This window comes from Choloepus didactylus, chromosome 8 (assembly GCF_015220235.1).
Source record: "Choloepus didactylus isolate mChoDid1 chromosome 8, mChoDid1.pri, whole genome shotgun sequence".
Lineage (NCBI taxonomy): Eukaryota > Metazoa > Chordata > Mammalia > Pilosa > Megalonychidae > Choloepus > Choloepus didactylus.
The window spans coordinates 99,986,282-100,058,370 of record NC_051314.1 but is presented as its reverse complement, the minus strand read 5'-3'; the positions used below and the strand labels follow the sequence as shown (position 1 = coordinate 100,058,370).

The 72,089-nt window shown below is 39.0% G+C and overlaps 1 protein-coding gene across 1 annotated transcript; it reads right to left on the bottom strand.

Annotated features, from left to right (window-relative positions):
• Positions 1-14,051: 14,051 nt before the first annotated feature.
• Positions 14,052-48,217, bottom strand: LOC119542856 (glycerol-3-phosphate dehydrogenase 1-like protein). The gene is made up of 2 exons (XM_037847479.1): positions 48,207-48,217; positions 14,052-15,214 (listed from the first exon to the last, which is right to left on the bottom strand). Exons 1-2 carry the CDS (start codon positions 48,215-48,217, stop codon positions 14,206-14,208), a joined length of 1,020 nt encoding a protein of 339 aa, XP_037703407.1. The 3' UTR covers positions 14,052-14,205.
• Between the last annotated feature and the right edge of the window lie 23,872 nt (positions 48,218-72,089).

The window sequence follows — 72,089 nt, the reverse complement described above, 5'->3', positions numbered from 1 at the left end:
CTCTTTCCATCTTACTTTCACTCTGCTTATGAAGTATTCCAGTAATCTGGATTAAAGCCCAACCTGATTTATTTGGGCCATACCCTAACTGAAGTAACATCTTGAAGAGAACTCATTTACAATGGGTCCACACCCACCAGAATGCAGAACAAGACAGAGAACACGTCCAAACTGAACAATTCAATCCAGCACACTTATACACTTATCGAAAGAAATCAAACAAGACCCAAACAAATGGAAAGACATTCCATGTTCATAAATTGGAAAACACAACATTGTTAAGATGTAAACAAAACAAAGAGCTGTACAGTATACAGATTCAATGTAATCTCCATAAACGTCCTGACAGCCTTTTTTTTTTTTTCCAGAAATGGTAAAGCTGATATTCAAATTCAAATGAAATTGCAAGGGACCCTGAATAGCCAAAACCATTTTGAAAAACAACAAAGTTGGAGGACTCACACCTCCTGATTTCAAAACTTACTATAAACCTATGTTAATCAAAACAGCATGGTACTGGCACGAGGACAGACAGATAGACCAACGAAATATAACTTGAGATTCCAGAAATAAATTCATACATCTATGGCCAATTGATTTTTGAAAAGGTACCAAGTCTAGTCAATGGGGAAAGAAGTCTCTTCAACAAATGGTGCAGGAAAAACTGGACATACACTTGCAAAATATTGAAGTTGGACCCCTACCTCTCACCACATAAAAAAATTAACTCAAAATGGATCAGTGACCCAAATATAAGAGTCTAAACCACAAAAGTCCCAGAAGGAAACAGAGGGGTAATTCTTCATGACCTTGTATCTGGCAATGGATTCCTAGATATGACACCAAAAACGAACAACAAAAGAAAAAATAGATAAGACTCCATCAAAATTAAAAGCCTTTGTACATCAAAGGACATTATCAAGAAAGTGCAAAGATAACCTACAGAATCAAAGAAAATGTATATCCAATAAGGGTTCAATATCCAAAATACATAAAGAGCTCCTACAACTCAACAACAAAAATACAACCCAATTAAAAAATGGGCAAAGGACTTGGAATAGACATTTCTCCATAGAAGATATACAAATGCCCAAAAAGCAAATGACAAGATGCTCGACCTCATTAGATATTAGGGAAATGCAAATCAAAGCCACAACGAGATACTTCTTCACACCCACTAGGAAGGCTATTATTCAACACACACACACACACACACACACACACACACACAGAAAATAACAAATGTTGGTGAAGATGTGGAGAAATTGGAACCCTTATGCGTTGCTGGTGGGAATATAAAATGATGCAGCCACTGTGGAAAACAGCCCAGCAGTTACTCAAAAATTTAAACGTAGAGTTACCATATGATCCTGCAATTCCAGCCCCAGGCATACACCCACAATAAATGAAAGCAGGGTCATGGTCAGACACTTGCACACTAATATTCACCACAGCGTCATTCACAATAGACAAAACATGGAAACAATCAAAGTGTCCATCAACAGATGACTGGACAAACAAAATGTGGCATACCGATACAGTGGAACACCAGTCAGCCATAAAAAGGAATGAAGTTCTGATACATGCTACAACATGGGTGGATCCTGAAAACATCAAGCTAAATGAAATAATCAACACAAAAGGACCAATACCATAGGATTCTACTTATATAAGGTATCTAAAATAGGCAAATTCATAAAGACAGAAAATAGATTAGAGGTTACCAGGGGCCAGAGGTTGGGGGTGGTGGGGAGAATTATTATTATTGAACGGGTATAGTTTCCATCTGGGTGATGAAAATGCTCTGGAAATACAGTGATGAGGTTATAGAACATTGTGAATGTATTCCATGCCACTGACTAGTACACTTAAAAATGGTTAAAATGGTAAGTTTTATGCTATATATGTTTACTACAATAAAATATATCTGTTTAAAAAATAAAGTTAAAGTCTTCTGTAAACTCTACAGCTAACAGTAACAATAATGTCAAAAAGACATTAGATATTGCAAAATCAATCATCATACTTCTTGGTCAATAAGGAAAAGCTGTCCCGATGTATTTAGACTAGGTCCACCTGAGCTTATCATCAACAACAATAAAAAATTAATCTTCTAAAGTGTCTATCCTGGAGTCTTTGGCCCTAACCAGGAACCATCTGAAGTACCATAAGGGAACCCTCTCTGAGCCAAGAAGGGGAATAACCCACCTCTTTCCGGCATTCCTCACTGATGATCCTGCTGTAATCCAGAATACTGTCAAGAAGAAGGAAATCGCTTTCCCTTATATGCAAACCTGCTCAAGGTCGTATAAAAAATCAGAAATCACCTGTAAGCGGTCTTCCCCTACCCTGCGGAGGGCGCCCACGATTTCCTATCCCGCCGGCGCTGCCGTGTCAGGACCGTGGCCTTCACCCGGGTGCTCACGGGTCCCGAGACCCGAGAGAACCGCTGATCCCGGCGCCGGCACCGGCTGGACCCAAAGGGGCGCCCGAGGCTCGCTCGGGTCCCCAGCGAGGCCGGGCCACCCCGAGCGCGAGCGTGGCGGAGCGGGGCCTCCTGTCCAGGCCGGGGCTCCTGTCCCCGGTGGCGCGGAGGCGCGGAGGCGCCCGCTGCGGGACTCGGAGAGCGCGGAGGGTCCCGGCCGCCCCTCCCCGGCCGCGTCTTCATCCTCAGCAGCTCCGGCTATCGCGGTCGTGGCCTAGTCCGTGGCACAGCTTCCCTCAGTTTCAGGTGTGGGAAAACTGAGGCCCAAGAACTTAAGGGATTTGCCCAAGAGGTAGGAGCAGTATCTAATGTCTGTGTTTTGGAGCTTGTAGTTTTGTGTTCTTCTATCTTTATTATTGATTCCCGTAAAGAATCTTTTTCTGAGCTAATCTGCTTTCCTAGTCAGTTCAACCACGGAATGTGAAAGCCTAGTGTGCCAGTTTTGGAAGGCAAGCCTGGCCACTGAGGGATGAAGGAGAGCATTATTCATGAGATGGTTTTGGATACACCAAGGGTTATCTACATATTTCAGAGGAAATCCCAGAATTTCCTTCAAGTGTTTCCCTTTACCCAAATGAAGGCACTCCTGTTCATCTCATCACTGGAATAAGGTTTCAGGTGTTGGAATAGATGAGCAGAAGAGAAGATGGATTGCAGACTAGGCACCTTGCAAGGGTGTTTCCTGTTCTTGTCTCTTAGAAATCTGAGGGTAAAGCTAAATTGCCCAGAGTTAAGAAGTCATGTGAGGGGAGGAGAGGAGAGGAGGCAGTGTCATTGACTTTTCATAAAATAAGCTTGGCAGAGACTGACATGAGGTTGCTTAGGAGAGGAAGATAATGATGTAAGGGAAAAAAAATTTGGAAGTTGGTAAAAGTTTGGTTTTTACTGGACATTTCTGATTCTAAATTAATTCTCTCTTTGGCTGTCCTTCTAACTCATCTTTTTGTTGTTTTCTTCCTTCAGAGTCCTGCTGAAAATTCACTTTCTTAATGAAATCTTTCCTAATAACCATCATATCACACACTACTGTATACCCCACGGATTTTTACAGTATATAAGTTGTAATTATCATATAAATGATATATATCTTTGTATGTGTTATATGCTTTTTTTTTTTTTTTTTTTTGGGGGGGGGGATGGCTTAAATTTTATTAAACCAAGCTTTTAAATTATGTATCTACCATCCATCAATCCATAAACAAATATAGTACACATGTAAATAAAAGGCTAGTAAATTAGAACTAGTGGAAAAACCAAAGTTCCTTTTATACACTGGCATCCCACCACCACATGATCCTTGGGTCAATGCCATGGGGCCATGTTATGGTTAAGAGTTAAATGAAAAACCAGAAGAAGCTTATCATGACTTTACCTCCTAGGATGGATTTCAAGATAGATATTTATTCCACATTATAGTCAGTTGGATTATATCAAGGCAACAGTGTATTTTTACATTCACAGATTAGTTGAAATAGTACAAATTAAGCTTATGATCTAGATGTCATCCTTCTTACTACCATAATTAATAAGAAATGTGAAGTAAAATAAATGATGGACCACAGGTGGTTACAAAAATAGATAACTTATAGAGTAATAAATATCTACAGTAGCAGAGCACAAACTTATAAAATTAGTCTTTTTCATAATGGGCAGAATATTATAAGTATGTTCAAGAGATACAGTCAACAGATTTCAAAGTGGCAAGATAGCATTTGTAGAGAAAAAACTCTCAAAGTACAGAACCCAGAACTGGAAGCCGAATGAAGACGAGAATATACAAAACACACAAAATCCTAATTCCTCACATGTAATTATCCTACTTAGTAGTCACCACAATTAGCTTACAGCCCTTTATGTATCTTAAAAAGTAACACTTTGTTACCTACGTAAAACTTTTAAAAAGATTTACCACTAGACAAGCAAAAGTTAACTGACTTAACAATGGCACTAAAACCTCGGAAAACTGTAGCATTTTATGTGCTTTCATATACTTCCGGGGTTTAAAATGTACCACAAATATTTTGGATAGAGTTTAAATTTCAACAAAAATTTATTCAACAATCATTCAGAAGGGAAAAAAATCCCACACTGGGGGGTAGGGTCAAAATCTCAAAAAGAGACTGAAAATCCATGATTACATAATCAACATTCTTATGTTCCTTTAACACTTAACAAGTGTTATGCAAGGTGTCTGCGTAAGGCTAACCTGAAACCGGTCTCACTTAAGAAGGGAGTCATTTCTATTCTAATTGTAGAATTAAAAGCACTTATTCCATATAATGTGCGTTTCAGTGCGGCTGACATCCACTTGGTTGTATGTGACAGTGTCCCCTTAAAGCTTCATCAAAGATTCATGGCAGGTCTGAACTGCAGGAGTTCAGAACTAACAATATCACAGATAGTTTTTCATCCTGAATTCTCACAGGGAGTGAAAGACATACTTGAGCTGTCCTAAGGTCACCCTGGGCCAAGAAGAGTGTTACCGAGTCGTGGTCCCCGGAACACTAGTTTCCTTGCAAAAAAAACACAACCTTCCACAGTCTAATGTGTTTGGGACTTTGTGGGTTAAATACAGTTAAACAGATCCCATGATTGACTAACATGCATTCTACGCCTTCAAGAAGTGTATAAATGCAGCTTTTCCCAAATTCAGTTGACCTTTCCAGACAACACCTGGAACAACCACTGGAGCCCAGGATATTTTTCTATGAAACATGGTTTGAACAATACCAATCTAAAGTAAATTTTCTAAAGCAGTGGTTCTCAAAATTTAGTGTGCATCAGAAACATAGGGGAAGGCATGTAAAGCACAGATTACAATTGAAGAGGTTGAAGAGGTCTGGGGCAGGACCTGGGAACCTGCATTTCTAAGAAACCCCAAGCAAAGCTGATCCTGCTGGACTGTGGACTACACTTTGAGTGGCACGATTCTAGACAACCACCCAAGTCGCAGGAAAGGCTGCATTTGCCACAGCTATTTAGCTAGAGTTCCAATCAGCCTGTGAGGTCTTAGAAGGTGTGGGTCCTTGGTGGGGTAGAGGAGCTCTGGATTTGACTCCTGGCTGTGCCCTTACTCGCCAGGTGACCAGACACAGCAAGTCCATCTTAAAAAAGGAATAATAGCAGTCTTCTCCAAAGGGATTCGTGAGGCTTCACAGAGACATTTGCAAAAAAGCACTAACAAAAAAGCATCATACAAGTGTCTTTTGTCATCCAGAAGAATGTTGTCAGTCACAGCAGGAAAATCCCAGATGAGTTTTCTGTCCTCTGCTACTGCCAAGCCTTTATGAAGCACACACTGGCAGCTAACAAAGAGAAAAGGGGCTAAAAATGCAGAAAGCTGCAGAGAGAGGAAAATACATAAGTGGCTTACCTAATTAAAAATATCTAATTGGTAAAAAAAGATCAACCCACAATCAAAGTAGTTAATTATGCTGGCTTTGAAATAGTGTTTAAAAGATACAATATGTTGATCATTGAACACACTCTCTCCTCTATTCTACTATGTTCATGCTGATTAAATTTTAATATCAAAAGAATGCAAAAAAAAATGCTTCCACTCAAAAACATATGAGTTAGATCTCAAAAATTTGGCCGAGATAGTTTCAATCTTATAAGCTACCACAGTGGCAAATTTCAAAGTAATTTTTAAAAAGGACCTTTAATTTGGTTCATATAAAAGACCACAGAATGAGAAATGAACATGCGCTCACAGGTATACATATGTGCGTTGAGTTGTTGCAAAGTACATCTTAGCCAACGAACTGCCTCTTTTTTTTTTTTTTTTAATCATCATTTTATTGAGATATATTCACATACCATGCAGTCATACAAAACAAATTGTACTTTCAATTGTTTACAGTACCATTACATAGTTGTACATTCATCACCTAAATCAATCCCTGACACCTTCATTAGCACACAAACAAAAATAACAAGAATAATAATTAGAGTGAAAAAGAGCAATTGAAGTAAAAAAGAACACTGGGTACCTTTCTCTGTTTGTTTCCTTCCCCTACTTTTCTACACATCCATCCATAAACTAGACAAAGTGGAGTTTGGTCCTTATGGCATTCCCAATCCCACTGTCACCCCTCATAAGCTACATTTTTATACAACTGTCTTCGAGATTCATGGGTTCTGGGTTGTAGTTTAATAGTTTCAGGTATCCACCACCAGCTACCCCAATTCTTTAGAACCTAAAAAAGGTTGTCTAAAGTGTGTGTAAGAGTGCCCACCAGAGTGATCTCTCGGCTCGTTTTGGAATCTCTCTGCCACTGAAGCTTATTTCATTTCCTTTCACATCCCCCTTTTGGTCAAGAAGATGTTCTCCATCCCATGATGCCGGGTCTACATTCCTCCCCGGGAGTCATATTCCACGTTGCCAGGGAGATTCACTTCCCTGGGTGTCTGATCCCACGTAGGGGGGAGGGCAGTGATTTCACCTTTCAAGTTGGCTTAGCCAGAGAGAGAGGGCCACATCTGAGCAACAAAGAGGCATTCAGGAGGAGACTCTTAGGCACAAATACAGGGAGGCCTAGCCTCTCCTTTGCAGCAACCGTCTTCCCAAGGGTAAAACTTATGGTAGAGGGCTCAACCCATCAAACCACCAGTCCCCTATGTCTGTGGTCATGTTAGCAACCATGGAGGTGGGGTAGGCGAATACCCCTGCATTCTCCACAGGCTCCTCAAGGGGGCACTACATCTTATTTTTTTTTTTCCTTGTTTGTCTTTTTTCTTTTTTTTTTTTTTTTAGCTTTCCCTTCTTTTTTAAATCAACTGTATGAAAAAAAAAGTTAAAAAGAAAACAAACGTACAATAAAAGAACATTTCAAAGAGACCATAACAAGGGAGTAAGAAAAAGACAACTAACCTAAGATAACTGCTTAACTTCCAACATGTTCCTACTTTATCCCAAGAAAGTTACATAATATAGCAACATTTCAGTGAACTTGTTCCTACTACATGCATCGGAAATTAACAGACCATAGTCATTTCTGGGCATCCCCAGAACGTTAAATAGCTTATCTGTTCTTCTTGGATTATTGTTCCCCCTTCCTTAATTGCTCTCTACTGCTAGTTCCCCTACATTCTACATTATAAACCATGTGTTTTACATTTTGCAAAGTTCACATTAGTGGTAGCATATAATATTTCTCTTTTTGTGCCTGGCTTATTTCGCTCAGCATTATGTCTTCAAGGTTCATCCATGTTGTCATATGTTTCACCAGATCGTTCCTTCTTACTGCCGCGTAGTATTCCATCGTGTGTATATACCACATTTTATTTATCCACTCATCTGTTGAAGGACATTTGGGTTGTTTCCATCTCTTGGCAATTGTGAATAATGCTGCTATGAACATTGGCATGCAGATATCTGTTCGTGTCACTGCTTTCCGATCTTCCGGGTATATACCGAGAAGTGCAATCGCTGGATCGAATGGTAGCTCTATATCTAGTTTTCTAAGGAACTGCCAGACTGACTTCCAGAGTGGCTGAACCATTATACAGTCCCACCAACAATGAATAAGAGTTCCAATTTCTCCACATCCCCTCCAGCATTTGTAGTTCCTGTTTGTTTAATGGCAGCCATTCTAACCGGTGTTAGATGGTATCTCATTGTGGTCTTAATTTGCATCTCTCTAATAGCTAGTGAAGCTGAACATTTTTTCATGTGTTTCTTGGGCATTTGTATTTCCTCTTCAGAGAACTGTCTTTTCATATCTTTTGCCCATTTTATAATTGGGCTGTCTGTACTATTGTCATTGAGTTGTAGGATTTCTTTGTATATGCAAGATATCAGTCTTTTGTCAGATACATGGTTTCCAAAAATTTTTTCCCATTGAGTTGGCTGCCTCTTTACCTTTTTGACAAATTCCTTTGAGGTGCAGAAACTTCTAAGCTTGAGGAGTTCCCATTTATCTATTTTCTCTTTTGTTGCTTGTGCTTTGGGTGTAAAGTCTAGGAAGTGGCCTCCTAATACAAGGTCTTGAAGATGTTTTCCTACATTATCTTCTAGGAGTTTAATGGTACTTTCTTTTATATTGAGATCTTTGGTCCATTTTGAGTTAATTTTTGTGTAGGGGGTGAGGTAGGGGTCCTCTTTCATTCTTTTGGATATGGATATCCAACTCTCCCAGCCCCATTTGTTGAAAAGACCATTATGGCTCAGTTCGGTGACTTTGGGGGCCTTATCAAAGATCAGTCGGCCATAGATCTGAGGGTCTATCTCCGAATTCTCAATTCGATTCCATTGATCTATATGTCTATCTTTGTGCCAGTACCATGCTGTTTTGGCAACTGTGGCTTTATAATAAGCTTCAAAGTCAGGGAGTGTAAGTCCTCCCACTTCGTTTTTCTTTTTTAGAGTGTCTTTAGCAATTCGAGGCATCTTCCCTTTCCAAATAAATTTGATAACTAGCTTTTCCAAGTCTGCAAAGTAGGTTGTTGGAATTTTGATTGGGATTGCATTGAATCTGTAGATGAGTTTGGGTAGAATTGACATCTTAATGACATTTAGCCTTCCTATCCATGAACATGGAATATTTTTCCATCTTTTAAGGTCCCCTTCTATTTCTTTTAGTAGAGTTATGTAGTTTTCTTTGTATAGGTCTTTACATCTTTGGTTAAGTTGATTCCTAGGTACTTGATTTTTTTAGTTGCTATTGAAAATGGTATCTTTTTCTTGAGTGTCTCTTCACTTTGTTCATTTCTAGCATATAGAAACATTACTGACTTATGTGCATTAATCTTGTATCCCGCTACTTTGCTAAATTTGTTTATTAGCTCTAGTAGGTGTATCGTTGATTTCTCAGGGTTTTCTAGATATAAGATCATATCATCTGCAAACAATGACAGTTTTACTTCTTCTTTTCCAATTTGGATGCCTTTTATTTCTTTGTCTTGCCGGATTGCCCTGGCTAGCACTTCCAGCACAATGTTGAATAACAGTGGTGACAGCGGGCATCCTTGTCTTGTTCCTGATCTTAGAGGGAAGGCTTTCAGTCTCTCACCATTGAGTACTATGCTGGCTGTGGGTTTTTCATATATGCTTTTTATCATGTTGAGGAAGTTTCCTTCAATTCCTACCTTTTGAAGTGTTTTTATCAAAAGGGATGTTGGATTTTGTCAAATGCTTTTTCAGCATCTATTGAGATGATCAATTGATTTTTCCCTTTCGAGTTTTTAATGTGTTGTAATACATTGATTGTTTTTCTTATGTTGAACCATCCTTGCATGCCTGGAATGAACCCCACTTGGTCATGGTGTATGATTTTTTTAATGTGTCTTTGGATTCGATTTGCAAGTATTTTGTTGAGGATTTTTGCATCTATATTCATTAGGGAGATTGGCCGGTAGTTTTCCTTTTTTGTAGCATCTTTGCCTGGTTTTGGTATTAGATTGATGTTAGCTTCATAAAATGAGTTAGGTAGTGTTCCATTTTCTTCAATGTTTTGAAAGAGTTTGAGTAAGATTGGTGTCAGTTCTTTCTGGAAAGTTTGGTAGAATTCCCCTGTGAAGCCATCTGGCCCTGGGCATTTATTTGTGGGAAGATTTTTGATGACTGATTGGATCTCTTTGCTTGTGATGGGTTGGTTGAGGTCTTCTATTTCTTCTCTGGTGAGTCTAGGTTGTTCATAAGTTTCCAGGAAATTGTCCATTTCTTCTACATTATCCAGTTTGTTGCCATACAGTTGTTCATAATATCCTCTTATAATTTTTTTAATTTCTTCAGGATCTGCAGTTATGTCACCTTTTTCATTCATTATTTTGTTTATATGGGTCTTCTCTCTTTTTGATTTTGTCAGTCTAGCTAGGGGCTTGTCAATCTTGTTGATCTTCTCAAAGAACCAACTTTTGGTGATATTTATCCTCTCTATTGTTTTTTTGTTCTCTGTGTCATTTATTTCTGCTTTAATCCTTGTTCTTTCTTTTCTTCTACTTGGTTTAGGATTGGTTTGCTGTTCATTTTCTAGCTTCTTCAGTTGATCCATTAGTTCTTTGATTTTGGCTCTTTCTTCCTTTTTAATATATGCGTTTAGTGCTATAAATTTCCCCCTTAGCACTGCTTTTGCTGCATCCCATAGGTTTTGGTATGTTGTGTTCTCATTTTCATTCGTCTCTATATATTTAGCAATTTCTCTTGCTATTTCTTCTTTAACCCACTGATTGTTTAGGAGTGTGTTGTTTAACCTCCAGGTATTTGTGCATTTTCTAAGTCTCTGATGGTTATTGACTTCTAATTGTATTCCATTGTGGTCAGAGAATGTGCTTTGAATAATTTCAATCTTTTTAAATTTATTGAGGCTTGTTTTATGTCCCAGCATATGATCTATTCTGGAGAAAGTTCCGTGAGCACTAGAAAAGTATGTGTATCCTGGTGATTTGGGATGTAATGTCCTGTAGATGTCTGTTAAATCTAATTCATTTATCAGATTGTTTAGGTTTTCAATTTCCTTATTGGTCTTCTGTCTGGTTGATCTATCTATAGGAGAGAGTGATGTGTTGAAGTCTCCCACAATTATTGTGGAAACATCAATTGCTTCCTTTAGTTTTGCCAGTGTTTCTCTCATGTATTTTGTGGCACCTTGATTGGGTGCATAGACATTTACGATTGTTATTTCTTCTTGCTGAATTGCCCCTTTTATTAGTATGTAGTGGCCTTCTTTGTCTCTCAAAACATCCCTGCATTTGAAGTCTATTTTATCTGAGATTAATATTGCTACACCTGCTTTCTTTTGGCTGTAGCTTGCATGAAATATTTTTTTCCATCCTTTCACTTTCAGTTTCTTTGTGTCCCTGTGTCTAAGATGAGTCTCTTGTATGCAACATATTGATGGTTCATTTTTTTTGATCCATTCTGTGAATCTATATCTTTTAATTGGGGAGTTTAATCCATTTACATTCAACGTTAAAACCGTGAAGGCATTTCTTGAATCGGCCATCTTATCCTTTGGATTATGTTTGCCATATTTTTCCCTCTCTCTATTAATATCCTTTATTGTACCCATACCGAATCTCTTTAGTACTGAACCTTTCTCCAAGTCTCTCTGTCCTGTCTTTGTTTCTCTGTCTGTAGGGCTCCCTTTAGTACCTCCAGTAGGGCAGGTCTCTTGTTAGCAAATTCTCTCAGCATTTGTTTGTCTGTGAAAAATTTAAGCTCTCCCTCAAATTTGAAGGAGAGCTTTGCTGGATAAAGTATTCTTGGCTGGAAATTCCTCTCACTCAGAATTTTAAATATATCGTGCCACTGCCTTCTTGCCTCCATGGTGGCTGCTGAGTAGTTACTACTTAGTCTTATGCTATTTCCTTTGTATGTGGTGAATTGCTTTTCTCTTGCTGCTTTCAGAACTTGCTCCTTCTCTTCTATGTTTGACAGTGTGATCAGTATATGTCTCGGAGTGGGTTTTTTTGGATTTATTCTATTTGGAGTTCGCTGAGCATTTATGATTTGTGTATTTATGTTGTTTAGAAGATTTGGGAAGTTTTCCCCAACAATTTCTTTGAATACTCTTCCTAGACCTTTACCCTTTTCTTCCCCTTCTGGGACACCAATGAGTCTTATATTCGGACATTTCATATTATCTATCATATCCCTGAGGTCCATTTCGATTTTTTCAATTTTTTTCCCCATTCTTTCTTTTATGCTTTCATTTTCCATTCTGTCATCTTCCAGGTCACTGATTCGTTGTTCAACTTCCTCTAGTCTTGTACTATGAGTGTCCAGAATTTTTTTAATTTGGTCAACAGTTTCTTTAATTTCCATAAGATCATCCATTTTTTTATTTAGTCTTGCAATGTCTTGTTTATGCTCTTCTAGGGTCTTCTTGATTTCCTTCATATCCCGTACTATGGTCTCATTGTTCATCTTTAGTTCTTTGAGTAGCTGCTCTAGGTGCTGTGTCTCTTCTGATCTTTTGATTTGGGTGCTTGGGCTTGGGTTATCCATATCGTCTAGTTTTTTCATATGCTTTATAATTTTCTGTTGTTTTTGGCCTCGTGGCATTTGCTGAACTTGATAGGGTTCTTTTAGGGTTTGTAGACCTATTGAAGTCCTTATCTCTAATTTTTCAGATCTACAGCTTCGTGGAGTACACTTTCTCTAACTAACCAGCAGGTGGCGTCCACGAGCCACCTGTTCTCCACAAGCCAGATCTCCCCTGCTTAGCCTTTTTGGTGAGTGGGGGAGTGAGTCTTGTGGGGCCCAATTGGTGTACCAAGCTTGCGTGTGTAGTTGGTGTTGCCTGCCCTGTATGTGGGGCGTGTTTCTGGGCAGTCGGGGAGGGGGGGTGGCCCTAACAATCAAATCTCCCTGATGATCCTAGAGTTTTAAAGCTGCTGCAATAGTCTAATCCTTCAGTTCAGTCCTGCCACAGTTTGTCTCTGCCACTGACCCACAAGTCCTTGGTATTGGCGTATGGCTCCTGAGACTTGCAAGTGGGCCCCTCTTCCAGGCTGTGCACCCCGGGTCCTCTGTTGAGGGATGACTGTGCTATGTCACAGGTGAGTGCCGTCCCCCCAGGGCAGTTCTGGGCTGCTGGGCTGTGTAGGGAGGCTCCCAGTCTGCTCAAATGATGGCTGAATGGGGCTCTGTTAATTCACACTGCTCCCCCTTCCCAGCTCTGGGACATTCAGCTGAGGTTGCAGGGAAGGCTAATGTCCACGCCCAGTTTTGTGGTGTGTGCCTGTTATTTGAAGCACTTCCGTCACACTGGGTTGTCTGGGGCAGCTCTGGGCTATGGGGCTGGCGATGGGCAGGAGTGTTTCCTGTCCACCAGGATGGTGGCTGTGAGCGGACACCCCCCTTTTCTTGGGAAGTTGTGTTGTTTAGTGAATTTTCTCAGCCACTGGATTATTGCCTTTTGTCTCAGAGCTCTCTTAGTTCTGCTCTTGACTTGACGTGCCCAAATTGCAATTCTTTGAAGCTTTCTTTATTGAGCTTCTTAGAGTAATTGTTTTAGAAAAAGCAAAAAGGATTTAAAAAAAAAAAAAAAAAGGGCCCTCCTCAGCGATCTAATGGGTTATTGAAATGCTAATAGACAAAGCAACCAGGGCCATTAAGGAAAGGTCCACAGGGCAGAGAGTTCAGCTTTGCTTCGGGATTTGCATATGCGCCTCAAGGCCTGAGCTCCGCCCTTCCCCTTTCTGTGTTCACCAGAACTCCAAAAATCCTCTGCTTTTATTTTGGAGTTTTTCGTGTTGTTTTTTTTCTATGCCTGTCTCCTCTCTGCTGGGCTGGCTGCTCTCAGAGTCTCTGGTGTCTGGTCTCAGTCTATCTATGGTTGGAGTTTGAATCAGTAGAATGAGTTTTCGATAAGAGCAGCCACTGCAGTTCTCCCTTCTCCTTCCCGGAGCTGACAACCCCTCCTCCCCCGGGACTGAGCCTGGCAGGGAGGGGCGCGGGTCCCCTGGCCGCAAAAACTTACAGATTTCGCTGATCTCAGCAGTTCCACGTTTTCATGAGTGTTGTATGAAGTATGCCCAAAGACAGATTGCTCTGTGGTGTCCAGTCCACGCAGTTCCTGGCTTTTTACCTACTTTCCTGGAGGAGTAACTCACGAACTGCCTCTTCTAATTCAAAATTGAACCTGTAAAAATTCATACACATCCATGATGGAATTATAGTCAAGCAACCATCTTCTTGCAAGTTCTGGTTTTCTTTTGAATCCAAAAGACTGACTATAAGGCAGAAATTTCCTCAACATGTTGCATGATTCACTTTATTTATGCTGTGGATGACTCTGGAGACAAGACAACATATCTTGAACAGATTTTCCTTTGTAGCAGATCTGATATACTGCAGTAAACAATGGAAACTTGTCGACCAGGCCCTTCTGTTTGAGGATGCGGTACACTTCAGCAGAAGTCTGAGGTCCTTGGAGTTTCTGCCCATTCAGCATCTCGTTCTCCAGTTCTTCAATGGTCTTTCCAGTCCTGGCGAACGCCTCGGCCACCCTGCGGTTCCGGCCTCCGTAGCAGGTGGTGATCAGGTCAGCCACCCCACAGCTCTCCAGGAAGGTGGCTGTGGACACGTGGCCCTTGCAGAAGATCTTGGCAAATGCAGTCATTTCCATGAGGCCCAGGCGGATGACAGCGGCTTTGGTGTTGTCTCCACAGTGGAGGCCATCACAGAACCCAGCTCCCACAGCCACAACGTTCTTAAGAGCACCACAAAGTTCAACAGTATCTGCATCATCAACCACAGTAATTCGAAAATTTGGAGTCTGCAGAAGTTCTTTGAAGAGAAGGCCGTTCTCCATTACTTTGCTGCCGATGGTGGTCTCACAGAACTTGTCTGCAGCCACCTCGTTGGCAATGTTGGCTCCCATCAGCACACTGATGTCAATGCCCATCTTCTCTCGGATGATGTCGGAAATGAGTTTCAGCCCCTCGGGGCCCTTGTCTATCCCCTTGATGAGGGTGATTCCCAGCGCTTCTTTGGGCACCCTTCCAGTAATCTCATCACAGATTCTGTGAATGAATTGGTGAGGAATGACAAACACCAGCAGGTCTGCATCCTGCACTGCCTCGCTGAGATTCGAGACAGCAACCACATTTTCTGGCAGCTTGTGTCCAGGGAGATATTTTATATTTTCGTGGTCACTATTTATGATGTCTGTTAGTTTTCTCCCATTAACTGTTTCTTCAAAGACCCACATCTTGACAGTGGAGGCAAACTTCTGAAGTTTCTTGACATTATTAACAATTATTTTTGCAACAGCTGAACCCCTGGGAGAGCCAGAGGGCCGCCTTGGACTGGGTCTGAAGGGGACTATCTGTTTCTTTTTTCATGTTATATGCTTTTAAGGCTTTTTTAAATTGTGGATATATAACTATAATAAAATTTGCATTTAACCGTTTTTAAGTGTACAATTCAGTAGCATTAATTACCATCACCACTATCCATTGCCAAAATTTTTTTCATCATCCAAAATAGAAACTCTGTACCTTTTAAGCAACAACTCCCCACTTCCCCAACTCCCTGCCCTGTTAACTTCCAGTATACTTTCTGTCTCTATGAATTTGTTTATTATAGATATTTCGTGTAAGTAGAATCATACAATCTTGGACCTTTTGTGTCTGGTTTATTTCATTTAGCCTAATGTTTTCAAGATTCATCCATGCTGTTGCTTATATTAGAACTTCATTCTTTTTATGGCTGAATAATATTCTTTTGTATGTAGACCACATTTTTTTTAAATTTAGCCTTTCGGAATCAGTGTGACTCATGTTTACTGTATTCAGGTCCTAATACTTGTTGCTACACATACACATACACAAACACACCCAGAGAAAGGGCACTAAAATATTGTCCTTGTTTTTTGCCATCTTTTTCAAGTCTCTTTAACCCTTTCATCAGTTTAAATTATTACTGAGCACCCATGTGATGAAATGATGGATGGAAAGTGAGTCAGATGCATGGGGCCGGGTCTCCCTCCAGGAACCTCAGATGACTGCAGAGAGGCTCCTGCTTGTCCAGCCAACAGCCATTGCCTCCCTGCCTTCTTGCTAAGTGAGCCTTGTTTTTGTTGAGTTATTGGTCAGGCAGCAACAGATTCAAGGAAGTTAGGCCTGCTTCTTAGTGAAGGAGGTGGATCATGACTGACTAAGGCAGGCACAATAATCTCATTTTTCTTTGCCAGTAAGGAAAGGGTAGGCTTGTTACCAGTTCTGGGTAATAGAATATAGAGGAAGTCTCCTGGGAGCATATGAGAAACATTTTCTTCCTTGATAAAAGAGAGAACCCTTTGGGGAGTGTGGTGCTTTTTCTGATCCCTCTCTCTTTCCTTTTTCTACAGACAACAGTGGGGCAAAATACTGCTTGGTAGTCATCTTGTGACCAGTAAAATCCAAGAGAATTTTAGAGACTCTAACCTGGAATGCTGACAACTTTGAGCCACCAAACTTCTTGGGATTATCTACCTGCAGACTTTTGTTAATCATAAATTACATCCTTGTGGTTCAAGCCTCCAACAATCAGGATTTGTTGTTACTTGTACCTGAAAGCATCTTAACAGAAGTCCCCATACAAGGTCTATCCATGAGGGAGTGTAGCTAAGTGGGTGCAAGGATATTTCTAAAGCTGAGTCAACTTGGGGAGTTTGTTTGCTAAGGAAAGTTTGAAATAGAGCAACAAGGGGAATGACCTATATTATTATTGAGGGCTGAGAGCAAAGGGACATGGGGAATGCTCCAAAGATCTGACATGTAGGATCACAATAAATATTTATTAAATGTTGAATAAAAGACAGTGCAGAGCATCAAATTTGGTATATGTGATAAGAGTAGGAAAGTCACTGGCTAGGAGGATAAAGAGCAGGATGAGATGCATTTTAAGGAATGGGTCAAGATAAGTAGCTCAGAATCAAATTTTTTGTGGGTCTGGTATGAAAGATTGGGAAAGCCATAGGACATGAAAGTAATCATACAGGGTTAAACACTCAAGGAATCTGTCATCAATTAGGGGAGATAAAGCATATATATAATATAATGCAATGAAGAGGATATCTAAGAGGTACAGATAGAGTAATGTAGAAATTCAGAGGTAGGTGAGATTTTTACCTGGATGAATCAAGAATTCAAGAAGTGGTGGCATTTGAAATGGATTTTGAAAGACAGTCAGGATTTGATATGCAGAGATGGGGGAGGGTGATAAGTGGGGAGAACAAGAGGAACAAAGACATGGAGGTAATATGTGTAAAATGCTCAGCACCGGAGTAAACAGTTCATAAATAAAATAGTTATTGTTGTTAATGTTATTATTATTTTTAACCTTTGGTACTGCCTTTTTGATACCTGGGTTCTTCTTAACTTCCTAATGCTCCTCGGCCATGGCTGATATATCATAGGAGGTAATAGCCATCCACAGATCAGCAAGCTAGGGGGCTGGGATCTGGTTTAAGTGCTAACTCCTGTGTTCTGAAAGTTTACTTCCTGTGGATGTCTTATTCAACATTATCTTCTTGAATATATTCCTACACAAATTTTTGCTACCATTGGTTAGGCTGGGCCAATAACAATGTAACCCGGACACACGCTAATAACGATAATAAAAATATATGTTAAATGGGGTATGTACTGCATAAAGGACTCAATATTTATGGATGTTATGCATGAATGCCCCAAAGTAGACAAAATGAGTAGATTTCAGTTCACTTCAATTTAAACAAACAAGTTGTTTAGATTTGCTAAAGTTGCCAAAATGCAACATAAGAAATAATTTAAGAAATATAAAAATTAAAAAAAAATTGACTTTTACAATGAGGGTTTATTAGGTTTCAAATTTACAGTTCTAAGGACATGACATGTCCAAATTAAAGCATCAAGAGGTAGATACCTTCTCTGAGGAAAGGCCGATGGCATCCAGGTTTCCTCTGTCACATGAGAAGGCACATGGCTGGCCCTGCTGAAACTTCTCTCCTGGGTTTAGCTTCTGGTTTCAGTGGTTTTCTCCAAAATGTCTCTGGGGTTTTGTCTTAGCTTCTCTCTCAGATCCCCCTAGTACCAAACTCTCAATTACATATCTTAGCTTCTCTCCAAAATGTCTCTCTCAGCTACTCCAGGGCAAACTCTCGACTTCATCTCTTAACTTAGCATCTCCAAAGGTCTTTCTGTCTGCATCTCCAAGAGTTTGGGTCTGTGTTAGCTCTGAGCTCTCTCTCTCCCTGAGCTCTCTTACGGACTCTGGTAAACTAGTTAATACCCACTTTGAATGGGCAGGGTCATCTCTCCATGGAAATACTCTAATCAGAAGGCCCCACCCACAGTTGGGTGGGTCACATCTCCATGGAAACAACCAAATCAAAAGATCCCACCTGCAATAGGTTTGCACCCACAAGAGTGGATTAAAAGAACATAGTCTTTTATGGGGTACATAACAGGTTCAAGCCAGCACACAAGTCAACAACAACAAAAAAATTTATTGAATATTTATTTTTTGCTCAGCATGTTAAAAAGAATTAGGAATATAAAGATGTAAAATTGAGGATTTACCCTAAAGGAAGTAGCATTCTATTCTAGTAAAAGAGAAACAGGTAAACATATGATTACAATAGAGGATGGCAGGCATAGGATAGAAAAAAGAATTACAAGGTGGAGGATACCATGGAGGAAAGGGGGATAGATTGGCCATCTGGACAGGCCAATGAGGACTTCCTAGGGATGAAGATATCTAATCTCAGAACCAAACTCTTGGACATCACACGAAAGGTATTCCAGAAAGTTTTGTATGCATATGGTGATAATAGTGAGGTGCTAGCTAAGAAATTGGAAAGGAGAGAAGTTGATTGTCCTCTGAAACTTAAATGGCAGATTATCACATAAGGGATTAGAGCATAGATTCCATTTAAAACACCTGGGATGGGTTATGAGATTCTGAATTTTGAAAAATCTCCCCAAGTGATGTGGATGCTCCCTGGGCTAAGATAACCTCATGTACCCACTACATGGAGCGATCTTACCCAGAATTTCCTAAACCAGAGTCCTGCAGAAGACTTCCTAGCATTACTAGAATTCTGTCTTAGTTTATCAGTATCAGATAAATACCATAAAATACATTATCAATGGAATTTAGATCCTGAAGCATCTATTCCTTAAGCTTGTATCCAGCTAGTGTTATGACAGAGCTTTCACTGAATGCCAACAAGAAAAAAGCAAGAAACAGGAAACAAAAGAAAAAAAAAACAAAAAGGAAAAAAAAAAAAGATTGACCTCTGTGAGTGCTCTCCTTTAGAGCTTATCAATACAATGAGTTTAGAGAATAGCTTAAGGCCAAAGTGTAGGAGTCTTCCTGGTCCTTTCTGCTGAGGCATCTAGTCTTGTTATGCACATGTAGCCCTAGGAATTCTCCTGTTTACACAGATGTGAATGTCCGTCCTTTGCTAGGAAACAGTTTCCTCACGGTCCCAGCCATTGCACTGTATGTCCTGCAGCCAGCAGTCCCCTTGCCCCAGGCAGCCATGACTTGACTAAACTCCCACAGCATTCTGGAAGAGAGCAGTGTGAGCTGTTCTGGGATGGCGGGCCTGTGACAAGTGTTCTGTTTCCGTTCCCCAGACTGACTGCCATCAGACAGATTGAGCCAGAACTATATCTCCCAGTGTGTGCATGAGGGTACTCTGCTCCCTCCGGAACCCAGACCAGGGATCTGCTCTGGGAACATGGGCTGGCTCCCTGCCAAGTCAGTGAAGGACCAGAGGAGGGGCCAGACAGGACCCCATGAGATCCTACTGCTTTTAGTTTGCTTTTTTCTTGATTCAGCACTTGCCCTGTTACTACAGTCCTTTAACTGTTTTCTGGAGCTTTGAAAAAGATGTTTTTGCCAGTTCTTCCTGCTTGTTCCAAGTTTCTGTGGAGGGTCAGATCCCTGAATTTTCTCATTCCACCATCACGTTTGGGGTAAGGCCCTCCCATTTTATTTTATTTTAGAAGTTTCTTTATTTTTAAAATTGTATTAAAATTTGTGAATAAGTAATGTAAATATGAGATTTAATACAGCATAAGTGTAAATTCCAAAGTTAATACAGCGTAAGTGTAGTGTCTCCATCATACCCCATTCTCCCTGCCATTCATTTCTTCCCCAGTGGTAATTAATGTTACTTGTCTCTTAAGTATGTGTAAATATGTAGTCATTTTATACCTATATAATCAAATATATAATATTCTTTTTCCCCCCTTTAACACACATGGTAGGATTCTTTACTCATTCTTCCTCAACCTTCTTTGTTCACTTAACAATATATTTTGATGATCACTCCATATCAAAGAGCTTTCTAAGTTGTTTTTATGACTGTGTAGTATTTCACGGTATGGATAGTCATGAATCAGACTGTGAATCAGAGTATGAATAGTCTCTGATTCATTTAACCAGTCCTCACTTAGGTTTTTTGCCAATATTTTGCTATAGTGAATATAATTTGTACATATATAATTTTATACTTGAGTATAACAAATGGATAACTTTGAAGAAGTGGAATTTAGGTATGTAGATATTTTTAGTGGTCAGGGAAGGTTTCAGGAAAGAGTCAAATGAGAGATAAGCACCCCCTCTCACCACCACCATAATAAAGATTTTAATATTCTTTGTGGCAATAATTTCTCATTATGAATTTAAAGTGGTAGTACCCTGGTCATGAGGACATGCGGCAAGGAGCTGAAGCCTCCTAACAACAACCAGTATAAAATTTCCAGCTATGTAATTGAGTTATCTTGCAAGCAGAGTGTTTCGGTTTGCTGAATACCAGAATGCTAAATACCGGAATGCTATATACCAGAAATGGATTGGCTACTATAAAGGGAATTTATTAGGTTACAGATTTACAGTTCTAAGGCCATAAAAGTGTCCAAACTAAGGCATCAACAAGAGGATACTCCTTTAATGAGGAAAGGTTGACAGCATCTGGAACACCTCTGTCAATTGGGAAGTCATGTGGCTGGCATCTACTGGTTCTTTGCTCCCAGATTGCCTTGCTTTCAGCTTCTGATTCCAGTGGCTTCTCTTTAAGCATCTGTGGGTTCTCACTTAGCTTCTCCAGGGCAAACTCTGGGCTTTCTCTCTTAGCTTAGCGTCTCCAAACATCTTTCTGTCTGCATCTCTGAGCATGTGGGTCTGTGTAGTCTCTGGGCTCTTTCTTCTTCTCTCTAAGCTCTCTTAAGGACTACAGTAAACTAATTAAGACCCATCTTGAATGGGTGGAGTCACATCTCCATGGAAATAATCTAATCAAAGGTACTACAATATGTCTGCCCCCACAAGAGTGGATTAAAAGAACATAGTCTTTTATGGGGTACATAATAGATTCAAACCAGCACACAGAGCATCCATTTCTAGTCGAGCTTTCAATGACTGCAGCCCCATCTAGCATCTGCATTGGAAGCTCATGAGACCCTGAACCACACTCTGGTGGCATGGAGCTATGTACCCCAGGAAAATATGTTCTTAAACGTAATCCACTCCTGTGGATGTGAACTCTTGCAAATAGGACCTTTTGATGAAGTTATTTCAGTTAATGTGTGGCCCAGCTGAATCAGGATGGGTCTTAATCCTATTACTGAAAGCCTTATAGGGAAGGTCACAAAAGGAGAGAAAGCCAGAGGGAGCAGCCAGAAGCAGAACGTCAACAGAAACTGGAAGAGAAGGGAGAAGCCAGGAGAGGCTGCCATGTGTGTTACCATGTGACAAGGAAAAGGATAGACAGCAGCCAGCTCCAGAACACCACCGTCTGGGATAAAGCATCGCCTTGCAGACACCTTGAATTTGAACTTCTTCTAGACTAAAAACCATGAGCCAATAAATTTCCATTGTTTAGGGTAACCCATTGCATGATATTTGCTTCAGCATGCCAGAAACAAAAACACATACCTAGCTAAGCCTCTTCCAATTTCCTGAACTATGGACACTATGTGAGATCATAAATGTTGATTGTTATTTTAAGCTGCTAGGTTTTGGAGCCATTTTATATATAGCAACATAAAACTAATAGAGATTTTGGTACCTAGAAGTAGAGTGTTGCCATAACAAAACTTAAAAATGTGGGGGTAGCCTCTCTCTTCAGCTGAGCCAACTTGGCAAGTGAACTCACTGCCCTTCCCGCTACATGGGATCTGACTCCCAGGGGTGTAAATCTCCTGGCAACGCAGGATATGACTCCTGGGGATGAATCTGGACCTGACATCATGGGATTGAGAGCATCTTCTTGACCAAAAGGGGGATGTGAAATAAAATGAAATAAAGCTTCAGTGGCTGAGAGATTCCAAATGGAGTCGAGAGGTCACTCTGGTGGGCATTCTTGTGCACTATATAGATAACGCTTTTTAAGTTTTAATGCATTGGAATAGCTAGAAGTAAATACCTGAAACTATCAAAGTGCAACCCAGGAGCCTTGACTCTGGAAGACAATTGTATAGCAATATAGCTTATAAGGGGTAGCAATGTGATTGTGAAAGCCTTATGGATCACACTCCCATTATCTAGTGTATGCATGGATGAGTAGAAAAATGGGGACAAAAAACTAAATGAAAAATAAGGTGGAGGGGGATGATTTGGCGTTCTTTTTTACTTTTAATTTTATTCTTATTTTCACAGATTGGGGTGATGAATGCACTATATGATGGTACTATGAAAAACTGATTGTACAACTTTGTATGATTGTATGGTATGTGAATATATCTCAATAAAATTGAATTTTAAAAAATGTGAGGGTAGCTTTGGAAACTGGCAGTGGGCAGAAGTTAGTGCCAACTAGTTAGTGAAAGCCTAGGCTTCCATTTGAAGACACTGGGCTTAGTAGAAGCCCAGTGGCCTTTGAGAAGGCTCTAGTGAAGTCTTAAAGGAAATTGAAGAAAATGTTTTCTGACTATGGGTGTCAGGGGATCTTTGTTATATAGTGGCAAAAGTTTGACAACACTGTCACTTGAAGTAACATGGAAAATAGAAAATATGCCTAATGTTTGGATGATATAGCTAAGGAGATGTGCCGGTTTGAATGTATTATGTCCCCCAAACGCCATTGTCTTTGATGCAATCTTGTGGGGCAGTTATTTTAGTGCTGATTAGATTGGAATTCTTTGAGTGTTTCCATGGAATGTGCCCAACCCAACTGTAGGTGATAACTGATTAGATATTTCCATGGAGGTGTGGCCCCACCCATTCAGGGTGGGCCTTGATCAGTGGAGCTATATAAATGAGCTGACAGGCAGAGGGAACTCAGTGCAGCTGTGAATGATATTTGGACGAGGAGCTACAGCCAAGAGGGACACTTTGAAGAAAGCACAGGAGCTGCAGATGAGAGACAGTTTGAAAACAGCTGTTGAAAGCAGACTCTTGCTCCAGAGAAGCTGAGAGAGGACAAATATCCCAAGTGCAACTAAGAGTGACATTTTTGAGGAACTGCAGCCTAGAGAGGAATGTCCTGGGAGAAAGCCATTTTGAAACAGAACTCTGGAGCAGATGCCAGCTGCATGCCTTCCCAGCTAACAGAGGTTTCCTGGATACCATTGGCCATCCTCCAGTGAAGGTACCCAATTGCTGATGTGTTACCTTGGACACTTTATGGCCTTAAGACGTAACTGTGTAACCAAATAAACCCCTTTTATAAAAGCCAATCCATCTCTGGTGTTTTGCATTCTGGCAGCATTAGCAAACTAGAACAGGAGACTTCCAGGCAGAGGATTGAAGGTATGTCCTGGCATCTTCTTGCTGATTACAGTAAAATGCGAGAGGAGAGAGAGAAATAGGACCTGTTATGGGCCATGGATCTGGGTGGAAGGCTGGGCAAAAAGGCCCATGACTGGCCCTCCTGAGATAGAAGGAGACATGACTGGGAAGTATTTACATTTAACAGGTTCTTTCCTGCCTGTCAGGTGTGGAAGAGTGTGTGACGGTACATTTGTCATAATTTGGTAAATAAAGCCTGAGATTTAGCTCTGCCTTAGCAGCTTCAGGAATATCAAGGCATAAGTCTGTGAAATGTGTGCGTGTGTATGTTTGTGTGTGTGTGTGTGTGTGTGTGTGTGTGTGTGTTGAATAAAGGCCATTTCTCAGTTATACAATTAAATATGTGGTTTTTGAGATTTAATACAAATTTTAGTTTATATAATTTTGAAAAGAGAAACATGAGTCTGGCTCCCTGTATTGCCCCAACTGCCACTGACAAAATGGATTTTCCTTGATATAAAAGTGTTTTGCTTATGAATAAAGATATTCTTGCAATATTTATAATGTTGCCTTTCATTGTGTTCTTTGTATTGGAAAATATCTACAGCTGCAGAGTGGGATGTATCCTGGAGAGCTTTCTGCATGCACTGGCTATTTACAGTGACAAAATTTAGGTCATGGCCTTTAGCCCAAATAATATTAATTCAAGGTTATTTATGCAGCATAGCAGACATTCAAAATATTCCCTTTCCCTCCTGCTAACCTAAGGGTGGTATGGAAATCACTTGTGCTAGTTTATAATAATCCCTCCATATTAAGTAGGGCTGCAATTTAATGTGACTTTGGTACCACTTGATATCATAGGAAACATTAGAATACAAACCAGTAATATAAGGGTCTTGGTTTCTTTCTTTGTGCAGCCTATGGTTTCTGATACTCAGGTCTCCACCCCCCCCCCCCATAATCCATACTCTAAGCCTAATGTTCTGTTTATCACACACACACAGAGAAGATTAAAAAACAACAATCATATACTAGATTGTTTTCTCTCTCTTTTCAAAGGAAGATGCTTATTTCTAATTTGGGATAACTTGGATACCATCTCAGGATGCTTTTTTCCTTTTGATCACATGAAAAGGTTGAAACAAATGGGCCATTGGCCTCATTATGACAGTCAGTTAGTGAGGTGTCTGCCAGCTCAAGCCTGCCTGTGAGCTCTGTCCCTGTAACTGCCTTTTGCAGGTTGGATGTTGAAAATTGTTCACACCAAGTTTAATAATTGAAAATAATTCCTGTATAAGAGAATTCAGGTAAGCAGAGGGTTGAAATATACACCTTGATTGTTATTCAGGCAATTGGTATCTTAGAAATAAATGTGGAAATTATGCAGGAAGAAATTACTCCCCAGCAGGCACTTTGTGAAAAGGTTGTGCCATATCAGATTGCATAGGCAATAGATACTGCATAAATTTAAGAGGCAATTGAGACTTGGGTCACTCACTGGGAAATGGAAATGCCTGCATGACAGAATGATAAGTGGCTGCATTAAGCATTTTAAATACTTATTTTTACCAAGTGCAGTAAGCTATCTGAACATGTCTTCTCAACTGGTATTGGTCATTATTTTCTGATGATTTTACATGGTAGATAAGTGTGAGTATTTTCCAGTAAGCATCCATTCTGATAAATAAAAGCAAAGATGATCAGCAAATCCAAATAGCAAATCCAAATGGACAAACTGATTAATAAGATAAGTAGAAAAACAATCTCCATCCCTCCCCGTATTTGGAACCTCTAGTCAAAATTGTAGTTCCCTTGCATGTACTGCTTAATTTAGAATTTTGGTGAAGTACTGTAGCCTCATAGTTCCTATACCAAAATTAACATTTGAATAGGTATGTTGAGGAAACGTAAGTATATTCTGAAATGTAGGTCTCAAATGTCTGCTTCAAGAAAGAATGAGAAAGTCTAGGAAAATGGATATTCATTATCTCTGGAGAGGTGCACTTTATTCTTTTGATGGGGGCTTGGGCATCAAGGCTAGGATAGGTAAGAGGAGAGTTCTCAAATTTCAGTCAATAATGTCATGATCTGGCTATGAACTGCCATCTCCCCATTCAGAAGGTGTTTGGGCATAAAAAAAGAAAGAAAGATCATTGTTTTGAAATAGAAGGATGTCCATGATACATCTCATTGTAAGAATCAAGAACAAGTGATAGAACAATATTACAGTATGATTCCATATATATGTAAATCTAGCTTCCTGATAGTGTCTATGTCCAAACACTGGGAAAGTATCTCTAACTAAGCATGGGAGAGTGCTAAATAGAAAGATCTAGTCTTCTGAGTAAAGTCAAAACATGTTCTTGTGAAGTTGAAATTTTTTTGAAAAGAAAATGTTTGGGTTTTTACTTGTTTTTAACCCATGTTTAGGGAATTTAAAACACTATTTTCATTTAATGGCTTATTAAAATTAGAAAGTCTTGGTAGAATCTAGCAAACACTTTACGATAAGATGTTTTAAAGGTTTATTTAATGTTTTGCCTCTGGCTGATATTCTTTTCAACATATATTTCAGTTTTGGAATAAAGATATGGTGTTAAAACATGCTTACATTGATGTCTTTAATTGAGTGCTTATTATAGATTAGCCATCACTATAGATACTAAAATACAGTAGAGATTAAATTAAGTTAGCCCAAACCCCTGACTTACATCTTAGAGGTGGTGGTGGTAGTGAGATATATAGCAACCTATCAATACCTAAGTATAACCTGTCATGATAATATCTATTTACTGAATCCCTGTGTAGAATCCCTAAAAAGAAGCGGCATTTTCTAGACATAGATACTAGTAGGATTCCAGACTTATGATTTTTTCCATTATATATTGAGCAAGTTATTTTCCCTCTAACATAAAATCTGTTTCTGGGAAAAATGCATGCCCATTCATTTGAATATTAAAATGGACTGTCACTTGGGCCTTTAATTTGTAGCCTGGCAGATGGAGACCAGTTAGGATCTATAGCAAATAATAGTTTAAAGTCCACCAATACTTAATTTTCAATTGTTCAATTTTATTTTATTTTTATTTAATAATTATAATCAGGGTATTTTCTTAAAAGAAAGCACATGCCCAGAGGAAAATGATGGGCAGTAAATTCTCTAGCAGTTAAAATCATGCTGTATATACATTTTTGGAATAGAAATCATAGACTTAGATGCAGTTATCTCATTACATTGACATAAAGCACACACTCATGAGTACCTCATAAAATAATACAAATAATAATAACAAGAGCAGGAGTTTATTGAGTAATTTACTATGTGCCAGGTACTGTTTCTAGGTACTTATGTGTATCAATTCATTGAATCTTCACAACCCCTCTTGGAGACAAGGTACTATTATCAGCCCTATTTACAGACAGGGGAAATGAGACTCAAAAAGGTCAAGTAACCTTCTTACAGAGAAAACTTACTTAATGACATTTCTCATGTTATCTCACACTGGTTTATGGATTTATTTTAAGAGACCAACCATCCCATTTCACTCTGGACTGTTCTAGTTTAGCACTGAAAGTCCATGTCCCAGGAAACCCCTCAGTCCTGAACAAGCTGGGACAGTTGGTCACCTGAGTATCTCTAGTTACTGTTAAGATCTTGTGTTGATTAGAATTAGAATATTGTTACAGAGGGTGCTTCAATAAACAGTCCTCACAAATTGCTGCTCACTCATCTTTCAGAAAGAGTCCCATTGGACTCCCTGATCCAAGGTTATCTCCCCTCCCTGAGGTGTTATTTGAAAGTACTTGTATTTTCCTTATTCTGATAGTTATTTCACTAATGTATCTAACTTCACCCTTCATCTATTTTTCAGTTTATTTACAGCGACTCTCTGGAACTAGTGCTAACCTCTAGTGTAAAATCTTTTAGCAGGAACACCACCACATTTAGAGGCAAGGTAAGTCAATGTTTAGTGGTTTGAAACAGGAAGTGCCCCCAAAGGGCCAGAGCAGACAGTGAGGACATGATGTACATGTTATTTTCATGCAAGCCAGCTGACTTCCATGGGTTCATTTCTGCTGCCTGAAGTAAACCTGACTATAATGTCTTTGAGATTCTCAATTGGGAGTAACTCCAGACAAAGTCTCAAATATGGTGGGACTCTACTGACACTTCAGGTTTAACTTGAAATGCTGAATCTATTAAGATTAAACAATGTTTGGTGCTTGGCTTCTAATTTGTGCTCCTTCCTTACAATTTTTTGTTTGATCAAATGTCAACATCTCTGTTCCTCTACTTATTCGCCCGTTAAACAAGCAAAAATATTTTCCTATTTTCACTGTCATAGGACTGTTGCAAAAAGCTGTAATCCTTGGGTTGGGCTAATTTCTCTTTTTTTGTGTTATTTAAGGAGTCATCCTCACTCTTACTCATCTGTTTACTAATCCATGCATTTACCTAGCCAAATCACAAATATTTATTGAGCCTGAATTTGTTCTCCATTTAGATTTAACAAAGTTAAATTGCAGAAAGACGCAAAAGGCTAAGAATATTCCATGTTATCTTTCCTAGGAATATTCTTATTTTAATAAAAGAAGTCAATCTAAAGTAATGGATATATTAGAACACACATATACCAGATAATCATCCCACGTGTACAATCAATGGTTCACGATATCATCAAATAGTTGTGCATTCATCACCACAGTCATTTTTTTAACAATGTCATTCTCCCCCCCAAAATTAATAAAAATTTAAAAAAGAACACCCCAAACATCACACACCCCTCAGCTCCCCCTATTATTTATTTATTTTCTGTCCTTATTTTCCTACTCATCTGTCCATACACTGGCTAAAGGGAGTGTCAATTACAAGGTTTTCACAATTACAGTCACACCATAAAAGCTATGTAGTTATACAATCATCTTCAAGAATCAAGGTACTGGATTACAGTTCAACTGTTACAGGCATTTCCTTCCAGCTATAGAATTCATTTATGAATATCCATTGAGCAAGAAATTTGGCCTAGTCTTCAAGAAATTTATGCAGATGGATATTCTCTGGTGAAATTGGGAATTGAAGCAGTCCTGTTTGTTGTATGATGCTATTATCTAGTGTCTTTCATTTATCCAGCAATTATTCATTGAGTGCTTTCCATTGACAAGAAACTATGTAGGTCTTGAAAGGAATATAAAGATAAATGAGATTCTGTTCCTTCCATCAAATAGTTCATATTCTAATAAGGAGGATAATACATTCACATAAATGGCCATCTGTAAGGCAGTATTCAACAAACTCTAACTAAAGGAATCTTATTTGAAGAAATTATAACCATTAACTGGATCATGTTGTGGAGGGACTAGAAGGCAAGACTAAGGATTTTAAAGTTATGTGGTAAGTGGTGGGATAACACTGAAGAATTTTTGAAAAGGCATTGATAGAATCAAAACTGCATTGAAGAGCATGAAGTTGCACTTCAGCACCCTAATATGCGTGTTTATTTCTTATTATCTGTCTTTGTTCTCTAAAATGTAAGCTCCATAAAAGAAAGGACTTAATTTTGCTTATTGCTGTTATCACCAGCACCCAGAAAATCTCTGGCAACTATTAAGTTCTCAAATATTTGTTCACTGTTGAAATGTACTAGCGCAGAGATTCCCAAACTCCCTCTTAGTGCCTCAGAAATATTTTACGGCACCCTTAGGCCAAAAGACATGCTAAAATGTTCCAGTGAGTTTTTGTATCTCCTTGCATTTTATCACAGCAATGCTAGAAAATTCAGCTTCACAAAATTATGACATCAATGCAAGGAATGTAGCATGATCTAATGTTAAAACTAAATGACCTTGTGCTTCACCCAGTGTTTGGTAGATGTCAAGATATGGTTCTCTTGAAAATTTCAAATATCTGGCAGTGGCCTTGTAAGTTTCCTGGACTGTCCTGGGGCATCTTGGTACACAGTGTGAGGAAAAGTTATCTTTGAATCCCTATTTCATCACAGTTATTCTATAGGACATAGTTTCTATGGAATCACAAAATCGACTATTTTCAGATTTGACTTTTTCCTGCTGCTCTAATTGCTGGTCATCAAGTCATTAAATGGATACAAAGGTGAAACTGATTTGGATATTGAGTGCTCAAGTAAGTGTATGAGATCTAAGAACCCTATGGTAACCCTAGCAATATACTTAGATCAGCAATTTAATTTGATCCATTATAGAAATGTGTTACATGGAACACTATTCTTTTGAGATGTCCCAAGAAAAAAAAAAGAGTCCAGTGGCTAAATAAAGATTGAGAAATCTACATGCTAATATATTTATCCTCAATACTAGGTGACATTAATTGTAAGTTTTGCCATCTATTTAATGATTTTTAAAGAAAAGCCATTTGCTACATTAAATATACACATTAATTATAAGACAAATCTGGCTTGCAAAACATGACATTGTGAATAAAAATGTGCCGTAGAATTTACAATATGTTGACATCCTCTTTCTTGGAGAGTCACAGTTCAAATAAGCATATTAACTGCTTTGAGAAGTTCCATAGTAAAGAAACTGTTTATTTTTGTTTTACCCTGACTTATCCTAAATTAGTTGACCACATATGTCTTTTTTCATGTTCACCTATAACATATTGTGATTGCAATGATCACACTACTGGCTTACCATTTGGTTGTTGTCTGAAAACAGACCCCCCAACTTTGATTCAAAGGTGTTCAAAAGATTGTTTTTAGGAACACCTTGAGTTGTTTTTTCTGATTAGATTTCCCACTAGGTGGTAGTGTTACAACATCAAAATACTTTGCAGTAATGGTCTAGCAGCTCCAGTTCAATCTCACAGGCATTTACAAGTGTGTGCTCTGTTTAAGATACCATGTCTAATGATATGTAAGCTAGTGATCTTGCTGACACTAGGATCCAGGCCTGTTCACTCCCAGGCCAATGCTCTTTCCATTATACAATCATATGCACTTAAGAAAGCAACAGCTCTGTTTTCTAAGGCAAGTCTTCTGGAAGCTATATACTTATACATATGTAAAAGAAAGTTTTCTATGGAATTTATAAAACAAAGCAAATGTCTTTATGGGAAGGCAAAAGTGGGAGTGCAAAAGATCCACAAAACCTGGGAATTTTTCATGATTTCTAGATCCCAGAATGGTAAGAGTTGCTACGCTCTGGTGACTTTGATTTTATTCTTGAAGACAGTTCAGCTTTGGGACAAACTTACAAAGCTGAGTATGATAGATTGAGTTATGTACACCACCCCCCACACCCACCCCTCACAAATGTTCTTAATCTTAATTCCACTCCTGTGGGTGAAATCCATTGTAAATAGGACCTTTTGAAGGTGTTATTTTTATTTAAGGTATGGCCAACTGAATCTGTTAGGGCCTTATCCGGATTACTAGAGGCATTCATAAGCAGGAGAAATTCAGACAGACAGAAATCTATGGGGAGGAACCAGAAGCCAGGAGTTGGTGGAACCTGGAAGAGAAAGGAGAGGATATCGCTTTGTGTATCGACACGTGACGGGAAAGCCAGTGAACCCCAGGATTGCTGGCAGCCAGTCCCAGAATGCCATAGTCATTGGGCAGAAAGCATTCTCTTGCTGATGCCTTGATTTTGTACTTTCTCCTAGCCTCAAAGCTGAGAGCCAATAAATTCCTGTTCTTTAAGCCAACCCATTGTGTGGTATTTGTGATTGCAGTTTAGTAAAATCAAGGATCACTGACCTAAAGCAGTTAAAGCACAAATGATTAATAAATGTACTCTAGGTTGTAGTTTAATCTATGACTTGGATGTGTGTCTTGTGATTTTTAAAATTTTTTATTGGAAGTACTTTCAAACTTACAGGATAGTTTCAAAAATGATGCAAACCCCACACAGAGAACTCCAAATACCACTATTCCCCCAGATACCCAGATCTACCAATTTTAACATTTTGCCACATTTGCCATATCATTCTATCTTTCCTTCTAGCAATCCATCTATCTATCCATTTATCTATCTATTTATCAATCCATTTCCTGAACACTTGAGTGTAAGTTGTGTACATCATGTTCCTTGAGGACTTAATACCATGTATATTTCCTAAGAACAAGTATAGTCACTTATGTCACCACCTTAAGTGCAGTTATCAGGTTCAAGAAATTGAACATTGATTTAAGCTTATAGTCTACATTCCAGTTTTTTATATGTTCCATTAATATCCTTTGAGCCTTTTTTCCTCCCTTGTTAGATCCCATCCAGGGTCACAAATTGCATTTAATTGTCATTGCCTCTTTAGTTGCTCTTTTTTTTTTATTGTAGGAACATATACACAAAATAAACTTTCCTATCTCAACTGCTCCCAAGTATACCATTCAATGAGATTAATTACATTCACAATATTGCAATACCCTCAACACCTTCCATTACTAGAACTTTCCCATATCCATAAACAGAAACCCAACACTCATTATGTATTAATTCCTCATTCTCACCACCCCTGGCTACCTGTATTCTAATTTCTGTCTCTGTGAGCTTGTATATATTCTATGTAGTTACCAGGGAGATTATATTTAACATCCTAAATATAAGAGCCTTGTTTGCTTTGATAGCTGCTTAACTTCAATAGCATACATAAACTAAGTTCCTGTAAATTCCTATAAGTTCTCAGGCTCTGTTTACTTTTCTTCTTTCTTTTTTCTGCTCCTCAGACTGGATGATTTCAATTGTTTGATCTTCAAATTCACTGATTCTTTCTTCTGCCATCTCCAGTCTGCTGTTGAATCCCTCTAGAGTATTTTTAATTTCTGGTACAGCAGTCTTTATAGTCTTTAGATCTGTTTGGTTCCATTTCACAAATTCCATCTCTCTACTGATATTCTCTTTGTTGAAATCTGTATGTTTTGATATTTTAATGTGTTATCACTGGAATTTAGACTTTGAGGCATCTGTTCCTTAAGCTTGTATCCAGCTAGTGTTATGACAGGGTTTTCTTTGAATGCCAAGAGTGAGCAAAAGAAAAAAAAAAAAAGAATGAAAAAGAAAAACCTTTTTCCTTGTCTTTGTAGTTGACTTGTGAGAGTGCTCTCATTCAGAGCTTATCCACACAATGAGTTTAGAGAGTAGCTAGGGGCTGCCCCTATCTTTTTGGCACATGCATCTTGTTCTTTGGCATGCATATGGGTCCTAGGATTCCTGCCATTTGCATGGATATGAATGTCCTCTCTTCCTGAGGGAACAGTTTCCCCAAGGTCCTGGGGACTGCACTATATGTCCTACAGCCAGTAATCCCTTGCCCCAGGCTTTCACAACTTGACTGCTCTCCTGTAGCATTCTGAAGCAGAGTTCTGTAGCCCATCTTTTAGAGCCAGGATAAGCTCTTGGACAGCGAGCATGTGACGAGTGCCTGGGTCAATCCCTCAGGCTGCTACCAGACACATTAGGCTAGATATACATGCCCCCAGTATGAACACAAGGGTTACTTTGCTTCCTTTGGAACAAGGAGTGAAGACTGGCCCTGGAAGCATGGAACAGCTCTACTTTGAGCTGGAGAGGGGATGGAGGAGGGGCCAGCCAGGGCACCATGAAATCCTACAACTTTTAAGATACCTTTTCTTGATTCAGCACTTGCTCTCTTGCTGCAATCCTTTAACTGTTCTCTAGAGCTTTGAGAAAGATGTTTCTGCCAGTTCTTGCTGGTTGTTCAAAGCTTCAGTGTGGGTGACAGATTCCTGAAGCTTCTTACTCTACCATCTTGACCACAAAATCATAAGATTTCCAAGCTGCTTGAAGGGCTTGTGTAGTGTTGCACCAGGCAGGGTGGTGGGACCTCAAAAATTAGCTGGCTTAAGACCTTTATTTTATAAATGAGACTGCTGTGGTTAAGGGAAGACACATACTTGTTACAGTCACAGGATGATCTCTAGAACATACATGAGCAGGGTAAAATCTAAGCATATTTGTCTTTAGATCATTATTCTTGCTCTCACCATTTCAGGGACGTTTTTCTGAAGTGCATCCCAATTTCAGGGATGATACCTTGTGATTATCCCTGTCTATTCAGAACTTGTTGCTGCCATGCTCCCTGTGACATTAGTAGCAATCTACTTGGTTTACAAGACTCTGGTTTTCCCAATGTAGAATTGAATCTCTCTGGCATGATGTTTCTGTCATGGTCAGTAATCTCATACGTATGTATGGATCTATTCTGACTCAACCCCTCACTCCCATAAGTCACTCTGATGATGGCTGCTTTATGCTAATTTATGCTAATGTACTGGGAGTGAGGGGGAAGTATTTTGATAAAAACTGCAAAACCCTCCTTTCATTTTTGGCAACATTGGTTTTTGACAGTAACTTTTTAGAAACAGCCCTGATACTTTTCTTGTCTATTTTATGTGGTTTCTGTGTTATGATTTTATATTTATAAACTCTTTCTGTACTCTGATATTTACAGACATTTTCCTGTATTTCACCTAGTATTTTTTTCAAATTGACATTTAAATCATTAATTATTCTAGATTTTATTTTTGCATAAACTTAGGTATTTTCTAACACTATTTATTGATTTACCTGTCCTTTCCCCACTGATTTGAGGTATCACATTTTTCATGATTTTTAGATATAATTTAAAAATTTTTATTATATTTTACAAATTTGCTTATTTATTTCTCTGCCGTTTTATTGCGGAAAGAATAATATATATTCAATTTTTCTTTGGAACCAATGGGTAAGCATATTTAATAAATATGGTCAATATTTAATATGGGGATTTCAGTTAAGTGATCAATACACTCAATTTCAATACTATATGAAGTGACAGACTTACGAGGAGCTAGGTTTTATTTCTGTAAAAGCTTGAGAATTATGGGAGGTGACCAGGGAAAATGTGGTGACAAAAAATCCTGAGCCAGGTAGGGCTTTGCATATTTTCCAAATGAACTCTTATAGGTAAGTCCTGCCTATGTTTGAAAAACCAAGTCACTGAGAATTATTCTTAAAAATGTATGGTCTTATTTCCCACAGACATAACCAATAAATATTTAAGGACGGCTGAAGGCAGGACCAGAAAAATTCTGAAGAACAAGATTATGATTCTCTTATTCTCAAGTTTCTGAAGCAGAACAAGAAGGAAAAAAATAGGTTTAAGCATAGAGAATAGTACATTGTGTGAGGTTATTATGAAGATTAAATGAGATAAGAAAATGTTATGTAGCCCATATTAGAGGACTAATATCTTCCCTAAAAGAAGGTCTATAACATCCTTGTTAGTAACAGAGACTTTAGTCAGAATATAAAAAGGAGAAAATTGCTCGAAATACAGAGCTGATCAATCTTCTTCCCATTTGATGAAATTGAAGCTGGATGGATCAAGAACGAATTTTAGAGTTACATGTTTTGAAACGTGGAGTTTTTTTTCTTCTTCTCCAGAACCTTAACATGGATTATGTATCTAAGTCTGCAAACTCCACACAAAATAACATGTGCTTTGGCTATAAGGGTACAGAAACTGTTTTTGTTGTTGTTGTTGTTGTTGTTGTTGTTGTTGTTTGAAAGAGGGAGGGCCTCATATACTTTTGTTAATTAGTTCGTAAGTAAGATCAAATGTAAAATTCTTTAATTTGGGAGTAAACTATAGTGCTTTAGCAGATCTCTTGTTAATGAGAAAATTACTCGTAGGTTAAGCTAGGTCATGTTTGCTGTCCATTCTTGAGCAGAACAGTTCAGGGCCCTATTCCTGTAGGTCCAAAGCCTTAGGTTGGAAACCATTGTGCTGTTTCAGTATCAAGTCAAGAGTTTTGTTCTTTCCTGGTTTTACAGTTCAAAAGTTCACGTTAGACAGTTAAGAGGTCAAGCTTGAGAAGTTGTTTGTTAAGGACATGTCTAGGAACTGAGATGGAATCACAGGGCTAGGACTTATAACCACCTGTGGGTTGTTTCATTGGAAACCCAAGAATAGAACCCTTACGTGGTAGACTGATAGCATTAATGGCTCAAAACTTTCTTCACTCCCTGTATCCAAGCTTTTTGCCATGTAACTTTGTAGTGCCCTCCTACTCTGATTCTGGGTTAGGTCATGTGACCTGCTTTAGTCAATGGGATGTTGTAGGGTGAGCAACTGTCCTGGTTTGCCTGGGACTGAGTGGGTTCCTGGGATGTGGGACTTTCAGTTTTAAAACTGAGAGCCTTGGACAACCAGGACAAGTTGGTCGCATTAAAATTTAGCAAACTGGTCAAGAGGTTTGAAAAGCACATTCCTGTTTTACTTGCTGCTTTTGTCCTTGCCTTGGAAAAGATGCTTAGGTTAGCCTGTGGAGGATGAGAGGTGCATGGAGCACAGCTGTGCCCACCCTGGTCCTCCAAGGGGAGGATTCCTAGATTGGCTGAACCTCCATGGACCACAGACTAATGGTCAGCCAGATCAGCTGAAACCCACAGACTCCTGAACTAAATATATCTTTATTGTTGAATGGCACTGAGGTCTTGTGATGTTATGCAGCATGGTGCAAAAGATAAATGATACACCTATTTATATTTTTTATATGTAACTTTCGGATTCATTGACAAGTCAGGAAATAAAAAGCAGAACAACACTTAATCTGTAAAATCTGACTGATATAAAATTTTATGTATGAAATAGTTTTGTAATTTTCATATATTATCATTATATGCCCAAATTATTCAATTGAGTATGATTTCTTAGGATATAGTTGGGAGGTCATAACTCAGACTACAGACACTTGGTGATCATTTGCCTGTAAAGACTGCAGACTGTTGGTTGCTTTGTGTGAATTGCCCCATAACGTTCTGGATGAGATTTTCTGGTCCTTCTGCTTCTGGACCTTCTCAGCAGCGTCTCTTCATTATTTGAAGTCATGTTTCAATTTTATGGAAATTTGTCCATTTCAGCTCTTACTAGAGCATCTGTTTAAACAGTCCATTACTATCAATTTTCTATGTATATGCAGCTCACAAATAACAGAATTCAGTAGTTGGAAGGAACTGCATAAATAATAATCCCCTCTGTTTATCAATGAGGAAACCGAAATTTGCAAAAGGTAAATGACTTTGCTCTGAAAATACTATGCAAATAAATTGCAGAAATAATCTTGGAACTTGAGAACTGACTTCTAGTCTAAATGTGCTTTGATCATCCCATGCTATGTGTGACAGGAACATGCCACAGCTTCGTAGAAATACAAATGAAATGACAATTTATGGTTCTGAAATTTTATCTTTCTTCGGTTACATTCAGGCAGCACACATGCCTCAATCTATTTAGCATATCCTACCCAGATTTATCTTTCAACAACACTTAAACATTTCAGTAGAAAAATGGGTAAAGGATGTGAATAGGCAATTTCAAAAATTCAAATTGCCTGTACATATGTAAAAAAAGTTCAAATGCACAATTAAGGAAATGGAATTTAGGATAACCATATGATGCCAATTTTCACTTGGCAAAGATATAAAATGATAATTTCCAGTATAGCTAAAGGCATGTGGAAATGGGAATTCTCAGAATTTAAATTGCTGTAACTTTTTCAGTAACATGTATGTTAAAACATGAATATTTCCTATAATCCACAATTTTCCTTCTAGAATTGAATCCAGTAGAAAAAATCTGACAATAGTCTTACATCATTGTTTTAACATCAAAAATTTGAAAATACCATGAAGGACCAGGAATAGATTTGTTAAATTATCTTATGTCTCAAAAGCCATGTTCTTTAATGCAATCTTGTGGAGGCAGATGTTTTAGTGTTGATTAGGTTGGAACCTTGGGATTAGGTTGTTTTCCATGGAAATGTGACCCACCCAACTTTGAGTGACACTTTTGGTTAGCATGTCCCCTTTGATTGAATGTTTCCATGGAGGTGTGGCCCTGCCCATTCAGCATGGGCCTTGATTAGTTCTTATAAAGGGGCTCACGAACAGAAGAACCTCAGAGCTGCAATTTACAGAGACATTTTGAAGATGGCCATTGAAAGCAGAGTTTTGCTGATGTTTTGGACATACTAGCCCAGAGTTGCCCCAACAAGCTGATACAGAGACATTTTGGAGAACGCCATTTTGAAACACAACCTGGGAGCAAGCAGACACCAGCCACATGCCTTCCCAGCTAACAGAGGTTTTCTGGATGCCAATGGCCTTTCTCCAGTGAAGGTACCCTATTGCTGATGCGTTACCTTGGACACTTTATGGCCTTAAGACTGTACCTGTGTAACCAACCACATAACCCTCCTTTATAAAAGCCAGTTCATTTCTGGTGTTTTGTAGACAGCAGCATTAGCAAACCGAACAGTCTATATAAAGAAATACTATTTAACCATTAAAAGGATTTTTTAGTCTTTATTGACATGGAAAAATAATCGTAATACATTAAACCAAAAAAGCACATTTCAAAATAACATGTATTTTATTTAAAAGTATCTTGACGGACATATATCAAATGTCTATGTATTTTCTGTTTTACTTTTCTTTTTTAACCCTTTTTTGGTAACAGCTTTATTGATATATAATTCACACATCTATGTTACTTTTACATTTCTTTTGTTAGGTTTAGTTAGAAGTATTAAATAGTTACTGTTTTTACTATTGTAAAATGGACCTTTTAAAAATTAAGTTTTCTAATGTAATATAGGAAATGTTGCTGTAGTACATTTATAGTAAAAAAAAAAACTATTTCCATTCAAAACACTTTAGAATTTCTTAAATAAAGGAATAATTTTTTAAAAAATAAAACCTCAAAACAATTTTTCTCATTATTTTCATTTATTTCTTAGCATAGAAGGGAATATAAAAGGAAACAAATTACCATGCAAATATAATAAATAAAAATAAATAAATGCATATTACATTTAAATAAATAAATGCACATATTACTCCTCTATTCAAAAGCCTTTGGTGTCTTCCCATACTTTTGGGACATCTTCATCTTCTAAACCCATCCACGGTCTGATTCTAATTCTAATGTTATTGATTAATTATTTGGCTCATTCTTTTCATAAATGCTTATTTGCCTGGTACTTTCCTTTGTTCTCTTCATCTCTTAATCTTTCCTGCAATTTAAAATGCTCCATACATGGCTGCCTCCCTGCCTATAGAGGTTCTCATGACTTGAAGTTTGTTTATTCAGTACCTACCACCCTTTAAAGAACACTTATGGATCACAGTGTTTTCAAATATTCCAACCATCTTTCTTCTATTTGAAATAATTCAATTTCATATTATTTTTAATGAATAGAACTTAAACTGTGCTGTATCAGCTTCTGGGTTAAGGATGACTGAGAGGAAACTCTAATAGTGACACCTGTCCCTAATTGAGGATGGGCTTTTTCATCTGCTCTTGCTGCCTCTATATGACCCCTCCCCATCTTATTGGTTTAGGGGTCCGTAGACACTTAACTGAGAAAGATTAACAACTGAGCTTAAGATGTGACAGAATGGTGAATTTATTTTCAAATGCTTTCTGAGAACATTTCTCAAAGCAGGTTTCTATATGTTCTTCATAGAGCTGGTTGGAATTTTACAGTTCACCTCTAAATTTTAAAATTAATTTCATAGATAAAGCCACAAAAAAGACCATTTGTGGCTCACTTCTTTTTACCCATCTTCTAATAGTTTTCTTCCTTTCTGTATTTGCTTGTGCACTGCCTTTAGTTTCTACTTCTTATTTTTCCCACTCGTCCAAATTCCAGTAAATCTTATAAATTAGCTCAAGACCTGTCTACCTCACTATTACTTTCTTAACTAAATTTCGTCTGTTGGTCTTTTTCTCTTGGGATTTATGCAAATATTTTATACATTGTCTTTATACACATTATACTCTTGATTTGTCTCAGAATCATAGGGTTTCATCTTTTTAAAAATTTAGTCGACTGCTATAATCTAACTTCTTCAAGAGCAGACAGTACTGGTGGTGGAAAGAGCATGGACTCAGAATCTGGTTCAATTTGTGGCCCTACCATTTTCCAGCTTAGACAATTTACTAATCCCTCTGAGACACAACATTCTTTACTGTTAAATGAAAGTAAAGATATCTTCATTATGGGAATGCGGCAATGACTGACTAAATGAGATATATGTGTGTGTGTATATATATATATTCTTGCAAGTGTTCTATAACTTACCATCTTTTCCAGTACCACTAGATTATACGTTGTAACAAATAATCTGTCTTTTAACAGAGATGTTTATTTCTTGGATTCCAATATGGGTAGGCAGGGAGACTGTGTTCATTGGAGCCACTCAAGGACCCAGGGAGATGGAAACATCATTTGACAAGTGCCTCCAGATCACAGAAGCAGTGGGGAGAGAAATGGTGATTCATGCTTTGGCTCTTAAAACTTCTGCCTAGAAATAATATATTCTCTTCTACTCACATTCCATTGGCCAATAAAGGTAACACGTTCACACTTAACTTCAAAAGGGGAGGGAAGTATAATCACCATATACTCTGAGAGAAGAGAGTCAGAAATATTTGATGAACAGCATTGTTAGTTATGACATATCCTTCATAGTGCTTACACTACTATTCGTGGAACAAAATCCCAATGAATAGATGCTTGTTGAATGATATGGACATGTTTAGGAATAGATTACATCTTGTAGTTAGATAAAGGCTTCTCTATTTGAATAGGTCTATAAAACCATAAAAGGTTTCTTTTTTTATGGAAAGGTGGAAAATTTATTTGGTAGGCTTTTCAGTTTTTAATGCTGTGAAACATTGTGACCATACTACAGAATCAATGCATTTTTTTTTTTTTTTTAATCATCATTTTATTGAGATATATTCACATACCACGCAGTCATACAAAACAAATTGTACTTTCGATTGTTTACAGTACCATTACATAGTTGTACATTCATCACCTAAATCAATCCCTGACACCTTCATTAGCACACACACAAAAATAACAAGAATAATAATTAGAGTGAAAAAGAGCAATTGAAGTAAAAAAGAACACTGGGTACCTTTGTCTGTTTGTTTCCTTCCCCTACTTTTCTACACATCCATCCATAAACTAGACAAAGTGGTGTTTGGTCCTTATGGCTTTCCCAATCCCATTGTCACCCCTCATAAGCTACATTTTTATACAACTGTCTTCGAGATTCATGGGTTCTGGGTTGTAGTTTGATAGTTTCAGGTATCCACCACCAGCTACCCCAATTCTTTAGAACCTAAAAAGGGTTGTCTAAAGTGTGCATAAGAGTGCCCACCAGAGTGACCTCTCGGCTCCTTTTGGAATCTCTCTGCCACTGAAGCTTATTTCATTTCCTTTCACATCCCCCTTTTGGTCAAGAAGATGTTCTCCGTCCCACGGTGCCAGGTCTACATTCCTCCCTGGGAGTCATATTCCACGTTGCCAGGGAGATTCACTTCCCTGGGTGTCTGATCCCACGTAGGGGGGAGGGCAGTGATTTCACCTTTCAAGTTGGCTTAGCCAGAGAGAGAGGGCCACATCTGAGCAACACAGAGGCATTCAGGAGGAGACTCTTAGGCACAAATACAGGGAGGCCTAGCCTCTCCTTTGCAGCAACCGTCTTCCCAAGGGTAAAACTTATGGTAGAGGGCTCAACCCATCAAACCACCAGTCCCCTATGTCTGTGGTCATGTTAGCAACCATGGAGGTGGGGTAGGCGAATACCCCTGCATTCTCCACAGGCTCCTCAAGGGGGCACTACATCTTTTTTTTTTTTTTTTTTTCCCTTGTTTGTCTTTTTTCTTTTTTTTTTTTTTTAACTTTCCCTTCTTTTTTCAAATCACCTGTATGAAAAAAAAGTTAAAAAGAAAACAAACATACAATAAAAGAGCATTTCAAAGAGACCATAGCAAGGGAGTAAGAAAAAGACAACTAACCTAAGATAACTGCTTAACTTCCAACATGTTCCTACTTTACCCCAAGAAAGTTACATAATATAGCAACATTTCAGTGAACTTGTTCCTACTACAACCATCAGAAATTAACAGACCATAGTCATTTCTGGGCATCCCCAGAACGTTAAATAGCTTATCTGTTCTTCCTGGATTATTGTTCCCCCTTCCTTAATTGCTCTCTACTGCTAGTTCCCCTACATTCTACATTATAAACCATTTGTTTTACATTTTTCAAAGTTCACATTAGTGGTAGCATATAATATTTCTCTTTTTGTGCCTGGCTTATTTCGCTCAGCATTATGTCTTCAAGGTTCATCCATGTTGTCATATGTTTCACCAGATCGTTCCTTCTTACTGCCGCGTAGTATTCCATCGTGTGTATATACCACATTTTATTTATCCACTCATCTGTTGAAGGACATTTGGGTTGTTTCCATCTCTTGGCAATTGTGAATAATGCTGCTATGAACATTGGCGTGCAGATATCTGTTCGTGTCACTGCTTTCCGATCTTCCGGGTATATACCGAGGAGTGCAATCGCTGGATCGAATGGTAGCTCTATATCTAGTTTTCTAAGGAACTGCCAGACTGACTTCCAGAGTGGCTGAACCATTATACAGTCCCACCAACAATGAATAAGAGTTCCAATTTCTCCACATCCCCTCCAGCATTTGTAGTTTCCTGTTTGTTTAATGGCAGCCATTCTAACCGGTGTTAGATGGTATCTCATTGTGGTCTTAATTTGCATCTCTCTAATAGCTAGTGAAGCTGAACATTTTTTCATGTGTTTCTTGGTCATTTGTATTTCCTCTTCAGAGAACTGTCTTTTCATATCTTTTGCCCATTTTATAATTGGGCTGTCTGTACTATTGTCATTGAGTTGTAGGATTTCTTTGTATATGCAAGATATCAGTCTTTTGTCAGATACATGGTTTCCAAAAATTTTTTCCCATTGAGTTGGCTGCCTCTTTACCTTTTTGAGAAATTCCTTTGAGGTGCAGAAACTTCTAAGCTTGAGGAGTTCCCATTTATCTATTTTCTCTTTTGTTGCTTGTGCTTTGGGTGTAAAGTGTAGGAAGTGGCCTCCTAATACAAGGTCTTGAAGATGTTTTCCTACATTATCTTCTAGGAGTTTTATGGTACTTTCTTTTATATTGAGATCTTTGGTCCATTTTGAGTTAATTTTTGTGTAGGGGGTGAGGTAGGGGTCCTCTTTCATTCTTTTGGATATGGATATCCAACTCTCCCAGCCCCATTTGTTGAAAAGACCATTATGGCTCAGTTCGGTGACTTTGGGGGCCTTATCAAAGATCAGTCGGCCATAGATATGAGGGTCTATCTCTGAATTCTCAATTCGATTCCATTCATCTATATGTCTATCTTTGTGCCAGTACCATGCTGTCTTGGCAACTGTGGCTTTATAATAAGCTTCAAAGTCAGGGAGTGTAAGTCCTCCCACTTCGTTTTTCTTTTTTAGAGTGTCTTTAGCAATTCGAGGCATCTTCCCTTTCCAAATAAATTTGATAACTAGCTTTTCCAAGTCTGCAAAGTAGGTTGTTGGAATTTTGATTGGGATTGCATTGAATCTGTAGATGAGTTTGGGTAGAATTGACATCTTAATGACATTTAGCCTTCCTATCCATGAACATGGAATATTTTTCCATCTTTTAAGGTCCCCTTCTATTTCTTTTAGTAGAGTTATGTAGTTTTCTTTGTATAGGTCTTTTACATCTTTGGTTAAGTTGATTCCTAGGTACTTGATTTTTTTAGTTGCTATTGAAAATGGTATCTTTTTCTTGAGTGTCTCTTCACTTTGTTCATTTCTAGCATATAGAAACATTACTGACTTATGTGCATTAATCTTGTATCCCGCTACTTTGCTAAATTTGTTTATTAGCTCTAGTAGGTGTATCGTTGATTTCTCAGGGTTTTCTAGATATAAGATCATATCATCTGCAAACAATGACAGTTTTACTTCTTCTTTTCCAATTTGGATGCCTTTTATTTCTTTGTCTTGCCGGATTGCCCTGGCTAGCACTTCCAGCACAATGTTGAATAACAGTGGTGACAGCGGGCATCCTTGTCTTGTTCCTGATCTTAGAGGGAAGGCTTTCAGTCTCTCACCATTGAGTACTATGCTGGCTGTGGGTTTTTCATATATGCTCTTTATCATGTTGAGGAAGTTTCCTTCAATTCCTGCCTTTTGAAGTGTTTTTATCAAAAAGGGATGTTGGATTTTGTCAAATGCTTTTTCAGCATCTATTGAGATGATCAATTGATTTTTCCCTTTCGCGTTTTTAATGTGTTGTAATACATTGATTGTTTTTCTGATGTTGAACCATCCTTGCATGCCTGGAATGAACCCCACTTGGTCATGGTGTATGATTTTTTTAATGTGTCTTTGGATTCGATTTGCAAGTATTTTGTTGAGGATTTTTGCATCTATATTCATTAGGGAGATTGGCCGGTAGTTTTCCTTTTTTGTAGCATCTTTGCCTGGTTTTGGTATTAGATTGATGTTAGCTTCATAAAATGAGTTAGGTAGTGTTCCATTTTTTTCAATGTTTTGAAAGAGTTTGAGTAAGATTGGTGTCAGTTCTTTCTGGAAAGTTTGGTAGAATTCCCCTGTGAAGCCATCTGGCCCTGGGCATTTATTTGTGGGAAGATTTTTGATGACTGATTGGATCTCTTTGCTTGTGATGGGTTGGTTGAGGTCTTCTATTTCTTCTCTGGTCAGTCTAGGTTGTTCATATGTTTCCAGGAAATTGTCCATTTCTTCTACATTATCCAGTTTGTTGCCATACAGTTGTTCATAATATCCTCTTATAATTTTTTTAATTTCTTCAGGATCTGCAATTATGTCACCTTTTTCATTCATTATTTTGTTTATATGGGTCTTCTCTCTTTTTGATTTTGTCAGTCTAGCTAGGGGCTTGTCAATCTTGTTGATCTTCTCAAAGAACCAACTTTTGGTGATATTTATCCTCTCTATTGTTTTTTTGTTCTCTATGTCATTTATTTCTGCTTTAATCCTTGTTATTTCTTTTCTTCTACTTGGTTTAGGATTGGTTTGCTGTTCATTTTCTAGCTTCTTCAGTTGATCCATTAGTTCTTTGATTTTGGCTCTTTCTTCCTTTTTAATATATGCGTTTAGTGCTATAAATTTCCCCCTTAGCACTGCTTTTGCTGCATCCCATAGGTTTTGGTATGTTGTGTTCTCATTTTCATTCGTCTCTATATATTTAGCAATTTCTCTTGCTATTTCTTCTTTAACCCACTGATTGTTTAGGAGTGTGTTGTTTAACCTCCAGGTATTTGTGAATTTTCTAAGTCTCTGATGGTTATTGACTTCTAATTGTATTCCATTGTGGTCAGAGAATGTGCTTTGAATAATTTCAATCTTTTTAAATTTATTGAGGCTTGTATTATGTCCCAGCATATGATCTATTCTGGAGAAAGTTCCGTGAGCACTAGAAAAGTATGTGTATCCTGGTGATTTGGGATGTAATGTCCTGTAGATGTCTGTTAAATCTAATTCATTTATCAGATTGTTTAGGTTTTCAATTTCCTTATTGGTCTTCTGTCTGGTTGATCTATCTATAGGAGAGAGTGATGTGTTGAAGTCTCCCACAATTATTGTGGAAACATCAATTGCTTCCTTTAGTTTTGCCAGTGTTTCTCTCATGTATTTTGTGGCACCTTGATTGGGTGCATAGACATTTACGATTGTTATTTCTTCTTGCTGAATTGCCCCTTTTATTAGTATGTAGTGGCCTTCTTTGTCTCTCAAAACATCCCTGCATTTGAAGTCTATTTTATCTGAGATTAATATTGCTACACCTGCTTTCTTTTGGCTGTAGCTTGCATGAAATATTTTTTTCCATCCTTTCACTTTCAATTTCTTTGTGTCCCTGTGTCTAAGATGAGTCTCTTGTATGCAACATATTGATGGTTCATTTTTTTTGATCCATTCTGCGAATCTATATCTTTTAATTGGGGAGTTTAATCCATTTACATTCAACGTTAAAACCGTGAAGGCATTTCTTGAATCGGCCATCTTATCCTTTGGATTATGTTTGCCATATTTTTCCCTCTCTCTATTAATATCCTTTATTGTACCCATACCGAATCTCTTTAGTACTGAACCTTTCTCCAAGTCTCTCTGTCCTGTCTTTGTTTCTCTGTCTGTAGGGCTCCCTTTAGTATCTCCAGTAGGGCAGGTCTCTTGTTAGCAAATTCTCTCAGCATTTCTTTGTCTGTGAAAAATTTAAGCTCTCCCTCAAATTTGAAGGAGAGCTTTGCTGGATAAAGTATTCTTGGCTGGAAATTCCTCTCTCTCAGAATTTTAAATATATCGTGCCATTGCCTTCTCGCCTCCATGGTGGCTGCTGAGTAGTCACTACTTAGTCTTATGCTGTTTCCTTTGTATGTGGTGAATTGCTTTTCTCTTGCTGCTTTCAGAACTTGCTCCTTCTCTTCTATGTTTGACAGTGTGATCAGTATATGTCTCGGAGTGGGTTTTTTTGGATTTATTCTATTTGGAGTTCGCTGAGCATTTATGATTTGTGTATTTATGTTGTTTAGAAGATTTGGGAAGTTTTCCCCAACAATTTCTTTGAATACTCTTCCTAGACCTTTACCCTTTTCTTCCCCTTCTGGGACACCAATGAGTCTTATATTCGGACGTTTCATATTATCTATCATATCCCTGAGGTCCATTTCGAGTTTTTCAATTTTTTTCCCCATTCTTTCTTTTATGCTTTCATTTTCCATTCTGTCATCTTCCAGGTCACTGATTCGTTGTTCAGCTTCCTCTAGTCTTGTACTATGAGTGTCCAGAATCTTTTTAATTTGGTCAACAGTTTCTTTAATTTCCATAAGATCATCCATTTTTTTATTTAGTCTTGCAATGTCTTCTTTATGCTCTTCTAGGGTCTTCTTGATTTCCTTCATATCCCGTACTAGGGTCTCATTGTTCATCTTTAGTTCTTTGAGTAGCTGCTCTAGGTGTGTCTCTTCTGGTCTTTTGATTTGGGTGCTTGGGCTTGGGTTATCCATATCGTCTGGTTTTTTCATATGCTTTATAATTTTCTGTTGTTTTTGGCCTCGTGGCATTTGCTGTCCTTGATAGGGTTCTTTTAGGGTTTGTAGACCAGTTGAAGTCCTTATCTCTAATTTATCAGATCTACAGCTTCGTGGAGTACACTTTCTCTAACTAACCAGCAGGTGGCGTCCACGAGCCACCTGTTCTCCACAAGCCAGTTCTCCCCTGCTTAGCCTTTTTGGTGAGTGGGGGAGTGAGTCTTGTGGGGCCCAATTGGTGTCCCAAGCTTGCGTGTGTAGTTGGTGTTGCCTGCCCTGTATGTGGGGCGTGTTTCTGGGCAGTCGGGGAGGGGGGGTGGCCCTAACAATCAAATCTCCCTGATGATCCTAGAGTTTTAAAGCTACTGCAATAGTCTAATCCTTCAGTTCAGTCCTGCCACAGTTTGTCTCTGCCACTGACCCACAAGTCTTTGGTATTGGCGTATGGCTCCTGAGACTTGCAAGTGGGCCCCTCTTCCAGGCTGTGCACCCCGGGTCCTCTGTTGAGGGATGACTGTGCTATGTCACAGGTGAGTGCCGTCCCCCCAGGGCAGTTCTGGGCTGCTGGGCTGTGTTGGGAGGCTCCCAGTCTGCTCAAATGATGGCTGAATGGGGCTCTGTTAATTCACACTGCTCCCCCTTCCCAGCTCTGGGACATTCAGCTGAGGTTGCAGGGAAGGCTAATGTCCACGCCCAGTTTTGTGGTGTGTGCCTGTTATTTGAAGCACTTCCGTCACACTGGGTTGTCTGGGGCAGCTCTGGGCTATGGGGCTGGCGATGGGCAGGAGTGTTTCCTGTCCACCAGGATGGTGGCTGTGAGCGGACACCCCCCTTTTCTTGGGAAGTTGTGTTGTTTAGTGAATTTTCTCAGCCACTGGATTATTGCCTTTTGTCTCAGAGCTCTCTTAGTTCTGCTCTTGACTTGACGTGCCCAAATTTCAATTCTTTGAAGCTTTCTGTATTGAGCTTCTTAGAGTAATTGTTTTAGAAAAAGCAAAAAGGATTTAAAAAAAAAAAAAAACAAAAAAAAAAAACGGCCCTCCTCAGAGATCTAATGGGTTATTGAAATGCTAATAGACAAAGCAACCAGGGCCATTAAGGAAAGGTGCCCTGGGCAGAGAGATCAGCCTTGCTTCGGGATTTGCATATGCGCCTCAAGGCCTGATCTCCGCCCTTCCCCTTTCTGTGTTCACCAGAACTCCAAAAATCCTCTGCTTTTACTTTGGAGCTTCTCGTGTTGTTTTCCTTCTATGCCCGTCTCCTCTCTGCTGGGCTGGCTGCTCTCAGAGTCTCTGGTGTCTGGCCTCAGTCTATCTATGGTTGGAGTTTGAATCAGTAGAATGAGTTTCCGATGAGAGCAGCCACTGCAATTCTCCCTTCTCCTTCCTGGAGCTGACAGCCCCTCCTCCCCCGGGACTGAGCCTGGCAGGGAGGGGCGCGGGTCCCCTGGCCGCAAAAACTTACAGATTTCGCTGATCTCAGCAGTTCTACGTTTTCATGAGTGTTGTATGAAGTATGCCCAAAGACAGATTGCTCTGTGGTGTCCAGTCCACGCAGTTCCTGGCTTTTTACCTACTTTCCTGGAGGAGTAACTAAAACATACAGCCCACCAGTCTGCCATCTTGCCGCATTCCCCAGAATCAATGCATTTTAAAGTGGGGAGGGTCTCGATCACCTAGTCCAGATTCTTACAAACCCCCTTCATATTTCCCCAAAGAGGTTATGCAGTCTCTGCATTAGCACTTCTGTTGATTAAATAGACTAAAATTTGGCAAGAGTATCTTACTGAAAAAATTAGATTTAAGTAGAATCTTCTATGTAGGTTTCAGATTTACAAATTCATAGTCCTCTGTTTTAAAGTACTTAGAACTTGGGCTATGCTCGTAAATCGGGGCATGGTGCTGACATCTGGAAGCACAAAGGACATTATTAGAGAAATAAAAAAGATTGATGCTTTCTAGTCCCAACCTGTAGGTGAATTGTTGCTTTAATGTGATTGTTCTGTTTTTAGGCCTAGGCATTGTCTCACCTCAGTGAATACTGAGGCATAATATTGCAATTTAGTCATGAGAGCACCAGGTGGTACATAATGTCGTCACTGAAGATGCTGTTACTATGGCATCCAGAACCCTTTTCCAGCTCTGTGCTTTCGCCATCTTTCTCTGTTTTCACAGAGGGACAGAAGCTGCTGCAAACTAAATTTTAGTATTTTAAGCATAGCTAGGAGATTTTGTTCTCTATCAGGATGGATGTTCTTTTCCCTTGTTCTTTTTTTTGTCAAGCAGTCTCACTGTACATAATCCAAAGCTTTCTTTGGTGTCAATAGCCACATTCCCGGATAGAATATTTTAAAGTATTACCATTGTAATCTAACAGTTGAATCACAGAAAAAGAATGAGTTTCTGGGAAACATTAGCTAACAGAATTTGACAGCCTTCCTGTGCATTGTGGAGGCTAAATGACTTCCTTGTTTCTAAGAACCTTAAAATATAGGGATTGTTTGTTTGGTCTTCCAGACACTGAAGGAAAATCTTCTGCATGACAAATATTTAAGGAGGAGTTTGTACACAACAAAGGTTTATGATAAGATTCTTCTTAATTAACCCCCTAGCAAACTTTATAGTGATAACTCAATGATAATGTGGGATATCTTAGTAGGAACTTTTAAGAAAGAGGAAACGGAGTTCTGAATCTCAGGATCAGCATTTTCCAAAACATTTTCTGCTGGATGTTATTAAACATTATACAATAAATGATATCATTGAGAAATGCTGAGATAAAACAAATAAGCTTACTTACAGCAAGAATTCATAAGAGCCTTAGTGTATTACAGCACAATGTGAATTTTCAAGAGTTGGTTAAATTATGCAGCATTTTTCAATCTTATTTCACCATGAAACTCTTTGTTTCTTAACACAGTATTTTAATGGTCTCATGTTCCCCAAAACAAATTTTGGCAAGTGCTGCCTTAAATTCATCCTTTGAATAAAGTTTCTACTGTCATAAGGACCGTTTAGGTAAAGCATTTCTAGCTTAAGTAAGCAAAGTGTATATGATCAGATGAAGATGTAGTTATTGTAAATAACAAATTGGAATCATTGTCAAACAGGCTACCCCACGATTTTTCTTTACTTTGAAAGGACTCACTGACTCAGCTGCAGCTGCCAGGAGATTAGCAGAAACTCACCATTTGAGTACAGCTGGGCAAGTTCCATTTGTCGGAAATAAAGCGGTGCCTGTAAGGGAATAAACGCTCTCTCGGTTCTGGAGGAGAAAAGAATTTATTTACAATCTTGCAAGATGGGGCGTCCAGCCAAACACGCGGGAGGCTGGCGCGCCAGAGGAAGAGAATGGCGATGTTTAAATCCCCTACTCCTAATTCGCAAGTCCCTCCCCTGTTTCCCCATTGACTGGGTACTACAGAGGTTACAGCCTATCCGAGAACACTAACTAATTCATCTTTTGAGATTTTAATTTGTACAGCCAATCCCAGAGAGCCAACTAGCTCATTATTGAGATTTTGAACTGATTAGCCAATGCCCCCCCCAAATTTTTATTTTTTGCTGTGAGTTCCCGCCTCTGATACTACCTCATGTCTCTTTACATCAGGCAGATTCTCTCTTCTCTTTGTCTGGGGCTTGTTTAAACTGGTTTTGCCTCCATTTCCCTTATTCCATGCTGTCTCTATGTGAAAACGAAACTTATTCCTTTCTTACAGATTCCCTCCTCTTTCTTTTTTAAACACTTTTAGTTTTCACATTTTAGATTCTCAAATTTGCTAAGGGCTTTTTCACATTCCTCATCATACGGATCTTTCTTATTTTTGATTCTAGTGGTTTTGATGGGTTTTTGAACTAGCCTTTGAGCACACAGGATTATGTAGCACCCAGCTGTTATAAACATTTTGGCTGGAATGATAAGGAAAATTAAAATAGATGTTGCAATTCCTTTCCATTTCTCGAACCAATTTTCCAACCATTCTATGAGTGGGTTGTTAATGCTAGAATTCTTTTCTAGTTTCTGAAATAAGGCTGTTAAGCCTTGTAGGGCTTTGGTGATAGTTCCATTAGGCGCGGTATTATAGGGGATGAATGTGCGACAATTTCCCCCAACTATAGCACAGATGCCTCCTTTTTCAGCTAGCATCATGTCTAGGGCCATTCTGTTTTCCCATGCCATTCGGCTAGTGGCATCTAACTGTTCTGCTATTTCTTTAATGACATCCCTGGTATAGTTGATAAATTTTAGCTGATGATTGACATTTTTATTGATGGTGACCCACCAGAATAAGGACGATTTAAATTCTGCAGCTACTTGATTTTTAGCTTTAAACTCATTAGGAACTTTCTGGGGAACCCCTATACTATCTACAAACATTTTTTTATTGAAGGAACTAGGTACACTTTGTACATTTTTCTTTTCTCCTTTGCCTTGGGTTGGTACTTTTTTTATTACTTTCAAATGCCAGGGTAAATGAGATAGCCAATTGAACCAGAGCACAGGTTCCTCCCCACCTTTCAGGTAGTGTTGGCCAGAGGATGCCCTTCCCACAGTACCACCAGAGGTCTGCTCGGGGTATAGTTAGGCTGGAGAAGTTGCCAGTACTATCCTTGCTCACATTCCACACCTGTGTACACAGAGCCATGGTACCAAGATCCTGGAGCCCTTCTTCCCATCTGGAGAGACAGGCAGAGTGGTTTCCGGGACCGAGGTGAGACGCTGGTATGGCTTTGACACTTCCCTTCTGGACTGGAGGGAAAAGGGAGGACAACGTACTACAACTTTCACCAGGAGTAGCATTTTGAAAGAGGAGTGTTATACATTTAAACTCCCTTTCATGCTTTTTCATCCCCAAGGGGAAGGGCATAATCTGAACAGTGGGTTGTTTGGTTGTACAAGCATAACAGTCACTTCTGTTTAGACTCTGGATGGTATGTTTGCCCGATTCTACCCAGGCATTTGTATTTCCATAACCTGTCTCTATTTCTGTGGTTTGCTTTAAGTCTTTGGTCTTAAGTGTTCTAATGACCTTGGGGTCAATTTGAACTGGAGAGTTAAATTCCAGCCAAGTTTCCCTTAATGGTTTTTCCTCCAACCTGGGTAAGACCCATCCCTCATACTGTGTGGTCCACCAAGCAGTGTCCCAAGAATAACAGGGGTTAGGTGTCTCATAAGTTATACTCTCAAATGTTCGCCCCCCAACAATCTTGCTTTCTATTTGAACAGTCTGCTTACATAAATGCTTATATTCCTCACTCAGTTGTTGCTGACGTTTTAGATTTTTACAGCTCATTACTTGACAAACATCAAATTGTACAGTTTGAGACTTTAAGCCTTTGACTACACTTATAACCAGCTTAGCAGAACCTGTTACTCCTTGAATATAGAACATTATGATCAGTATAAGCAATTTCATCATTAAGCTATACACAGAGCACAATGCAAACATAGGGTTTAATTCAGCCCTTCCTCCCTCCTAGTATGTTCTTTCAACTGTTGCCTATTTAAAGTGATCCTTAGGGGATCTGAGGTAGGAGTCACTTTCCAGGATTCAGGTTGAGTTGCTGGATACTTATCGTCTGGTTCAGGCACCGGTCCCTTCACTCGTGTGTAATGAGTCCAGCCTCTTTCTGCCGTTCGGACTGCCGTCTCAGTTGTCAGCAAGACCTGATAGGGTCCTTCCCAGATCGGTTGAAGTTTGGATTCTTTCCACGACCGGATCAGAACCCAGCTGCCAGGCTGATGTCGATGGGCAGCAAATTCAAGAGGCGGGGTCTGAGCCAGCAGTCCACAGTGCCTGAGAGATGATAAAGTAGAAGACAAGGCCAGTATATAATTCTTAAGAAAAAGATCTTTTGTGTCTAGGGAGGGGAGCTCTCCAGTCCACCTGGGGAAAGGCAAACCAAAAAGCATTTCATAAGGGGAAATTCCCAGTTCTTTTCTAGGGGCAGTCCTGATTCTTAGTAGAGCTATAGGTAAGCACTTGATCCAAGGTAACTTTGTTTCCAAAACTAATTTAGAAAGATGTTTCTTTATGGTTTGATTCATTCTTTCCACTCTCCCAGAGGATGGTGGATGCCAGGGAGTGTGGAAGTCCCAAGTGACACCCAGGCTTCTCATGACATTCTGCAACACACAGGAGGTAAAGTGACTGCCATTATCAGAGTCTATATTTTCCACTAACCCATAACGGGGAATGATTTGTTCAAGGATAACTTTAGAAGTTCCCAATGCTGTAGCTGAGGATAGAGGGTAGGCTTCCACCCATCCAGTGAGGTGGTCGACAATTACCAAAATATATTTTAAACGACCGATTGGTGGCATTTCAGTATAATCAACTTGAATGCTCTGGAATGGTCTCAGGCCCGGCTCTCTTCCCCCTTGTACCTGTTTTCTTAAAACCTTTTTATTAATTTTTTTGACAAATTATGCACCGCTCACAGATTTGTTTAGCAACTGTATAAAGGCCTACACATCCAAATTGTCTAAGTACTACATCACACATGGCTTGTACCCCCCAATGACTCCCCTGGTGTAGGACTGCTAATATCTCCCTCATTATTTGTTTATTTAACATTTGTCTGCCATCTGGGAGAAACCATTTCCCCTGATCATTTAAGGTTGCTCCTAACTGTTTCAACTCTTTTACTTCTTTGGCAGAGAATGTAGGGACCCCAAATTCCTTAGGGATAGAGGGTATTAGGATCATTATTTTTAAAGGGGGGTAGAGAGAGGCCTCCTTAGCCTTTTCATCAGCCAACCTATTGCCTTTTGCCTCAAAAGTAGGTCCCTTCTGGTGTCCATTTATATGCACCACTGATATTTCTCTAGGTAAGAGTAGATTGGTTAATACTTGTTTCACCAATTCCCCATGAACCAGTTCTTTTCCTTTGCTATTGATTAATCCCCTTTCTTCCCAGATCTTTCCAAAGGTGTGGACTACCCCAAAGGCATACTTAGAGTCAGTGTATATTGTACCATCCTTTCCTTCTAATAATTTGAGGGCTTGATTTAGTGCATACAATTCACAAGTTTGAGCTGACCACTTATTGGGCAATCGGCTAGCTTCTTTTACTTCACAAGTTATCCCATCCACAACTGCATAGCCATTGTGCCTTTCTCCTTCTAGGACTTTGGAGGATCCATCTATGAACAGTCTTTCCCCCGAGTGCAGGGGAAGATCCCTTAGGTCAGGTCGGACTCGAGTTTGGTATTCAATTAGGTCTAAACAGTCATGCTCAGGGGTCTCTACTTGCTCAGGCCCCTTCCAGAGGAAGGAGGCCGGGTTTAGGCTATGATCTGTTGTTAAGACCAAATCATCTTTTTCCATTAGGATTGCTTCATATTTTAAGATTCGAGAATCAGTTAACCATTTCCCTGCCCTTTGAGACAGAATAGTTCTCACTTGATGAGGAGTACTAACTACTAATGCCCCTCCAAAGGTTAATTTCCTGCTTTCTTCTACTAAAAGGGCAGTTGCTGCAATGGCTTGAACACACCCAGGCCACCCCCTAGAGACTGGATCTAAAACCTTCGAAAGGAAAGCCACCGGCCTTCTTTGGCCTCCCCAGATTTGGGTTAGGACCCCCAAAGCTGTTCCCTTATCTACTGTAACAAACAGGTGAAAGGGTTTTTCGAGGGAAGGAAGTGCTAGAACAGGAGCTTGCACCAGTGCCTGCTTGAGTTCATTTAATGCCTTTATTTCCACTTCCTCCCATTCTATCTTGTCAGGCTCTTCCTCTAGTAATTTTTGGTATAGCTCTTTAGTTCGAGATGCAAAAGAATCTATCCACAATCTACAGTACCCTACCAATCCCAGGAATTTTCTTAGCTCTCTTTTTGTTTGAGGAAGAGGCAACTCTACTATGGCCTGGATTCTTTCTGGATGGATTTTTCTTTTTCCTTCACTTATGAGGTGGCCTAGGTACTTAACTTCCCTTGCTACAAATTGCAGTTTACTTTTAGATACCCTTAATCCTTGTTCCCCTAAAAAGTTCAGTAGATTTTTCGTAGCTTGAGCCACCACTTGCCTTTCTTTACCTGATATTAATAGATCATCTACATATTGCAGAAGGGTGATTTCAGGTGGGACTGGAAATTTTTCCAGTACCCTCTCTAACTCTTGCCCAAAGAGATTGGGGGACTCCGTGAAACCCTGAGGTAAGACCGTCCATCTGTATTGCTGCTTTCGCCCATTGAAGGGATCTTCCCACTCAAAGGCAAACAGGTCTCTACTTTCTGGATCAAGGGGACAGGCCCAGAAGGCATCCTTTAAATCTACTACACTAAACCACTTATGATGGAAGGGAATTTTACTCAGGAGAGTGTAAGGATTAGGAACTACAGGGTGTCGAACCTGGACAATTTTATTAATGGCCCTTAGATCCTGCACCATTCTCCAGCTACCATCTGGTTTCTGAATGGGGAGAATGGGAGTATTAAAAGAGGACATACAGGTTTCCAAGAGTCCATCCCGAAGGAGACCCTCAATGATGGGTTGGAGTCCCTGTCTTCCTTTAAGAGGAATAGGATATTGTTTCTGGCACACGACCTCCCCTTCCTTTTTTAACTTGATTTTAATTGGGGGAATTTGCAACCCTCCCCTGTTTCCTTCTTTTACCCATACCTCCTCCTTAATGTCTCTTTCATCTTCTTCAGTGAGCAGGGCCAAAACCTCAATCCGTCCATTCCTTACCTCTAAATCCAGTCCCATAGGTATTATTAGGTCTCTTCCTAATAAATTACTCCCAGCTTCTGGGATGTGCAACAAGGGAGCTATGATTTGATTATTTTCCCAACAAATGTTAGTAGGTTCAAGAATGGGAACTTTAAATCCCTCCCCTTTTACCCCTGTGACGGTGAGGGAACTGCCAGAGAGCCTGGCCCCCTTTGGAAGATGATTTACAGAGGAGCAAGCTGCTCCAGTGTCTACCAAGAATGTAATTTCCTCTTGATATGGGCCCACCTTTAAATTTACTAAAGGCTCCCGGTGGGCTTCTGAGATGAGGAGCCTCTGACTCTCCTAGTCTTCAAAATTCATTAGCGGTATAACTCGACCCTCCTTCTGTAAGTCTGGGCACTCCCTTTTGAAATGGCCAGGCTTTTCACAATGATAACACCCTGCAGAGTTCTGCATTTTCCTTGCTCCTTTTTTTAAATCAGCCCAGCCCCCTCCCCTATCTCGCCTCTGTCTGCATCCCCCATTTCCTGTTTCTAATCTTTTCTTGACCAAGTGGTCAACAGTGGCTATCATGACTTTAGCCTGCTGCTTTTGTTTTTCGTCCTCCCTTCTTACAAATACTTTCTGTGCTTCCCTTAATAACTCCTCCAATGGCTTATTCATCCATCCATCTATTTTCTGAATCTTTTTCCGAATATCAGGCCAAGATCCCTTCACATAGCTGACCTTTAACATTCCCTGGGCTACAGGGTCATCAGGGTTCATACCTGAATATTTCCTTACTTGTTCTCTCAATCTTTGTAGATAAGCAGAGGGAGACTCATCTTTCTCTTGATTTACCTCAAAGGCCTTATCCAAATTTTGAGATTTGGGTACCGCCAATTTTATTCCCTCTACAATGAGGTCTCTGAGATCCTTCATTTGTGCCCTATCCTCTTTATCATTATTATCCCAATCAGGGTCAGTATTTGGAAATTTTTGCTCTGCTGCCATCACCCCTTGCCCTGGCGGGTGTTGCCTTTCCCATTCTTTCATAGCAGCCCCTCTTATCATTCCTATCTCCTCTTTTGTAAAGAGGATGTTTAATATGGACATAAGTTCAGACCACGTGTATAGGCTAGAGCCTAGGAACTGATCTATTTGCTCAGCCAGCCCCATTGGGTCCTCTATTAGCAATTTCATCTCCTTCTTAAAATTTCTTACTTCTGCACTCGTTAATGGGGCATTTACATACCCGACTTCCTTTGGCCCCATAGGCACCTCCCTCAAGGGGTAAAGGGATTTAACGGGGTGATGTTCCCTTACTCTCTTTCCTTCAAGAGTTTTTGGAAATGGAAAATTCTGTACATCCTTTTTGCACTGTATTAATTCTTTCCTCAACCATTGATGGGTCATATCTGGTGGGGCAGTTGGCGCCGATGGGCCTCCTGATTCCCCTGGAACCTGTGCGGACCTTATTAGGTCCTCAGACTCTAACAATCTCTGCCCTGGGGGAGGAGGGGAATAGTAGGGAGGAGGAAGGCTTAATAAGGGGTCCCAGGGTTTAGATTCTACCAACTCATCTTCCAAGTTTGGGTTTTTATCTTTCACAAGGTAAAGGGGAGTTTTTTTGTTCTTTAGCCAGCACGTGGCATAATCAGACTCCTCCTTAGAAAAGGGTTTCTTCTCATTAACATAAATTACAAGGTTGGCACAGAGCCAGTCCTCCTCTGACCCATACTTTGGCCAGAATACGTCTGGTGGTGAAATGCTTTCTTCAGTCCAAATGTAACAACAGTATTTAATCATTTTCTTTTTGTCCTTTCCCTTGGTCCGATCGCTATCGGTCCAATATTTTAACATCCTACCTAGTGGGCTATCTGGAGGGATGTCCCCGAGGGACTCTATAGGTGCCCCCTTTTCTTCTTCCCCGGCCGGCCAACTGCCTCTATTTCCCATCCTGAGTCTTGTCTGGGCTTCTTTCTCTCAGTTCCTTTCGCTTCGTCTGTCTCTGGCCCTTTCCCTCGCGGGAGAAGGGAACCGCAGATTGAGACTCCGCACTCGCTTCGTGCAGTATGTCGCACGTCTCAGTCACACACAAGCAGCTCCAGACTCATCAGGAATTCCCGACCACCAAGGCAATATATTACTTTCCTTACCTTGGTCCGTGCACGGAGTTGCCTGGTCAAACAGAGGCAAGCCCTTTCCCCCTTTTCTCATCCACAACCGGCAGATCCAAGCGTCTGGTCTCGGGCCCTTTAGCTGCCGGAGATGGGCCCCCAATGGCGGAGTCCGAGACCGCTCAATCAGCGGGGCGCGCCTTCCCTTTGTCCACCTCGGGGGTCCCCCTCCGAAGCTTTGGATCCCGGACGAGCCCCCAAGTTGTCGGAAATAAAGCGGTGCCTGTAAGGGAATAAACGCTCTCTCGGTTCTGGAGGAGAAAAGAATTTATTTACAATCTTGCAAGATGGGGCGTCCAGCCAAACACGCGGGAGGCTGGCGCGCCAGAGGAAGAGAATGGCGATGTTTAAATCCCCTACTCCTAATTCGCAAGTCCCTCCCCTGTTTCCCCATTGACTGGGTACTACAGAGGTTACAGCCTATCCGAGAACACTAACTAATTCATCTTTTGAGATTTTAATTTGTACAGCCAATCCCAGAGAGCCAACTAGCTCATTATTGAGATTTTGAACTGATTAGCCAATGCCCCCCCAAATTTTTATTTTTTGCTGTGAGTTCCCGCCTCTGATACTACCTCATGTCTCTTTACATCAGGCAGATTCTCTCTTCTCTTTGTCTGGGGCTTGTTTAAACTGGTTTTGCCTCCATTTCCCTTATTCCATGCTGTCTCTATGTGAAAACGAAACTTATTCCTTTCTTACACATTGTGAAGAAACCATCCCCCATCCATGTGAAAAGTAGGTGAGGAACAGTTGGGTGCATAATAGTATGTTGGGCTCATGTGAGATACATGGAGAAGTGTCTTCAGTTCACTTATATTCTCATTTGAAAAGGCCATCTTACCATTTGAAAAGTGAAATAAAATATAATTACATATTGAAGTGGCTTTTAAATGTGTTGTACAGACAAGATTGTTGTAAGATTTCAGAGAAGGGAGAGATGAATGGATTGGTTGGTAGGGCTTGAGCTGTAGATAAGAATTGGGCTACCTTTGAAAAATAGCTAACATTTGGAGAGTTTGAATTGGGCTACGAACTCGGTATTCCTCTCTCATCTCACTGAAAGCCCCTTTCCCCAGTTATCTTAGTGATTCCTTGAGTTATGACATATAGAGTTACGGAGTATGTCTAAAAACAATCTAAACGTTTTCATATGGCACCCTCATCTCTTATAATCCACCAAAATATTTGCTTTGTCTGAAAGACAGCATATACTCTCATTCCTAAAAAGAATGAGAGAAAGGCAGGGAAAAAAAGTTAAAGTATGGGAGAAACTGGGGTATTTGTTTTAAAACAGTTTTGAGGTCTCTTTGGAAGTAATATACTATAGCAGGTTTTTGTATTTTAACCACAGCATAAGAAAAACCGATATTTTAATCCATATGGATTTATAAAATCCTTTATTGTTTCTTTATTACAAAAGTTATTGTTCATAGCACAAAAAAATGGGAAATAAAAACAAAAGAAAATGAAACAAAAATTTACAATCACCAGTAATTCTAAGCTCAGAGATAAAACACACAGAAAGATTATGTAATATTTATGATATATAATAATATAACATAATATATGACTATATAATATATATGAAAGATAATATATGTCTATATTTATCTATAAACGTATTTACAAAAATGGGATCATACACTGAAACTGTTTTCATACAACAGTATTGATCTAGTTTAATGTATCTCTTTTTTTTTTTTTTTTTTTTAACTGTGTTGTGTTAAGTCAATCCCCTATTGGACTTTTAGGTTGTCTCTTCTATTGATTTAACCAAATGCTGATTTGAAAATAAATGATCTGAATTACTGAACCAAGCTGAGTTCTTAAAATAAAAACTACCCAAGATGTGAAAAGTATTATTGTTATTTTTTATTACTCACTAATATTTATGCTATGTTATAACTTCATTGGCAATAATGCAGGGCACTGTGATACACTGAAAGTTTCCCATATTATGGCTTACTTGTTTCTCAACTATGCTTTGTAGTCAAAACAAAACAAAACAACCCCAAACTCAATTAGGATACTTCATATTTAATCTAGTTTAGCAAAAGTAATATTTCTTTATCTTTCATTTCTCTATCTGGAGGGAGAAAAACACCCTTTGGAAGTCAAAGGTTGTCACTCTGGCTTCCTTGGGCACTTAAAACACTCTGATTGCACCTGCATCTCAGTTACTGGTGAAGTCAGTTACATGCAGAGAACCTCTGACTGTTTTTGTTTTTAAATTCCATCTGTGCTAGAGAGAGAAAGAGAGAGGGAGGGAGGCAGAGAAAACAATACAAAAGTTTAGCAGTGGTTTTCAACTGCTAAACTGCACATTGAAAGCAACTGGGAAAGTTTAACAAATACTCTTCCCCCACTCCGTTTACTTAGGAGATTCTGATCTAATTGGTTTGAGGTGGGATCTGGGCATCAGCACTTAAAAGTCTTTCCAGGTGATTCTAATGTCCAGGTGAAGGCCTACTAATGAAGAGAAACCAACCATATATTTTAACTCTAATGGAATAAAAACCTTACTTGTCTTGGGCCACTGTGAACATATTTTTGTAAGATTTATCACCAAGAATTTTTTAGTACTTTGAAATTCAACTTGTGCAAAGACGTATGTGACAAAAGCAATGACTTTTATTTTTCCCTCAGGGGTAACAAAGAGGAAATTTTAGAACAAATAGAATAACATATGTTTCACTTTACAAGATAAGTAGTAAACACATGAAATGCACAGTTGAGGAAAGTCATGCAGGCTGAAAAAAGAATAGATTCAAATGGGTGTAGACAAAATATGTGAGATTGCTTAGAAGGAAGTTGAGGTTGTTCATAGTGAATGTTTAGCTTTGGGGTTTGAAATCATGAAAATAATTCCACTTTTCTTTTCCAAATGTCTTTTAGATTCAGTTATAAACAACATGGAACTGAAAGAATCACTAATTTTATATCAATGGTACCTTATATTACTGCTTATCTTATGTTATCTTGTCACAGAGTTCTAGAGTTGGAAAAGACGTCAGCAGTAATCAAATCCAAGGTCCTCTTATACATTTGAATCCCTGCTATAACATCCACCAGCAAGTGATATCCATCTTTTATTTAAACTTTTCTAGTGGAGGGAATTCACTTTCCTTAGTTGATTAGAATATTTCCAGTTGTTAGAAAATTCTTCCTTGTACTTCATAAAAGAAAAAAAAAATTTGTAGAGATTATTGTTCTACATAGATCCAATGAAAGAATTAGTGATAGTTATTTTTTTCTATGCAGATGAAAAGTAAAAAAAAACAATTACAACATGTTTTAAAATAAAACACTGTAAACTTTCTGGTTTTCCTTTTGTCCATATATGAAACAAAGCATTCTAATTAATCATTATTAAGATTAATTCAATTTAGTATATAAGTATATAATTCAATTCAGTAAATAAGGCTTGTCTCCTAGGTACAGAAATACAGAGATGGAGAAATGTGAAACAAATGACTAAGGTAAGTGAATTTTTAGTTGTATGAGCAATTTGCAAACTGGAGCTCTCTCTCTCAATCAGAGAACTAGGGTTTATATTTGAATTTCTTCTCATCAGTACGTTTTTCAGTGCCTTAGAAAAAATACCCTAAAAGTCTGCTTATCAAATTTATAGATAACATAAATTGAGGTAGAGTGGAGATATGGGCAAAGGCTTATTCCAGTGCTGTGGGAGCCCTATTGGAGCTTGAGATGAAAGGAAGGAAGTATGTGTGTCTCCACATATACTTGTCAAAATAGCCTCTCATATTTTGAACCAAGTAGAAAAAGGTAATAAAAAAAGGCTCTACAAAAAAAACACATGAAATTATCTGTATATAAACATATGCATAATTATATATACATATATATGTGTATACACACATGTATATATATTTATATCCCTGTATTTTCCCATTACCCAGTCATTTCATATACCACTGTCAACCTCCATGAACATGCTGGGCTGGGGTGAGGGGCCCTATGGCCATGCTGGCCTGGGAATCTTGGTCTTCTTGGAAATGTCTGTTTCTCTTATACAGTAACCCAGGGTCACAAAACAAACAAACAAGCAAGACTTAGTCTGTCTTTATTGAAAATCTTGATATTTTGTTTATCATGTTTTTTTGCATTAATTTTGATTTTTTAAAATATTTTAAAAATATTTTATTGTGTTAAAATATTTTTTGTCTTGCTTGCTAAGAGTTTTGGTGCCCCTAAAATTTTGTGCTTGAGGTGTGTGCCTAGCTCGCCTCACTTGCTCACTTCACCTTATACCCCCACCCCAGATTACAGTAATGAATAATTGAATACAATTCATTTAACAATTAGTAAGCTAGAACTAGTGAGAGTAAACTAACAAGATGAAATCTATTTTGGATATAAGTAAATCAGAAAATGCAGAAAATAAATTTCATAAATTTAGGTTTTGGCATCAGTTCACAAGAAAAGGCATTAGGAGATTTATTGGCTTACCGTGTGCTACCAATGTCCCACAGATATTCAAATATTAATGCAATTAGATCTGCAAAGAATACAGAATTACAATAATAATTTTATTCTGCATTTGTCAGACCATGGAGAACTACTAGGTTTTGCATTTTAAAGATAGATTTTGACTAAGTAGAGCATATTCAGGAGCTAAAAAGAAGAGGGAATCTTGAAATAATGTATGAAGAATAATAGAAGCAAATGGGAAGGATTAGTTTTAGGAAGAAATTGAAAGTGCTGAGACAAGGTAATTCTTTTCAAACACAGTGGTTCTCAACCCTGGCTGCACATTAGAATCACATCGGGAGCTCTAAAAAAGTCTAGATGCCCCAGCCACATTCCAGACAATGTGAATAAGAATTCTGATGGTGGGACTTAGACATCAGTCGTTTTTAAAACTCTCCAGATATTCCAGTGTGCAGCCATGCTTGGGAACCACTGATTTAAATAATAATCAAGTGATAGAAAGATTAGTCTGAAGACCAGTGGATCCAAGTAAATCTTTATAAATTAAGTAAAAAAAATTAAAAAGAAAGCTTTTAATTTTTCTTGTTCTAGGTTTACATATTTTAAAAAAGAATTACTTTATTGTATATATACCACCCTTATATATATGGAATATATATATATAGCCCTTAAAAATGAAAAGGACTGTTATATTCCATTATTAACCAGTCCAAACAGTTAAATGGCCAAAAACACATTTCAGATGATTATATGTGGGGATCCTTTATTGTGAGATATATCTTTCAGTCAGGTCCACAGATTTGTAGGTGTCTGGAGAGACTCTTCCATTACTCTGCAAGGCCTTAATTCATCAATGGGAGCCCTGAGGGCTAAGCTTCTAGTAGGAAATTTTTTTGAGGTTCCAGGTGGAAAAATACATTCTCTTTTAGGCTCTCTCTAATCTTCTTTCCCCATCTCACCTGATAATTTAACCCTGTGCTTCTCTCCTCCAGGGTATTGCCTTTTCATGAGTCTTTCTTTATAAACTATAGGTAAGATTTCTTTCTATAAGACAAATGACACTTATACTAAACTCCTCTTCCCTATTATGCTAAAATTATCTGCTTTTATTCCCTTCCTTCTTGAGTCAAATTACCAAATATCCCATTTTATTACCATGACTTAAGTTAAAGCTTGGTCACAGCAAGGGAAGGTAGGGAGGGTATGTATAAAAAAAAAAACATTTATTAACACATATATCAGCATAAAACCTTTTATATATGTATAAAACACTGTGTTTAGGATTATCTTTTCAAGGATGTTTGTGTAGTAAACAGCATTGGAAGATACAGATAGTGTTTCCCTTTGGACCAAAGAGCTGACATGCTTACTGTTTATCATAAAAGATTTGGATTTCCTAAAATTGGGTTCCTCTCCTATAACACAACCCACTTCTGTGCAAGTGTTACCTAGCCCTCTTCACTCTGCCCTGTAAAATTGGGCTTGGGGATTTGGCAAAAGAAAATGCTGATGCTCTGGCTACTATGATTGCCATGAGGCATAAAATCCTTTGCAAGAGAGGTACCTAAGGTGCAAAATTTAAGGAGACACTTTTTAAGGCTGACTCTGCACTTGCATGACTCAGAGTGAGTACTTTCTGAAATTCTTCATCTTAGGCACCTCTCTTGCCTCATCCTAGTCCCAGCCCTAGTACCTGGTCCCAACCATGGTAGTGGGCAATAAATGGCTTTCTGCTTCATTACCTGTTAATGAAGAAGAACTGGGGAAATGGTTGAAGGACGAGTATAGGCAGATTAGAAGACAGCTTCCTGAAGAGTGATCTGTTTGTTGGTAACGCTTCTGTGATAGTCAGCCTCAAGCCTGCCCCATTGTAACAACTAGTACTAGGTTTGTCCTGGGTAGGCAGAAGTTTCCAACCCCTTTCCAGACAACAGTTATACAGATATATTTTGAGATACATCTTCCAATGGGATCCATAGATTTGGGGAGTTTGGAGTGACTTCTGTACTTTATTCCACAGGTTCTCAGCACCTCAAAGGAAGCTGACAGGAGGAAAATTCATGATCATTATGGACATAAACAAGGTGAGTAACTAGAACCTTGGCTGGTTGACTTGGGCAATGAAGGGGCAGGATATGTAAAATACTTGTTAAGGAAGAATGACAACATCTGGGCTGTCTTACAGTTTAGTCTGTCTCGTAGTCTGTCAGGCTAACCTTAGATCCATTTGAAGACAATGGTACATGTCTCAGAATTTTTCTGCAGTGGCTGCTATAGAGGATCTTTGGGGCCTTATAGTCAAGGGGAATTTACACAAGACAAAGTAAATTTAGAGAATGGGAGAAAATATTTGGAAAACACATATTTGATAAGGGTCTAATAGCCATAAAATATAAAGAAATCCTACAATTCAATACCAAAAAGACAAATAACCCAATTATATTGGCAAAAGACTTGAGTAGACATTTCTCTAAAGAAGATATACAAAATGGCCAGTAAGCAAATGAAAAAATGCTCAATATCATGAGCCACTAGGGAAATGCAAATAAAAATCACAGTGCCATACCATTTCATACCCACTAGAATGGCTACTATTTAAAAAATGGAAATTGAAATAGGAACTCATTCATTGTTTTGGGGAATATAAAATGGTACAGTCCTGTAGGAAAGAGTTTGGTGGTTCCTCAGAAGGTGATCTGCAGAATTACCATATGACCCAGCAATCCCACTTCTAGGTATATACCCAAAAGAATTGAAAGCGGGACTCAACCAGATATTTGTACACCAATGTTCATAACAGCTTTATTCATAATTGCCAAAAGATGGAAGCAACACAAGTGCCCATCAACTGAAGAATGGATAAGCAAAATGTGGCATATATACATGTGTGTGTGTATATATGTATACACATATACATACAATGGAATATTATTCAGCCATAAAATATACACATATACATATACACATGTATACACATATACATACAATGGAATCTTATTCAGCCGTAAAAAGGAATGAATTTATGATATGTACGACAATATTGATGAATCTTGAAGATAGCTTTTTGAGTGAAATAAGCCAGACAAAAAAGGACAAATACTGTATGATCCCACATATATGAAATAATTAGAATAAGCAAATGTATAGAGTCAGAAACTAGAATACGGGTTACAAGGGGCGGAGGTAGGGGTAGAGAATGGGGATTCAATGTTTAATTGTACAGGCTCTCTTTGGAGTGATGGAAAAGAGTTGGTAATGGAAGGTGGTGTTGATGTACACATTGTGAATGTAATTAACACCACAGAATTATATATTTGAGTGTCATTAAAAGTGGAAATTTTAGGCGTATATATGTTACTAGAATAAAAGTTAAACAAAACAAAACAAAACATAGGACTGTACAACACAAACAGTGATCTCTTATGTAAACTATGGGCTATAGTTAATAGTATAAATATAATAATAGTGTTTCATCAATTGTAACAAAGATACAACACTAAAGCAATTTGCTAATACTTTGTGACAGGGGTATATGGGAACTCTTCTTTACATGATTTTTCTGTAAACCTAAAACTTATCTATTAAGAAATTTTTAAAATGGATATGATAATAGGTACCAAATAGGATGTTTTAAGAATCAAGTGAGTTGATGTGTCAAGTAGTTCACACACACTAGTTACTCAATAAATGTTATTTTTCCATCTACTTTTTAAATGATTCAGGGAAAGGAATTAGAAACAATAAACAACAACAACAACAACTCCACCTATGAAATCTTTATCTCTGAAGGTTACTTAGATAAAGGCAGCCAGACATTCTTGAGAAAGCATAAACAATCTTCTTTATCAGTATGGGGACTCACCATAAGCCAAACAAATTAATTTGAATTTAAGAATCATGGACTTTAGAAAGGCTATGCGCAAAGAACATTTTTGACCATCACCATAGAATATCTGAACTAGGTCTAACATATTTGTTTTGCATTATAGGAATGTAATTCTTCATTTTGTCAACTAAATTAATCTTGCCCCGCTCTGGTCAACAAGGGAATTGTTTTCCACCTTGAATCATAAACTGTGTGATATGTTTGAGCCCCAAAATTTATTCTTCAAATTGAAGAAACAATTCTTCAAATAGTCTCATGTAATTATCTTTCAAATTTAAAGAAGTGTTCATTTCTTAAAATATGATATTTAAATCAATGATTGAAATGAGCACATAGATACAATGTGCCAATAAATACATGCTTTCCCTGGTTGCGGGTGGAGGAGGATAAGTGGGAGGTAGAAGGGAGACGGGGAATGGAGACATAGCTCTATCCCTAGGAAGAGGAAAGTAACTTAAAAAAATAATCTTGAAAAATTTGATAAAAAAAAATTAGTGCCAAATGGAAGTTCAATAGAAATCCAAACAAGCTCATTTACTTAAGGAAGAAGGGAAGTCCAAGACCAAAAAAGGTAGAGAATATCTGACCACATTAATTATTTATCCTGCAAGTATTTTTTGAGTGACTATTATGTGAGAAATAGAGCTAAAAACTGAAGAAGGTAAAATATTTTATTCAGTTTATAAATGAATCTCTCATGTTATATTTAAAACTATCTTTTTAATTATGGTAAAAATTACCTCTTTAAAACTGAATAAATATAAAGAAATGAAAATCTTCTTTTCCACCTATCCACCTCCTTTCCAAAGTCCCCATTTGTGCCTATTTTCCCCAAGCTTTTCCCAATTTTATACGGACCCAGCAATAGACAGATGCATTACACACACACATACAGACACACAGAACTACATCTTCATAAAAATGGAATCCGGCTGTAGTAATTGCTCTGCAATTCATTTGTTATTTCTGTGGGCTAGTGTCCTAGAAGAATTGCTAGGACAAAGGGAATGCGTGTTTTAAAATTTCATGGATGTAGTGGATTGAATTATGTACTCCAATTTAGACATGTTCTGGGTCTTGATCTGCATTCCTGTGGGTGTGAACCCATTGTAAACAGGATCTCTTGAGGATGTTTTCTTCAGTTAAGACATGCCCAACTGAATGAGGTTTGGCCTTAAGGCAGATTTCTGGAGTCCTTTAAAAGTAGAAAGAAATTCAGACATATATAGAGAAAGCCATGGGGAGGAGCCAGAAGCTGGAAGTCCATTGAATTTGAAGAGAAAGGACAGGACATTGCCATGTGATGGGAAAGCCAAGGAACCCATGGACTGCCTGCCAGCCAGAATGCTACTGACCTGGGAGGAAGCAAACCTTGTAGTCTCCGAAACCAGGAGCCCATAAATTCCTGTTGTTTAAGCCAAAACCAGTTTGAAGCATTTGTCATAGCAGCCTGGAAAACTAAGACAATGGACAAATTGCTTTTCCATAGGTTATGTTAATTTATAGGGTAAGATTACCAGGTTGCCCAACACTCCCACTAGCACTGGATGCTATCTTCGTAAATCTGATTCTGTTGGATAAAAATTATTTTCATATAGTTATTTTAATTGTAGCCCCCTTATGTTTATAGACCACTTGTGTTTTTTTTTTTTTTTTTAATGAAATTGCGGGAAATCTCACTACCTCATGTTTTAGGTCTCTGACATCAAGGCCGAAAAGCATAGTGTGATTGACGTTTACATTGGTTCCCAGAACTGTCATTTCACCTTTCTGCTCTGGAGGGGCTGATAAATTTCAGTGACATTTCCAGACTCAGTTGCTGCAAGGGGTCTGGCTGTGAATCAGGTTCTGCGGATTGGAAGCCCTCACCCAGCGTGGTGGAGGGGGTGGGTGGGGAATGGATGGGAGGCGGTAAGTGGGAGCGGGGCAGAAATACGGAGGAAGCCTCTTCCTAACGAGCACACTCTGGCAGAAGATGGCGGGTGCCTCAGAGGCGCCTCAGCCTTTCCCGTTGTGGCCTCTGGTTTTGTGTGTGTGAGGCATTCATGGCAGCAGCAGCAGTGGGAGCAGAAGCTTCAAAACCCTGAATAGCAGCTAATGGTGTGACTTTGACACTGCGGTGGCTGTCTGACCACATGTCCTTATGCCTGGAACAGCCCTCATTGGTGCCCATTTTATGAATGCAATTATTATTAGAGTCCCCTTCACTCTAAAAAAATGCCCCTCCCGCCCCATTTGGACAATAAATCATGCCTATGATTCTGTAAGTATCTTAATTGATTGTATTTAATCTCTTTCTGTTTGAAATGCCTAGAGTGGTTTCTGCTTCCTGCACTGGGGTCTTGAGATTTTGCCTAACCTTCCTTTGGCAATGGTGTTTAATGCCTGTAAAGCTTGCTGTAGAGCTTGACTTCAGCTTTCACCTTTTTTGAAAATGTCTATGAGAGTATCAGCAAGACCAACAGACACCTTCAGTGAGCCGCTTTGGGGTGTACATTTATAAACATATAATTAAAATAACATTTATTTTCTTATTGCTCTCTTGAATTTTTAAAAATACCTCAGTATCTGTCATTCAATTCCTAAACCTCCGTTCCAACCATGGAGGGAAGCAGGAAAAAAAGATGAAAACATTACGCCTTGTGAATATAGCTCAGACTTAGTTTGTGACCTCGGCATTGTAAGGAGACCTAGAGGCTCTGCTGTCCTGAGACTGAGCGGTCAGACCAAGCTTCCTGCTCTGCCCGGGATCTCCAGTCTCGTCTGCATTTTTGATGAAAAGCAGTCAATATTTCAAGATCAGGAATTTGGGGACAGAGGTAAAGTTTATTCCAAACCTCTGTAAGTCAATTACACTCAATCCTCATCCCTAGGAAAGGAAAAATTTATTTGTTCCTCAGAAGGAGGCACAGGACACAACGTTTGATTATGTCAGATATTTTGCTTATTTTACCACTAGATGTTTTTAAAAATAGTAAATTATTATGCCTGAGCGCCTTCAAAGCCTTCCCATCATTCCAATTTGCAACAATGTTGCTTCCACCGAGTATATAGGGGCTGTGGATGTGTGGGAGTGAAGAGGAGAAAGGGAGGAGGGGAGGAAGAGTTAAGGAAATAGTGAGAAGGGGCAAGTTGCCAGAAACTCAACCGTTTGAAATTACAGCTTGGAAGAATTACTTATTGTATTTCCTCAACTGAATTAAAGCTTGCTTGTTTTGGAAAGAAAATCAAGGCGATTACATTCTTGAGGTAGGAAATAAAAGGTCAACACATTCCACAGCTGTTGAACTAGAATCTACATAGAATATTTTCATAAACACTTTGTACATTCAAGCCTTTTGTAAAAACATGATTTGGAGAGAGTGATGTGGAGCAAATAAAAAACTGCCAGCATTTCATGATTATTTTCCTCTTTATTTTGATTGATTTTTGAGGGTTGTGGAGGAAGAAGTAAGTTCTAAAGAACTATCTTGAACAGTAAATTTAAGCCTGATGATCTCTGATGAGATCTAAATCATGCACTACTTTAATTTTCATAAGTTTTCTCACCGCTAGTTTCATGTTCATGTAGATTAAATTGTAGTATGCTTTTGAGGGGCCAGAAAATTCATGCACTTTGTTTTCCTTTATGTAATTTGGTTTCTGAATTCTTTGTTCCTCTGTAGAAGGGCATTAAAAAAATCCCCCAAACTTAACCAGCATGCTAAGAACATGGCATGTCTTGTTTTGACTCTGAACTGTTCAATACATGACTGAACTGTTCAATACATGATCTGTGTTCAGACCATGATTTCCTTTCAAGAATGCTCTGCAGACTTCAGTGCTTTTCCTGAGTTTCTAGTATCTGATACTTATTTTCCCACTTGACATTGATGAGTATCCAGGTTTATTATTAAGAATTGCAGACAACCCAGGAATTTACAAATATGATAATTTAAGTATAGGGAATGAATCAAGCCTGCACTTTATAACTGTGCTTAGCACCAAATGCATCTTCTCACTCTATTGTAATTCATTCCTTCCTTCCTTCCTTCCTTCCTTCCTTCCTTCCTTCCTTCCTTCACTCATATATTTAACAGTTACTATAAGCCAGATTAATAGTTGCCAGAGAGAGTGAAAGGTAAAGCAGTGTGAAAAACTAACCAGAAAATCTGTAAACTTGGTCAGATAGGACAAAGAGGTGTGTTCATAGACATAGCTAGTGACTCTGAAAACCTCATACCTTGAGGGAAATATGTTGGTGGAGAGAAGGCCCCAGAAACTGCATCTGAAAACAGCCATGGTTTGAAAGTGGGGATTTTGCCTCTTAGGAGATTTTCTTAGCACAATGGCATATCACTGAGGATTATGACTGGAGCATATCTTCAGCTGTAAAGTAAAAGGTGATAGTTCTCTCTCCTTTTCCCCCAACTAACTTCACTACCTTAGATTGTTCATTACTACTGACCTTGTTTGAAGGAAGGTTTTATCTTAGTTGAGGCCCCTCAAAAGCAGACCCTGAAAAAGGACTTAGGTGTAGCTAGTTTATCTGGGAGGATCCCAGGATGCACAAGTGAAGGAGTCGAAATAATGAGAGAGGGAAGGGAGAAAAGCACTAAAGGGTACATTAATTGAGGTGGGTTAGTGCTGTAAGCAATAAAATTCTGTCCAGCTGGGAACATTTTGAAGAACTTAAAATTGTCCCACTGAGGGACAAGGAAGTTTGAGTATTTGTCCACCTACTCCCTTCCTTCAGTGGTTGAAGGTTGCTCCTTTTGTTGAATCCCCAGCACTTCTGGGCTGCTCTGCAAGTGGCTTTACAATCTCTCATAGGGAAGAAAAATCCACCAGGTGGAGAAACAGACAGAGAAGGGAGTTTGAAGTGAGAAGTTATCAGTGCACTCAGAAATTGTCCATGACAGCTGTAGGAACTCAGGCAGGGGCCAAAGGGATATGGGAGGTGTTTTGGTTTGCTAATGCTGCCTTTACGCAAAGTACCAGAAATGGATTGGCTTTTATAAAGGGGGTTTATTTGGTTACACAGTTACAGCCTTAAGGCCATAAAGTATCTAAAGTAAGGCATCAGCAATAGGGTACCTTCACTGGAGGATGGCCAATGGCGGTTGGAAAACCTGTGTTGGCTAGGAAGGCACAGACTAGCATCTGCTTGCTCCCAGGTTGCATTTCAAAATGGCATTCTCCAAAGTGTTGCTCTTGGGGCATTTGTCCTCTCTTAGCTTTTTTGGAGCAATGGTCTGCTTTCAATGGCCATCTCCAAAATGTCTGTCTCAGCTGCAGCTCTTCTGAAGTCCTTCTGTTTCTGAACTCTTTTATACAACTCCAGTGATCCAATTAACACCCACCCTGATGGGCGGACTAACACCTCCATGGAAATTATCAAATCAAATGTTTCACTCATAGTTGATTGAGTCACATCTTCATGGAAACACTCAAAGAATTCCAATCTAATTGACACTAATACATCTGCCCCCACAAGATTGCATCAAAGAATATGACTTTTTCTGGGGGATACAATATATACAAACCAGCACACTGCTGGTTATGCAAAATACCAGAAATGGATTGGCTTTTATAATGGGGGTTTATCAAGTTACAAATTTACAGTTCTAAGGCTATGAAAGTGTCCAAAGTAAGGCAAGAAACAAGAGGATTCCTTCACTGAAGAATGAAGATGGTATCCGGAACACTTCTGCCAGCTGGGAAGGCACGTGGCCGGCATCTGCTGGTCCTTTTGCTCTCGGGTTGTGTTTCAAAATGACTTTCTCCAGAATGTCTCTGGGTGTCTGTCTCAGCTCCTCTCTCTCAGCTCCTCTGTGTCCTTGCTTCTTTCTCCCAGGACACGTCTCTCTAAGCATCTTGGAGTCCTCTATTAGCTTCTCCATGGCAAACTTTGGGCTTCATCTCTTAGCTTAGCATCTGCAAACGTCCTTTTGTTTGTCTGCATCTCCAAGCATCAGCTTTCAATGGCCATCTCCAAAATGTCTCTCTCGGCTTCTCTTGGGGCATTTTGTCCTCTCTACTCTCTGTGTGAGCTCCCTTTAAAGGACTCCAGTGATCTAATTAAGACCCACTCTGAATGGGCAGGGTTCACACCTCCATGGAAATAATTCAATCAGAGGTTCCACCCTAATCAACAGACTAATCAGTCTGCCCCCACAAGATTGCGTTAAAAAATATAGCTTTTCTGGGGGACATAATATATCCAAACTAGCACAGGATGGGATTGGACATTGGTGTCTACAATGGTCCTTAAAATTATTAGATTTTTAGTTGGTGGAACTTGAACTTTATTGAGACTGATTAAGATAGATGC